The sequence below is a fragment of the Durio zibethinus genome, chromosome 7 (assembly GCF_047325235.1).
Source record: "Durio zibethinus cultivar Kanyao isolate XHJ-2024 chromosome 7, ASM4732523v1, whole genome shotgun sequence".
Classification (NCBI taxonomy): Eukaryota; Viridiplantae; Streptophyta; class Magnoliopsida; order Malvales; family Malvaceae; genus Durio; species Durio zibethinus.
In genome coordinates this window covers 14,348,143-14,420,231 of record NC_143168.1, presented here as the reverse complement: position 1 = coordinate 14,420,231, position 72,089 = coordinate 14,348,143, and the positions used below count along the sequence as shown (strand labels likewise).

The 72,089-nt window shown below is 29.8% G+C and overlaps 1 protein-coding gene, 1 non-coding gene and 1 pseudogene across 4 annotated transcripts in view; 1 reads left to right on the top strand and 2 right to left on the bottom strand.

Moving 5' to 3' along the window:
- Nucleotides 1-16,362, bottom strand: part of LOC149518012 (putative E3 ubiquitin-protein ligase ARI8) — a 17,395-nt gene extending 1,033 nt beyond the window's left edge. For 2 of the 3 annotated variants that reach the window (XM_089763582.1, XM_089763584.1), the window contains exons 1-14: nt 15,859-16,362; nt 14,666-14,790; nt 14,299-14,404; nt 14,081-14,171; nt 5,885-6,057; nt 5,027-5,131; nt 4,804-4,892; nt 3,949-4,056; nt 3,546-3,636; nt 3,355-3,444; nt 1,167-1,214; nt 271-342; nt 98-197; nt 1-18 (exon numbers count right to left, since the gene is read on the bottom strand). The exon at nt 1-18 is cut by the window's left edge and continues 109 nt beyond it. In XM_089763582.1, the coding sequence (XP_089619708.1) occupies nt 1-18; nt 98-197; nt 271-342; nt 1,167-1,214; nt 3,355-3,444; nt 3,546-3,636; nt 3,949-4,056; nt 4,804-4,892; nt 5,027-5,131; nt 5,885-6,057; nt 14,081-14,171; nt 14,299-14,404; nt 14,666-14,790; nt 15,859-16,050 (1,408 nt within the window). In that variant the 5' untranslated portion in view covers nt 16,051-16,362. The remainder of the gene's footprint in view (nt 19-97; nt 198-270; nt 343-1,166; nt 1,215-3,354; nt 3,445-3,545; nt 3,637-3,948; nt 4,057-4,803; nt 4,893-5,026; nt 5,132-5,884; nt 6,058-14,080; nt 14,172-14,298; nt 14,405-14,665; nt 14,791-15,858) is intronic. The other variant, XM_089763583.1, reaches the window with a different exon arrangement.
- A 23,986-nt stretch (nt 16,363-40,348) lies between these two features.
- Nucleotides 40,349-40,453, top strand: LOC149518011 (small nucleolar RNA R71). The gene has a single exon (XR_016343885.1). It is a non-coding gene; the product is annotated as a small nucleolar RNA R71 (small nucleolar RNA).
- A 28,352-nt stretch (nt 40,454-68,805) lies between these two features.
- Nucleotides 68,806-70,673, bottom strand: LOC111278006 (beta-amyrin 28-monooxygenase pseudogene; annotated as a pseudogene).
- Between the last annotated feature and the right edge of the window lie 1,416 nt (nt 70,674-72,089).

The following is a 72,089-nucleotide window of genomic DNA, read 5'->3' as shown; positions in this document are numbered from 1 at the left end:
ACCCAGACTCAGCCTCACCTGCAAGACATAAATGGCACGACTACTGCAAAGTGAACAGGAGTATAAAAGCCATATCTTATAGATGGAGAGACATTACCTTGCAAGTATTCAAAGAACTGTCTTTTAGCATGTTCATGTTCTGGTAAATAATATCCATAGGCATATGTCCATTTTAGAACTCTCCTACATTCTACTATCTACACAAGTATAGCAGCCGTGATGAGCTAAAGCAGTACATAGCTAGTGACCAAAACAAATTTTGGAATTTACCTGTAACCATGCCTCAGTGATGAATTTTAGCTGTGACTCAGGTTGACACTGTATGTCACTCAGCTTCTCAAGCTACATTGACACATAATCATCAGCACTCTCCATAAACTAATAAACAAATGATAGTCTCAAGCAAAGATAAAACACTATCTAGTGGGAGAGAACAAAATTATTCATCTTACTTCCTCTCTCTCTCTCTCTCTCTCTCTCTCTCTCTCTCTCTTCACCTCTCCCTTCTCTTCCCTCTCTTCATTTATTATCACTATTATTATTTGGTATTTTTAATATTTGTGAAGGAGGAAATTTGTGATTTTAAGGAATTTGTCACCTTAAACCATGAAATGATTCAACAACAACAGAAACCTTATTACCCAAAGACAAAAATACTGCAAGATAGTAACCTCATGTTTACAAGGAAAGCCTTTAAATATCCCAATAAAATTTTCATCAGGTATGCTGGTCTTGAGATTTTGGTACTAGATGAGTGCTATTGCAACACTTTGCATATCCAAGAGATTTAGATAAATTAACCCAAACATTACTTGTTTAAGCAGATAAATTACAGTCGAGACAATCATAGAGTAGGATTCCTCATTCACCATCATTAGTTATTTTTGTTTTTAATCTGTATATCTTTTCTGTTATGATACCAGTCCCTAGGCAATAGAAGTGCATAGCTGCTATATCATGAGAATTTTGGAAGAAACATATTAAATCAGATGAAAAGCATAAGTATATATATCATGAACTAGCAGTAATCAATTATAAACTTATCCAAAGTTTTTCACAGACTTCAAACACTATCTTCATGACATCCACAATAAATGGTAGTAAAATAATTGACTAGAGCAGCATCATTAAATAGGAAGTCAATAATTTTAAGAAGTTCGGCTTACATGCACAGATTGCATTTGCTGTAGATCTGCCATTGCCTTTTGCCTAGACTGCACGAAGTGAAGAAATGTTTTTGGCTATTCATCCAGAAAGTATTCTCAGAAAATACATTTAAACAGTAAAAAGAAATGAGTCAATAATGTATTGCATGAATTCAAGCCCGTATATAGTTGTTTCTGCCAACTAAAGAGCTAATTAATCAAGCAAACAATAGGTATTTAAAGAAAAATGTAGCAGAATATGCTTCAGCAAAATATGGTGAACTAAGCAAATCAGTTCAAACAAAGCAAAGATGCCTGCATGTGCACAATGAATGATGCACATGTTTTCTCAAGAAACGACATTTTGCAGAAGCAGAATTATCATACACGATAAGATGACACTGAAACCAAAAGTCCTCTCTCCCTTAGTTTGCAGTAATCTGTAAAATCACTAAACAATACACAACATTACTAACAAGTGGTCACACTTAAATGAAAGTAAATTATCACTTTCAAGCTGTTTGTAAGATTTTCTTCTACCTCTAGATCACATATTTTATCCCTGTAAGAACTATTGTAAGATTTTCTTCTACCTCTATATCACATATTTTATCCGTACAAGAACTATTTCTATATAAAGAAGACCATCTAAATTCCTTGCAGAAAGTATCCTCGCTTCCATGAAGGGAAGCTACTAACATCTCTTTACTCTCATTCTAGTTTTATCAATATAACTCTCAACCCAAAGCACCCTCCTTGAGCACAACTTCAACTGAGTCCTAGCACATCCCACTACTCTCTTAGGATAGTATAGCAAAAACAACAGCCTCTACTGTAGATTTTGATATGAGGCTTTATGATGGAATATTCCTAGCTTGTAAACACCTAATACTAGCCAGGTAGACCTAGAAATTTTGGACACAATGCACTAACACAAAACAGTTAAGCTGGTTTGGATTTTGTATAATCATATCAATTCCTTTATGACCAAAAAAAAAAAAATTCAAGTCATGCGAGTTGATACGTCTAACACGCATATCACACGTTTATACACATTCAGTTAATTGTATTAATACTTTAACTCACATGATTCAACATATCTAACCCGTTTTAAACTCATTTATTGAATTATTAATATTGAAAAAAATATAAAATAACTTATTTGTTTTTAAATTGGTTAATTGTGTCTAAATTGATTAATCTTGTCATGTCTAAGCAGATTAACCTTTTTAACCATGTCATGCTGTGTAATTTGTGAAATAAAGTTTCATGATAATTAATCACATCTATCCATTTATGAGATACCTTTATATGACATTATGACTACTTGCTAACACGAACTGCCAGCCCTATAACCAGGGCTAGCAAAGATTAGCCTTCCTTAACTAGGCTAAAAAAGAAAAAAAAGAAAGTTGTTAAAACAGCATGCAACCAAACAACAAGCCTTGGGGCCTTCTTAGGTACCTCAGGCTATTGACAAGAATAAAAGCATTGCCACAATGGAATCAAGAAAGGTGGTTATGGTATCTATAATCCAGTTCATTGCACGGTTAGTATCAACATCAATATTGTTGATGTTTTCTGCATGAGAATGTCTCACTGGACTCTCTAAAGTTTTGACCTCTCCAAAATGCAATTTTAAATTGAAAAGAAGTACATTTTATGACTGTTTCTCTCCACCCTGCGGCTCCAAAAACTAATAGATAAATAAGTTGCATATCTTGAAAATATTGACTGGCCAGGCTTTCATCCAACCTTCGTAACACACCTCTAAATCCTACCTATGTCCATCTAAAATCCATAATCTATATCAATAATGTTCAGCTCACCGGCCTAACTTTCATTTAGGTCCCGTTTAAAATTCCAGTGAGCAATCAGAACTTCAGGGTGGTCCTGCTATGCCAAATGGCACCATAGAAAGCAGGTTCAAGAAAATTACAGTTAAAAAGGAAAAAGAGCAGAATGTCAAGCAATTCTAATCATAGCACTTTCCAAATAAATCACTAATCAATAACAAACAAATCAACTCACAATAAGCAGGGAGGGAGGAAATAATCCTTATTTAATAATACAATTTAATGCCATGAACTTTATAGGGTACAATAGAAGATCAAAGAATCTTTATACCGCCAACTTGTTATTCAGGACATCAATAACAGTGACAAGTATCATGTCAGTTTCACTATAAATCTGGCAAACTAATACATACCGATTGGTTGGTTGCCCATCGTTCATAATAATGAGTATATCTCTCTAGAGAATTTTTAGCCATCTCTCTTCGTTTCTCAGCCTCATCATACTGTAAATAGATAGGATGGATCAGAAAGACGCCGTGGGCAGTTAAATAATGATGCAAAATGACTTAATGCTGATTGTCAGACTAACGAATTAGTTTCATACCACACCCTCTTGCTTTGCTGTCTCATAACGATTGCAAGCATAAAAACCACCAGTTCTCTCACCATGCTCTGACCATGCACCAAGGCAAAGCCTGCATACATCTCTGGTCAACTGACAGACATTTTATAAAAAGAAGAGAAACAAAACACTTCGCATACAGAAAAAGTTAAAAAAATCAATTTGTTCTTAGTACGGAATCTTTTCAGTAAACCCTTCATTTTGGAAAAAATACTCACTTGTTCAGTAGACATAATAGCTAAAGAAACAATAGAAAACTTTAACTCATACAAATTAATAGGAGAATTATTTATATTGTTTTCCGATTAGAAGGGGGGAAAAAAACCCAAATAAGTTAGTGAGGTCAAAGTCTCATAAAAATACAAGCAATGGAGTGTAAGCTCACCAGCAAAATTCAAATTTACAGGGTGGCGTGCATGTAATATGCATACACCCCTGGTTCTTCTCAATTGGGCGCTTGCATTTTGGACAAGGCTTGGAATTAGCCAATATCCTGAAGATGAAATGGGCATATTGATTGAGAAACAGACTATTATGAAAATATAGCATGGAATAATATATACTGCTGAACAACTATTTAGTAATTGGACATTCCTGATATTTAGTCAAATACAAGCCCAATGGTAGAAAGAGAAAAAAAAAAAGGAAACTCCATTTTAAAAACAAAAATTTCAAACTAGCTATTTAGTTCATTCACTTTAAGTGTTTGCACATTTGGAAGAAAGGTAAATGATACGTATTTAGGAATACAAAATTGGCACATTGGTAATAGATGTATAAATAAGGGAACACTTATTTCACTACATCATGTAGTAGCAAACGTAGTTCAATGCATAAAGCATAAATGAGAACCTATACTTTTCCACAACCCTCTAAGGGATCATCTGACCCCCCATAATGCCCTCCAACCCAGCCCCAATCATCCCTTTCTCTCTTTTTCTGATGTTCAGAACTACAATTTATGGTTGGAAGGACTGAATCTTGACAAGCTTTCCCCAGTGCCCCAGCGCCCCAGTGATCAACATAAGTGATATTCAGAAAAGGATGCATTCTACAAACAGTATGTACATTTCAAGACGCACTCATTCACACTGAAGCTTAGCACAGATGATAAGGGAGAGTAAGAAAATTGCCTTTTTAGGTGTGCCATTTTGCACCAATTTAACAACCTAAATTTTTGTACAAATTAAACAACCTCCTGTATTAGAATAAATCTAATTACTACAATAATGTTCCTTACCAATTCATATTTTCAGACTCTGCGCTGTTTTTCAGTAGCCACTTTGCTACAGTGCCACAATCAACAGGACGGTGAGCTTCCTCAGTGCACTGTAACGTTAAATGCACATTATGGATCACATTTTCATGTTTGCAATTTTGAAAGTAAAAAAGAATGAAGAAGAAAGCCATATGCATTAATTGTTAAAAGTACTACAACCAGAAAAGATGCCATAGGGTCTTACATTCCAGCAAAAGCTATATGAGCAGCGACAGGTAACATCATAATTTCCACAGCCTAAAATAAAGTCCACAGCAAAATCGCACCCAGGTGCAGGACACCATTTGGTCTGCAAATAACACAAACATAGAAAATGTGTTAAAATACCAAAGAGATGAAAATGAACTAATGAAAAAGGTATGCCTCTATTTTAGTGATTCTGGTGCTGTGTATATACACTGCAGTAATAAATAAATAAATATATATATATATATATATATATATATATATTGAAACAATAGAGTAATGGGTCTAATCCATGACAAACTTGAGGAAAACCCATTTATGAGGCTACAGTCAAGACAAACCTATTAACAAATTTTTCATGCGCCTTTAACAAAGACACATCAAATGAGCAACATATTCGTTATTACACAAAATTTCATCTTTTGATTCAAAAGCATGTGGCAAACTTCAATAACATTGGAAGAAAAGAATTTTAAAATCAATAAGCCAGAAATTGGCAAAAAAATATAAGCCAGAAGACAAATATGTTTTTATTTTGATAAATTAGCCAGAGCACAAATATGATACAAGTGTGGTTAATATCTTTTTCATGCAAAACTGCTAAAAGGTAGAACCAATTTTCAATTCATCCCTGTTTAGATACTAACCATAAGGCAACTGAAAAGCACAATCCGCAACCTTACAACTCCACTACCCATGCAGTGGCATCCCCATCCTTCAACCCAAATAAATACATTAAAAAGAATATAAAGAAATATATAAAAGGATGCAATTACACAGGAGAGAAAAATAAATGCACACATGAAATGTTATGTAAAATTGACCAATTACTCAAAATGTTTTTAAGAATTATTACCTTCCTATTGTCTTCAACATAAGATCTAATGAAATAACACAAGTACTTCTCTCTATCTTCATCAGAAGCCAATGCATTTATCATATCTTGACCAACAGCAGCAGCACAGGATGGATCAGGACAACTCAAGATCAAACATCCAGGACCATAATTGATGGCTGTGCTAATATAGCCTAAGCAAGAAAATAAATTATTACAACTGCATAAGAAAATTTCACAACAAAACATGGAAAGGTTGGTAAACGCAGAACTTCAAATAGTTACATATAAACTCTAAGACAGGGAAAAATTATGATGATGAAAGTCATTTCTTTGCCAGGTTAACAAAATCCCGCTAGAGTAGCTAAAGTATCAACAGTTCTACTATAGAGCTAAAAACACATGCAACCGAAGTACAATGTTGATAACCATGTAAAAAAGAATTTACATGTACAAGGCCAACACTGAGCTGCTAGTTCGACCGAAGAGTATGAGTTACGAGAAAGTTATACCAGTTTTTGAGCACACAAGACTGCTGAAAGAAACTTGAGTAAACCAGGAATCTCCTAAGACAAACTCAACTCTAAAGCTAGATCAATTGTTTCTAGCTCAATCACTTAGCCGTTATGATCCTGTGCCATAATCCAAGGAATGGCTCACTCTCTACATTGCAATGGAATGCGTTTCGTGGACAATACCCACTACCCACTCACACACCTTTACAATAGACTTCCTTGCTTGGGTACAATACTGATTGCCCCCTCACTCCTTCGTACATGAAAGTGAAAAACCATATCATCAATACAAGAATGATGACAGATACTACACTTCAATACTAATATCCAAAACGATAGAAATAGAGGAAAAGCTAGATATTGTATTGATCTATTAGTGAGCTAGCCGTTCCTATTGTGTGCAATACCTATCGCCCACTCTCTCTGTGGGAAAACACTTATTTACAGCTGGTTGTAATCTTGTAATCTGTATATTTATATTTGTATCTCTAGAATTAAGTATTTGTATCCCTAGAATTAAGGAAGATTTAGTTTCCTAGTTTAACCCCTAGTTAGTTGTATATAAACCTAAGATTCTTGTATAATTCATATAAGCAGTTTTTCAATATACATTCAGTTTCCACATGGTATCAGAGCTTTAGGCTCTTCTTGGGAAGCAAAATTTTCAGCCTTCATTGCTGACTTTTTTAGGCCTTCATTGCCGAATCCTGTTTAGGCCTTCATTGCCGAACCCTTTCAAAGAAAGATATCACTACCACTCAATTTGAGAAAATGTTAATTGGGAAAATCACTAGAGTACTACAGATGTCTCAGAAACAAGGAGAGTTCAACAGGGAAGAGATTGAAAAGCTGAGAAACTTATTGAAAATCCTTGAAAAGCCTACTATGGTATGTTCTTTGGGTAAAGTTTCTAGTTCAGGTAAAGCTTCTGGTTCTCATGGATTAAATGTCTCGGCTAAGCCTATTACGAGTTCTTGGGTCATTGACTCAGGAGCCACAGACCACATGACACATTCTTCACAAAAGTTTAGTACATATAACCTGTGTCCTAGTAATAAGAAAATTGTTGTTGCTGATGGTTCACTTACCACAGTGGCAGGATTAGGAGATGTTCAAGTTAATCCCTCGTTTGTTCTAAAAAATGTTCTTCATGTTCTTGGATTATCTATTAATCTGATATCTATACAAAAACTTACCAGAGATATGAATTGCAAAGTAACTTTTTATCCCTCTTATTGTGAATTTCAGGACTAGAGTTCGGGGAAGATGATTGGACTTGCTAAGGAGAAAGATGGACTATACTATCTTGAGACATCAAATAGCACAAGTAGTATCAAAAATAGTTTACCTTTGTCATTTCTTTCTGAAAAATCTTCCAATAAAGACAAAATTTGGCTTTATCATTTTCGTCTTGGACATCCTTCTTTTGGAACCTTGAGAAACATGTTTCCTTCTTTGTTCAAAGGATTAAATGTTGAAGATTTTCATTGTGATATTTGTGAATTTGCAAAACATAGACGTGTGTCTTTTCCAATCAGTAACAAAAGAAGTTCTACTCCCTTTTACTTGATTCATAGTGACATTTGGGGTCCCTCTACAATTCCTAATATTTCTGGTGCGAGATGGTTTGTTTCATTCATAGATGATTGTACTAGGGTCTCTTGGGTTTTTTTACTTAAATCCAAATCAGATGTGAATAGTGTGTTTTTAAGCTTCCAAAACATGATCCAAAATCAATTTGGAGTGAGAATCAAGAGATTTAGGTCTGATAATGCAAGAGACTACTTCAACCATAGTCTATCCACCTATTTTCAAAAAGAGGGGATTATCCATGAGTCATCTTGTGTTAATACTCCACAGCAGAATGGAGTGGCAGAGAGGAAAAACAGTCATTTACTAGCCACAACCCGAGCCTTTCTTTTTCAAGCAAATGTACCTAAATCTTATTGGGGGGAAGCTGTTCTCACTGCCACATACATTATAAATAGGTTACCTTCAAAAGTTTTGGGATTTAAAACTCCTATGGAACTACTCTCACAATTTTATCCCAACCTCAATACCACAAACAATCTCACACCTAGGATATTTGGTTGTACATCATTTGTTCATGTTCACAGTCATAACAGGGGAAAGTTGGATCCAAGAGCGATTAAGTGTATTTTTGTGGGGTATTCTTCAACTCAAAAAGGATATAAGTGCTATCATCCTCCTACCAAAAAATTCTATGTGTCTGCAGATGTCACTTTTGAAGAAAATAAACCATTTTTTACTCAACCTTATCTTCAGGGGGAGACTTCATTCATGGAAGATAAGGATAAAGACTTCTTTTTGCTTGGTTTGCCCCCTTCTTCAACATTTACACCCATTAATTCTTCTGAGTCGAAATCTGTTTCTGCTGAGCCCAAGTCAAACACTGAATTTGAGTCTGAACCCATTCCAAATACAAAAGATGTGACAAAGGATAATATTATTCTTGATTCTATGAAGGAATTACAGGTGTACTCAAGAAGGAAAGTTCCAGATCCTGAACCAGTGCCAGTCCAAGAACCTGATCCTAACTCTGGAAATGAGGTAACTACAGTTTTTGACTCTGTTTCTCAAAATGAGCATGAATCTCCTAAAACTATAACCAGTGATTATGATTTGCCTATTGCCATTAGGAAAGGAACCAGAGAATGTACCAAGCATCCACTATACCCAATATCTAATTTTGTGTCATTTGAAAAATTCTCACCATCCCACAAAAATTTTCTTGTGAGCCTAAACACTATTTTTGTTCCAACTACATTATCCGAGGCATTATCCAATGAGAAATGGAGGCAAGCCATGAAAATAGAAATGGAGGCCTTAGAGAAAAATCAGACATGGGAACTGGTAGAGTTGCCTAAAGGAAAAAATTCAGTGGGGTGTAAATGGGTTTTCACCGTAAAATACAAGGCAGATGGTACTGTTGAAAGGTATAAAGCCAGGTTAGTGGCTAAGGGCTACACTCAAACCTATGGAGTGGATTACCAGGAAACCTTTGCTCCAGTTGCCAAGATGAATACAGTTAGGATTTTGTTATCATTGGCTGCAAATTACAATTGGCAGCTTCAACAATTTGATGTAAAGAATGCTTTTCTACACGGTGATTTGGAAGAAGAAATATATACGAAGGTTCCACCGGGATTTGAAGGTCATCTAGAAGCAAACAAAGTATGCAGGCTAAAAAAGGCTTTATATGGCCTTAAACAGTCTCCTAGAGCTTGGTTCGGGAGATTTGCCAAAGTGATGCTAGTAATGGGATATAAACAGAGTCAAGGAGATCACACATTGTTTATCAAGCACTCTGATTCAGGGAGAGTCACAGTTCTATTAGTGTATGTTGATGATATAATTGTAACTGGAGATGATGAAAAAGAGAGAGAATCTCTAAAACAGTGTTTGGCTAGAGAATGAGATAAAAGAGCTAGGGAGATTGAAGTACTTCCTAGGAATTGAAGTAGCTCACTCACGGCATGGTATTTTTATCTCACAACAGAAATATGTGATGGATCTTTTGAAGGAAACTGGGAAGCTTGCATGTAAACCTGCAAATACCCCTATGGATCCTAATCATAAAATTGGAGAAGCTAATGAAGATGCTGCTGTAAATAGAGAGATGTACCAAAGATTAGTTGGAAGACTCATTTATCTCTCACATACTAGACCTGATATAGCATATGCTGTGAGTGTGGTAAGTCAATTTATGCATAGTCCTAAAGAAGTGCACCTACAGGCTGTCTACCGTATATTGCACTATTTGAAGGCCAATCCTGGGAGAGGTATCTTATTCAAAAGAAATTCGGGGTTAGTTCTAGAAGCATATACAGATGCTGATTATGCAGGTTCAGTAACTGATAGAAGATCCACCTCAGGCTATTGTACTTTCTTAGGTGGTAATCTTGTGACTTGGGAGGAGTAAAAAACAGAATGTGGTGGCAAGATCAAGTGCTGAAGCAGAGTTCAGAGCAATGGCTCAAGGGATTTGTGAACTACTATGGTTAAAGATTATCTTAGAAGACTTGAAGATCAAGTGGGATGGACCAATGAGACTCTACTGTGATAACAAGTCTGCAATAAGCATTGCTCACAATCCTGTACAACATGACAGAACAAAACACATTGAAGTAGACCGGCATTTCATAAAGGAGAAACTAGACAGTGAGTTGATTTGTACACCTTATGTATCAACCAAGGGTCAACTTGCAGATGTGTTGACTAAAGGTCTCAGCAGTGCAACATTTCAAGGAATTATTTCCAAGCTGGGAATTGAAAACACCTATTCACCAGCTTGAGGGGGAGTGTGGGAAAACACTTATTTACAGCTGGTTGTAATCTTGTAATCTGTATATTTATATTTGTATCTCTAGAATTAAGTATTTGTATCCCTAGAATTAAGGAAGATTTAGTTTCCTAGTTTAACCCCTAGTTAGTTGTATATAAACCTAAGATTCTTGTATAATTCATATAAGCAGTTTTTCAATATACATTCAGTTTCCACACTCTCCACTGCTCTTCCTTGTTCAAGTGCCATATTCACATGGCACTCTCACTTCCTCTACTTTCCACTTCTGATAAGTGAAAAACCCAATCTCATGCTAACAACGATGATAACACAGACCGGTATTCAACACAGATATCCCAAACCTTTTCCTTAACTAGTTCTCAAATACAAACTCAAATCGAAACGAGTACGAGTCTCTCTAACATCTTTCCTATCTCCCTCCTATGCCATCCTCCAATGGCCCACTCACTCCCTCTAATAAAACCTTCACTAGAAAAGGTGAAGTCCCTACTCTATTCCTTCCCTTAAAGGTAGACAGTCAGGAATAAGAGACTTCCTCAACTAATGATAATGACAGTTAAAAACCATATCATGATAACAAGAATGATAAAAGATACAAGACTTAACTAAAGATATCCAAACCTAACTATTTTGCATCAATAACTCTTTCTATTGTTCCCTTTCATCTTCAGATAGGTTAGCACTTATGAACATAGGCCTTGGTTCTTCACTTGTGCCATGATTTATTTCCACCAGCTCATCGACCATTGCTTGACCACTGTCTTCTAGTTGCGGGGGAGCAGACTGAATTTCTATTAGTTCATGAGATTTAGGATATTTTTCCGATAAGCTGCCTTCTTGAATTGCTACCATTTGAACACTTGCTTGATAACACAAACCACGAGTTCTGGATTTGAGTTCTCCATCATGATGCAAGACCCATTTTTGTTATAGGGTTAACATGTATTCAAATGGTTTTTTCTCAACCGTTCCTCTACACAGCACTTCACCCCTTCACCTTTGAAAGGGTCACAGCCCATTTCCATCATCAAGTGAATGATTTTATAATCATGCAACAAAACAGAGAGTGACGCTTCACAACCTTCATTCTTGTCGACAGTTGTGGGAACATCGAACTTTCGTAGAAGAGAACATACCCAATAAGGAGTCGATGTCAGTCGGTAACGTGTGAGTAGTGATATTAGGTCATTTAGAGTGGTCACCACTCCCTCCTCGAATATAACTTCTCGAGCTTTAAAGAGTTAACCTTCTTGCTCAACTAATGCCTTCTTGTCTAGCAGTAGGTAGGAGTCGTAACTCTAAGCTAATATGAGATCATGGGTCAATCGAATGACATGTATGAATTCCACAATATGGATTATTCATCATAATCAGAATAAAAACGACAAAGAATTATTCTCAGACAATAAGCCCTTTACCCCTTGCCAGCCAGTCTTAAACGTGTGTACTCCATGCTTTCACATAAAAGCTTCCCGATCTAACACAGATAAAAAAAAAAAAACTCTGAAACTAAAAACCGAAACACGAAGGATCTAGTGGAGAATAAACCTATAAACAGTGTTAAGAAATAGTCCATACTTTCCGCACAATAACAACACATTGTTGATCTTTCTTATTTCACCTTTCTGTAAAGATCATTGGCCATGCATGAAATCTACATGATAGAAGAGCAACTAAAACCAGTAGCTTAATGATATCAGTGGATACCAAATTTCCAAAAAGGTTCTAGATGCATGCACCCCCCGCCCCCAAAATCAGTATGGCACAAATATAGATGGTTGCAATATTGATAATGGGCCTGCTTTATCTATCTTTCTTCAAATTAATTTTAGAAGCTCCTTGTGACAATTATCAAATAGCCATTATCATATTAAACTGCCTGAGGACAACCATCACATTCCTGGGAATGATTCAAACAGTACCAAGCAAAGGCAATGATCAGGAAAGGGAAAAAAAATCATTACGCGTACAAAAAAGCACCAAAGGAACCCTATCCACTTGTTTGGAGCATGTTACCAACTCCCACTATCATATTAAGCACCAAGTAAATCGACAAGAAAAGCCCTCTATCATGCAACTGAGAACTTTCTAAGCATTTGAACACAGGTTCTGGACTGCACATGACACCATCCACCTCAGCAACTTCCCAGATCCAAAATCCGGAAATCTTGAGAGGCTCAAAACAATGGTATCAATAGATTCAACCAAAATGTTTAACTACTCCATCAGCCAAACACCTAAACTAGAATCTCTGACAGAAACCAAACCTTTAGATGGAGTAAGTTTTGCCCCCTGCCCCACACACTCAACAACAAAAAAAAAAAAAAAAAAAAAGAAAAGAGATAAAAGGAACAAAGAAATTAGCTTTGGAATGGATGGAACAGCTGGACAAATTTCATCAACACCTAGATCTTAGAGATGCTAACAACAGAATTAAGAATTACATCCAACTAGAAAACATTCCAGACCATACTTTTGCTAATTTAACTGTCCATAGCAAGCTAAAAAAACCACAGAACTGAGAATTACATCCAACTCGTAACAACGATAAAAACATAAGGGGGCATTTGATATGGTGGAATGTGCTCACATTCCTGGGATTTTAATTGGCAGGACGCAGGTTCCCATGTTTGGTATGTTACATTCCTGGGAATGTAACTTTCTCATGAGCATTTCATTCTCACAAAACATGGTAATGCGATTCCCTTAGCGAGGATGGGAAAGTTACTTTCCATGTGCGAAAGTAAAACAACACTTTCCCAAAATTTTAATCAACACTTTCTCATGTATACCAAACGTTGTAATGTTATATTCCTAGCAATTTAATTCCCAACAATCACCTTCCGAGTAATCACATTCCATTGGAATCATGACAAGGGAATGCACCAAATGCAAACTAAAGGAAATTTTCCTCGATCAACAAATTAGTCAAACCAAGGAGAATCAAACACATAAGAAGTGAACTAAAACATCCAATACAAGAAGATAAAATAAAGCCTTCTTTTCGCCCAGAACCTTGAAGTAGCTTCATGTGGTCCTATAGATGGTTCAACCTTTTACTTCGCAAGAAATAAACCTCTCCTTTATCTACTGAGCAGGATATTGATGACCTCACTAGTACCATTTGGTAACTTAGCTCTGGCCTCAAGCATGCCGACAGGAAGAAGCAATCATGCCACCAGTTTGGAAAGCAGTGCTACTAAAACTTCAGATTATTCACAGCACAGGCATTTTGTTGTTTGCCACCAAAAAAAATTAAACGACAAAAGACCAAAGATTGACACTCTAAGGATAACAGACATTAAAACCAAACAAACATCAGACTTCTAAGTTCCAAAATATGAAAACATAAAGCATGGCTGTATCACAACAGACCTGCCCAGCAAGAGTTACAGAAAGGATGACCACATGCAGCAGTGTGCAGCCGATTATAAGGATAGGTTTCAAAACATATTCCACAAGTCATCTGCCAAAACAAGAGATGTGAAGAAAAATAAAAGGAATAAGCAGTCAGATTGCTTAGCAAACAAGCACTGGAACTCCTAGCTCATGAAAAAATGTCAAAACTCTCAATTGAGTATTGCACCACTTACTTCTCTACCATGTGGAAATGGGACCACAGGCTTCTCCAATAAGCCAACTGACCGGCGAACCATTTCTTCATCTGCAAACCATTCATCATATACTTTACTGACACTCCTGTAAGCCCAAAATAAACATAAATTATTTACAACATTAAGGCACACAAATGTATCATTGGCAAGATATTGAAAAATAGATGCATATTGACCAAAACAGTGAAAGACAAAATGCTAATTTTCACTCTGCAATTACATAGCTGCAGTTAAGGTCCATCAAAAATAAACCTCAAGTAAGTAAAAACCTCTACAAAATTTAGAAGGAACAAAAGTAAAAAAAATCATTCAATAAACAGAATTTATAACAATTATGATCACTCACCAACTATAGTAACGTAGCAGGATGCCAGCTTCAGCTTTTGAGATAGAAAGCACAGTAGATATCCTCATGATATCATCCTCTTGACGGTGACGAATATCTTCTTCACTCAAAACGGTATAATTTTGCTAAGAAAAGAAGAGACACAGATTTAGAACAAACTGCCTAAAACAAATTTAATTATTAGCAAAACATGGGCTCAAAAAATGCAAACTTTTATGCACACAAGGATGAGAAATGTTATAAGCTTATATGAGTGCTTATAAACAGTGCTATATCAAACGAACTGAATGCATACAATGCAAGTGTAAAGAAGAAATTATGACTTCTGTAAAGCACAATAATTATAAAATCCATGTAGAAAAGGTGTTCCAGTTTCAATATGTGCAGTGAGTAGTAACCATGTAGCATTAGAAAAAGGTAAGGTTTTTCAGACATTCACTACGGACTGTTAAGTATATTCCCATTTATGCTGACAATAGAGCCGCATAAATACCATTAAAGCAAAAGGTTAAAGAGTTAATCAGCCAGTTTAGCAAAAAAAGCAGGTAATGAGCAGTTGATAAGTTTGATTTCAACTTGTATACATAACTCTAAAAAATTGCTCCCAGCATGGTTGCGTTTTTCCATTAGGTATGCAATTCCACAAAGTTGTAAATGTTACCAACAGTGCAATGAATTTGAGGGGCGCGGGGAAAAGGTTCTTTTCAATTTTTGAGTAAAAGCAACTTGAAGAAGTACTGGAATTTTTCTTCTATCTGAAAAATTATCTAATACACATTAGCTAAAAGTACCAAAAAAATCATGCCATATAAGTTCCATCCAGAAGTAAAATGATTTTGGTGTAGTGCCTTTTCTTTACAGGCAACGTATTCTTTCTAGTTTTTAGCGTGCAATGACACCACTTACATTAAACCATATTCCCCCAATCAACCAAAAAGCTTCAAAATCTTGTGCAGATTGTAAAATTTGAAAAGCAAAGCAAAACTAAAATCAAACATATTAATGATAATCAAAGCTTTGCAAGCACTATCCCATAAAGATATTATTGAAATAAAGATCAAATGACAACATACTACTCGATATTAACACTAAAAAAGAAGGAACGGTAACGAGAGCTTTAAATTATAAAAAAGGAAAAGAAAAAGAAAAATCAAAGCAAATAAAGCAAAATCCAAATTAAAAAAGCCAACTACCTGGTTTCGAATAAGGACAAGATCATCGGAGTCATCAGAATCGTTGTCGATGAACTCGTAATCAGCGATATCGGCATCAGAATCATCGTAAGCAACCATGGCTCCAGCATCATCGTCGCCGCCGCTGTAGAAATCGTCTTCCCCCGATTCGTTGTTGGCGTCGTGCATATCGATATCATCCTCCGATTCCATTTGCCTGCTGCTTTTCTTTGTCTTTTTCTAATATGTATAGCAATAACAAATTAAATCAATAAATGTTTAAAGTTCAAATTTTGATAGAAAGCAAAGTAAAGGAAACCCTAGAAAGAATAATCAGATGGTGAGAAATCAAAGGACGATGCAGTTGTAGAACAAGTGGCACAGATGTAAATAAAGGGAAAGAAGAAGGTGAAAATGGGGATGGGATGGGAAGATGGATTGCACTGAAGGAAACCGGAATGAAATGAAAGGGTGAAAAACAAAAGAGAGACGAACAAACGAGTTTAATACGGCTTTCGGAAGAGTAATGAAATCTAATATATAAATATATATATATATATATATATTATATAACAACATACATAAATAACTTTATCATTTAAGTGAATGTCTCTTAAATTATACATAAAATAATTTTTTAAAATAATAAAATAAATTTTTTAATTATAAATTAGATAATTTTAAATTTATTCAAATTATAACTGAAAATTGAATTTAAAATATATATATATTATATAACAATATGTATAAACAAGTTTGTCACATAAGTATTTTTGTGGACAAGTCTCTTAAATTATTTTAAAATAATAAAATAGTTTTTTTTAATTACAAATTAGATAATTTTAAATTTATTCAAATATTAAAATTATTTAAATTATAATTAAAAATCAAATCAATTTAGAGATATATATTCTAAAATTAAAAATATAAATTATAAATTTTATTTTTTTAATAAATAATTTTAGTTGTTTACCAAATAGTCTTATTTAAAAATTATTGAATTATCAAAATCTTTCAAACATGTTTAAAGATTACAAAGATTAAGTTTATCTAAACCTTTCAATAATCTTTTTTATCTTAATTTAAAAATTTTGATTTAAAAAATTAGTTTTTAAAAATTTTACATAAGACATTAAAAAATTAAGTAAATTTACGTAAGATTTTGAAAATTCAAAAAATTTTCATCTTAAATCTTTAAATAATAAGATTATCAAAATGATTATATCCATTTGAACTCTAATTATCAAATTTATATTTCAAATAAATATAAAAAATTTAATATTATCTTGATCACATATTATATTCATTTTAAATTTTAAAAATTATTTATTTAATCCTAATTGTCACTAAAAAATTCTTTTATAAATTTAAGATTAAAAATGTAACGTGTTATATATCGATTTTTCAATTTCTTTTAGAAACTTTTTTTAAGGTATATTTTATTACTATTGTAATTTTTGTGTTTATAAATTTTTTCTAAGATATGTTTTATTGTTATTACAGTTTTATTCTTATGAAAAATAATTTTTTTCAAGATTACTAAAGAGAAAGTGTGTTAATACTTTTTTTATTATTTAATTTATCATTCAAATAATATATATTTTTTAAAAAAATACATAATTTACTTTTTATTTGATATAATTTTACAAATGCATAATTATTATTGTAAACAAAAATATCCAAAGGAAAGACATATTTTTTTTGCTATTTTCAGAAAATTTATTTTTTAGTGACAAGTTAATATATATAAATTTTATATATATTATGAGTTTTAAAGATTTGAATATAATTTTAAAAATAAACTAATTTGTATATATATATTTATATTAAATAAATAAAATTATTTAGTGTATCGCACGGGTTATAATCTAGTTGGATTCTATAAGATTAAAAATAATAATAATAATTTTTATAATTGTGATTAAAAAATTATTGTAGTTATGATTAAAAAAATTTTAGTAAAAAACTTATACTGAATGAATCTACTAGAATTGATATTTACATTTAATTGATAGTACGATAAACTCAATAACACCGTACTATATCTATAGTAAAATTCAAACTAAAACTAAGTCAACAATGGTTTATATGTTAATTCATTTTTGGCATTTGATGGAGAAAAAGAAAAAGGTATTAACTAATTAACTTTTTATGGTTTTTTTTAGCAAAAATTTTTATCATTCATTTGATTATTAAGAACATATTTTACTTCTTATGTGAAGGTGCATTGCGTGAGTGAATATAATTGTAGTCATATTCCACAATTCGATCATTGGAAAAGAAGTTTTCTTTTGTTAAAAATGTATATGTTTTTTTTTTTTCTTTTATGAATAACGCCTAGTTTAGTAAAGTTACTTTAAAAGTTTGGATTAAAAAATATGATAAATTACATAAATATACTATGTGATTAAACGCAATTTGAATTTGTCTTCTAAGATTTAAAATGTAACATATAATTACCCTGAGATGTTCTTCCATATTGTTTGTTACGATTCACTAATGCCGTTAACGTCTAAGTCATATAAACCCCAAGCTCTTTCCTTATTTTTTTTATTTGTTTACTATTTCTCATATTCAAACTTTTGAAAGAAAAATTAGTGTGGAAGCATGAATTCTTCAAAATCTTTTTATGAAGTGTGAACAATATAAAGTGTGAACCAACAAGGGAGTGTGAACCACCTAAAGATTTTGCAAGTGATGTTATAGTTTTTTTGTGGCCAAATTCCTTGCCAAACTCCTTAAGTAGTTTTCCAATCTGCAAGATAGATAGGAAAATTCAATCCAAAAGATAAAACTCTTCCCAAGCTCCCATTTTTCCCAAAAAATGAAAATTATCAACATCAAACAACAATTGACCTTAGAATCCCAAATATGAATTACAACATCTTCTCCAACACTAATGATAGTCCTATTGAGGGGTTATTAAGGGGTCTTAAACCCATAACCCAATTAATGTGCATTTTTTTTTCAAACATTTTTATGAAAACAATTTAAATGAGGCATAATCTAATTCCAACAAAAAAATTCAAAATTTCCACCCAAAAAACGAGAACCCAAATTAACAAATTAGAGCAATAATCATTTAAAAAGCACACATTAAAGAAAAGAAAGATCAAAACTTTAAGCTTACATTTGATTGGGTCTTTAGTAATGTGTTTAACATGAATAGGATAAGTCAATTCCATGAAAGGATTTGTTGTATTCACAACAAGCTTATCCTCTACAACAAAATCCACCAACCTCACTGGCAAACTGATATTTAAAGTATACAATTGATCTCACATATGAACATTCATAGCTTCACTGTTTGATTAGCACTTCCCTTAATAAGCCTCGATAAACCATTAAATTTTTTTAAAAAAATTGATATTTTAATTTAAAAGTTAAAAAAACTTTGATAAAATAAATAAAAGACAATAAAATGGAATTACTTTGAGACATTGCAAGACCAAATGGCATCGTTATGGCCATGGTAAGTGCCAAGTGGCTTGCCGTGTTGACAAACGAAATGGTAGGAGTATGGTCTTTAGCGCATAAAAACAAAAGATCGCCGTCTCTGTTGTACTTAAGAAACATTAATGACCTTTCATGGCCTTTATTGAAAGGTCCTTCTAATTAGAATTGAAAGCTTCTTTGGTTTGATTCTTGAATGAAAAGCTTTGATCACTTTCAAATGAAATGATTTGATTCTAGTTAACAAGTTTTGGTTTCTTGTTTCCCAGCCTTACAAAATGCTTTGACAATAAGTCATAGGTTTTGTTGCAATAAGGGTATTCATGTCATTTGACGACAAACAATTTTTAAGGAATACTAATGGAATGACACAGATAAACATCTCGGGGTGGTTATGTGTCTTATTTTAAACCTCAAGGGACAAACTCAAATCGTATTTAATCAAATGGTATATTTATGTAATTTACCCTAAAAATATGTTTAAAAGTAAGATTAAAAAAATTATGATTTAAGAATTTTAAATGTTTAGAATAATTATGGAAAAGTATTGTAGTGAATTGAAAGGTTAAAAAAAGTATAAAATAATAATAATTTAGAAACTTAAAGATAATAAAATTATTTTATTCACAAAATTGAGTTTGACCATAAAAACAAAAAGTCTGAATTAAAAAAAAATGTTTAAAAGTATGATGAAAAATGTAATTTAATAATTTTAAGTATTTAGAATTATTGTGAAAAATGTTATGGTAAATTGAAACGTAAAAAAATAAGCATAAAATAATAATACTTTAGAGATATGAAGATAATAAAGTCATTTTATTCATAAAATTGAGCTTGGCCCCAAAAACACTTCATTAAGAACTTTTATACATAGGTTTTCAAATGAAAAGTAATTTTATTTGCTGATTAGCATTAAAGATGAGTTAAAAGAAAAAAAAAATAGTTTTTAATTGCTACTTTCATCCTCAATACTGCACTAGTCCTAATTTTAACTTTAAAAATATTCATATTTCAAAAAATATGTATTCTTTCTTTGATGAAAATGTATGTAAATACAAGTAATTTTTGTTTTGAGAGTTCTTATTTAAGCTCCGATTGTTTTATAAAAAATAAATTTTATAAAATAATTTTTATATTGTTCGGTATTTATTTGATAAAAAATTAGTTGATCAATGGAATATTAACTTCCTAGTCAATAAAAAAAAATTATTATTATTTAATTACAAAAGATAGTTTTTAGAATAGAGCTATTATGAATAAGGGTACTTATTAAGCTCATAAGTATAGTTTTATATAAGTTGGACCTCGAACATAATTTTTTAAGCTCAGGATTAATTTGACATGATCTAAAATATTATTATATTAAATATTTTATTTAATTTTAATTAAATATTGATATTAAAAGTTAATATTTTAATTTTAAAAATTTTTATTGTTTTACTCAAGTCGGGCTTTGAACATAATTATTTAAGTTCAAACTTAATTTGATTTAACCCATAATATTATATTAATAAAAATATTTTCATTTAATTTTAATTAAAAATTAAAATATTAATATCAAAAGTCTTCTAATATTTTAAATTTAAACGTTTTAATATTCAACAATAAATAGTATTATATTCTAATTTTAATAATAAATAATAATATAGTAAATAATATTTCATTATTTTAATGATTAATGTTATTTAGTATAATAATATTATTTTAATAATATGAATATTTTTAATCATTTCTTAATATTTTTAAATTTAATATATATTATTTTTATATTTTATTGACAAATATATGTATATTATTTTAATAGTATAAATATTTTAAATATTTTAATAATAAAAATTTATATTTTAACACTATTATATTAATAGAAATAATATTTTATGAACAATAATACTATTTTAAATATTTTAAAATATTAAAATAAATAGTAATAAATAGTTTTGTTTTAAGTGTTTAATATTAGTATAATATCTTAATATTAAATGTTATCATTAAATATAGTAATTTTTTAACATTAATAATTTTAATAATAAACAATTTCAAATAATAAATAATTTCCAATGTTTTAATGCCTATGTTAATATTGTTGAAATAAAAAAAATTTTCCAAAAAATAACCAAATAACAAAAATTAACTACAAAAATTAACTACCCATCGAAAATGGTACCAATTAACTACATATTTTTCCTTAGACTTTGGGTAAAAATGGTTATATTCTAGTGTTTAAGAAATTAATTCCTTTCTTTCTTTAATTCATAAAAAAATTGATGTTTTTTCTTTTCTTTTTTAGAACAAATTAAAATTTAAAAACAAAACATTTTATTTTTGGATCAAAGTGAAAATGTTTTAAGTATCAAAGCCCATTTTTTACTCTCTTATATTTAAAATAGAGCTTAAAAAATATCCTTAAAGGTTTTTAAATTGGCCTACAAAACTGAGATAACACATCGCATAAATAATAATCACTGAGAGTCTTCTTATATTTAGGCTAGATCTTGATGACTATATTTAATTAAGATATTATCTTATTTAAAATATTTTTCTTAGTAAAAACCTCACTAAAAACATATGCATGATATGCATGAACAAAATATATGATGAATACATGATATGAATGGTAAGATATAAATGCATGGCAATTTAAAGATGCTTGTAACAAAGTAAAATAAAATGCCAATGCATGAAATGTGATCAAGGGGTGGTTTAGGGTCTAGGTTAGGGTTTAGGTTGGTTTGGGTCTAAGTTAGGGTTTAGGATTTAGATTAGGGTTTAAGGTTAGTTTGGGGTCTAAGTTTTGGTTTAGGGTTTAGGTTTAGTTTAGGGTTTAGGTTTGGTTTAGGGTTTAAGATTTCATGGGTGCTTTAGTGTTTTAAGTGTGGTTTAGGGTTTCAAGGAGGATTTATGGTTCATGGTATGGGTGATTGAAGGTTTCATAGGTGATTTAGGGTTTAAGGTTTGGAATTTAGGTGGATTAGGTTTTCAAGGAGGATTTATGGTTTCATAGCATGGGTGAGTGAAGGTTTCATGGGTGGTTTAAGGTTTAAGGTTTGGAATTTGGGGTTTTATGGAAAATGCAAGTGACAGAAGCAAATTACAAGGATGCCATTGCTAATAATGTAAATATTGATGCATGTAGCAAACAACAAAAATGTCATTGGTAAAAATATAAATATTGATACATGAAAAATGCATGACTAGCAAAAAAATCAATTACAAATTTAGGCATTTTGAAAACTATATTACAAACTAAATATGCATGTGAAAACATGATGTAAATGGGTCAAACACTAAATTTTTTAAATTCTCAAAACATGTTTCACCATTTTTTTTCTTTTGAAATTCATGCAAATAAACATAAAATTCACCAAACAACCTAGTAAACTAACATATTATTCAAGGAAAATTAAATCAAACACATTGAAAACTTGAAGAATCATGCAAAAAACACAAATATCAAAATAAGAACCAAACAACATTTTGGCATGATCAAGCTTAAGAGAAGCTTTAGCCAAGCATGGGAATGGCTAGGCCGAACCTCCTAAGGGCTCCCACAAGAATGCTTTCATTCTATTCCACTCAATCATGCATTAAACTTCAAGATATTCATCATGTAAAGGCATTTCATCAAACTAAAATAATGAAAAAGCCATAAAAATAAGAAAATGAACCAAACACCAAACATATATCACTAACTAACCAAAATTCATGCAAAATACAGGTAAGTTAATCATCTAAACATCAAAAATATTATTTAGAAGCAATAAAAACATTCGAAGGAACCAAAATGAGGTTCGGCCATAGTGAAACAATGCATGGCCGAACCTCCAAATTATTTTTAGTGGTGGATTGGTCTTTTTTTTTTTTATCACTTGTCTCAAGTCAAGCTATGAGTTAGTTGTTTGAGTGTTTAGATCAAATTTGAAGCTAAGAACACATGCAACTATGAATTTCTTTTAAGAAAAACAAAAGAAATAAAAGATAACCTATATAAGAATGTAATGAAATGTGATCAAAATGCAAGAAATACAAGATACAAAATAGTAAAATTATACCTCCAAGCTAGGAAGCTTCAAAGAGTATTTTTCTTTTTTCCTTTGGTTTCCAACTCATTCTCTTTCACCTCTATTCCTACCCTCTTTATGAAGAAAAAAAATCTCATGCAAAAGAGTAATAACCCTTGACCAAATTTTCATCTAATGGCTGATATTTCTCTCTTATTTTCTTTATAAAGAGCCACCTTTCACCATTGGATGTAGCCTTTCAAGATTATCCTACGGTTGATAATGCTCACTGCTAAAAATTAGATTTTTAATGTTACTAGAACCAAGTGAAAATGCCATTTTACTCCATATTAAAAAGTTTACAATTTCTATGCCATTTTCTTAGAAAGCGATGCTCCTTCGTTTTTGTGGTTTGAAAACATCAACAATCCTCAAATAATATGAAATTAAGATATGAAAGTTTTCATAAAAATTCAACATCGAGAAAAATAAATTATGGAATTACACTTTATGGATATTTTTGTAGTTTCATACCTCCAAGGTGCTACCAAGGTTTTTGATACACCAAAAATCATTAAATAATTTAAAAACATGATTTGGAACATTTCGAGGAAAACAACCTCACAAACGTCAAATTACAAAAATACTCTTAAAGGACATTTTAGTGATTTCACACCTTCTGAGATATGATCAATGTTTTCAATATTTTAAAAATCATCAAATAATATTAAATCATGATATGAAGCTTTTTACGAAATTTCGACCTCAGAAAGGTCGATTTACAAAAATTTTTCTAAGGATATTTTAGTAAGTTCACACATCCCAATGTGTGATCAAGATTTTTAATGCATAAAAAACATTAAAAAATATTTAATTATGATCTAAAGGTTTTTACGAAAATCTGACTTCAAGAAAGTCAAATTATGAAAATAACCCTAGGGATATTTTCATAACTTTACATTTTTGTAGTAAATTAGACTTTTAATGGTTTAAAATCATGAACTTCATTTTAAAACCCTATTGACTCCAATTGGTTGCGAATTTTGATAATTGACCCGAATTTTAATCATTTTGACTAACTTTGATCAGGTTTGACTTTATTTGACCAATTTTTTCAAGTTTGACCTTGGGACATTTTGGTCAAATTGGTTTCAATTTCGATTTTAAAAACTTTTCAAAATTAAAGAAGTGTTTTGGATTTTAAGGTTTCACAAATGACATAATTTGCCCGAATAAAATTAGATGTCTATAACTAGTAGGCATGTTGCTTGTCACTTTCATTTAGAAATGTTTCCTAAGAAAATCAATAAAAATCCAATTTCCTAGAAAAGTGATGAAAAGCAAGCTTATTTCGAATGTTTGTCTAGATATTAGGGATTTTTTAAATAAGTTCAAAAAAATCATGGAAACCTTAAAAAAACCCTTAAACAATAACCCTAAATCAAAAACCCTATAAATACCTTAAACTAAAACCATAAAAACCCAAACCCAGATCCTAGAAAACCCTAAACCCTAACTCCAAACTAGTGGCAAATTTTGACACTTAATTTTGGAAAGGCCAATTAATATTATATTTTATTTTCCTATAAGAGTTGTAATATCATATACATATATACATATATATATAAAGTATATTAATATAAAAAGTAGCAAGATCATAAAATTATAAATAAAAATATTACTATGGCAAAATTAAATTTTAAAGAATAGCAATACTTTCAAATTAATGGCAAAATATCTAATTACATAATCTTTCAATGAATTATAAAACTTTTTTATTATTTTGATAATTTAAAATAAAAAATACAAATAAACCATTTGTTAAACGATTTTTTATTCAAATAAGAAAAATAAATGTACCTTTAAAAGAATGAAGTTGAAAATTTGAGATTCAAAGTTATGATCAAATCTTCTATAAAACAATTTTAATATATATATATATATTGAAAAATAGATTGTAGGACAACATGAAATAAAAATTTAGAGTAAAATTAAAAGTAAAAATATTTATATAGAGAGGAAAAATTATAGTAAATTACAAAGAAAAGGGAAAAAAAAACACTGTATGATTTTAGTGCCTTTTAAATTATAATGCATAAAATTAAATTATAAAACAAAAAAATAAATATAGTAAATATTAAAATAAATATAATAAACATAGAATAGCATCATGATTTTAATCCTTTTTAAATTCCAATGCAAAATTAAATTATGAAACTAAAAATTTAATTAATTAATTAATTATTCTAATTTAAAAGGAGCCAATTTATATAAATAATTCCAATTTGGGGTGGTTAAGTCCTTTTCAAGTTTAATCAATGGTCTATCTCTACTCTAAACTAAAACCTTAAAATGCCATAAACCTTGACTCTAGGCCAAAACCTTAAAATACCTTAAACCCAAAATTACCCTAAACTTTACTTAAAACCCTAATCCAAACTCTAAACCTAATCTCAAACCAAACCCTAAACCCAGCTCCTTAACTAAATTCGACCCCAAACCTTAAATTATCCAAAACTTGAAACAAGTCAAATCCCAAAACCATGAACCTATTTCAACACCTAAAGCCATCCCAAAATTCAAAGGAATTGTATGAAAATTTTATATGAAATAATATGTTCTGGAATATCGTATAGAGGATGAGGTACTTAGGAGATTTTATTTTATTAAGTCTTTCATATGATTCTTTAACCAAAAATAGCAACAAGGTCAAACAAAAGAAAAGTAATAAAAGTGGGATCTTGAATATAAATAGTTGTATCTAAACTCTACCTAAAGGTTGGGGAGTTTGGGTGGTCTCTTTATATTTAAAGACTTGATTTCAAAATTTCATCTCATCATCATGCATGACATCCACTAGCACATATATATTTTTAGATTATTATTTACATTCATCTCCTATACAATTTTCTTTTAATCATTATTGTTTCTTTGTTAATTATGGCATCATCCTTTTTTTTTTGCATAAAATGTTTTTCGTGGAAAATCTTGTTAAAAAATGGATTTTGAAATAAAACTAAAACAACATTTTGATTAAAATAATCTTGATACTTTGCCTAGATGTTAGAGAGTCATTAGCAATTATCATCAATGAAGAATATTATTTTCATTTTAAAGGAAAGTCATGGTGGATCTTAGACGGAAAGGGTTATCTTTGAATTCTGCCTAAATGTTGGGAAATTTTACAGTGATTTTCTAACTTGAAGATTTTCACAATTTCTATTCCTAAATTAGGTTTTCTTTTTATCAAATAAAATTGATTTTTTTAAAAAAAAGTGAAGGAAATTATTATTAAACATCAAGTTGACACCATTTTCATCCAATACCAAAAGATAATACATAATTAATTAATACTGTTCTTAAATAGGCACTGTGGGATGCTAATCTTTCTCTACGCATAATCGAATTTTCAAACCTAACTCTATTTTCGAATACCAAAATATCTTTTTGATAAACTTTAAACTTATTTTTGGTTTTATTAAAAGTAAACTTTTTAGGTAGCCAAATCACACTTAACAAAAAAGATTGGTGGTGACTCCCTATTTTTTTAATTTATAAAATTTTACATTTTGTGCTTAGGTCTATGGACCCACACAATGTGACAACTTGGTGATTCCGTTTGGAAAATTTTTTAGAGTTAAGCCAAAAAAATTGATCATGCGTTATCTAAAGTTTATGATTTAATGGTTTTAATTGATGTTTAATTTTAATTTTTTCACTTAATTCTTTCAAAAATATTGCTTGCTAGTTAGTATCCTACTTTGATTTTATCATTTGTTCTTATTTTATATTGTTTTAATTGATATATCTTGTTACACACACTTTGTATATTTACTTGCATGCATGAGCTCTGTACTTGAGTTTTATCCCTTTTAAGAGGAACTAAACTTGTGAGGTGATAATCTCCACATTTGCTAGTAAAATACTCCTACTTAGATTAAACATTTCCATTTGTAGTCTACAATGGGTGAGGATCAAGGCATTTTACTAGTCTATAATGGATGATGATGTAAGGAATAATTTGGAACCTTTAGATGTGAAAAATCCAAACCCATCAACCATGAGCCATAACGAGCTAGCTTAGGGTAAAATCATGTCATCCTTTTAAAGAATTACCTAAAGTTAGGGCATTATGTATATTTTGTTGTATCATATGTTTTCTATGTTATTTCCATACTTGATTATTTATTTTTTAAAGATTATTGATTTATTTCATCTTTGTTGTCCTTTATTTTACTGTATGCATCATGAGGCATCACATTTCTTAGAACGGTATTGTTTTGGGCTTGTTATCAGTAAAATAAGCTCTCATAAAGCCTTCAGCAATGTCACCATGTGTAGAAGTTATTTAAAGGTTAAGAGCCAATTAAAAGATGCCTAAGAAAAAAAAAAGGGATTGTTTAGGGGAAGGGTATGTCCCAACACTTCCACAATCATTATATATGGATCTAAGAAAGAGTGACATATTAGAATTAAAGGCCGTCTAGAAACAATGTGGAATAGAAATGAGAGAATTTTTTTCAAAAAATTACATGAATATGGCATTGCTTATGTCAGTAAATATCGACGAACAACAAATTAGAGCCACAATACAGTTTTGGGATCCTTCGTATTAGTGCTTCATGTTCAACCAAGAGGATTTAACCCTGACAATCAAAGAGTACTCATTATTTCTTCAAATAGAATCCACCAATTAGGACATGATCTATGGGAAAGAGCAAAAAACAACTTGGTATAGAAAGAAGTTAGCTAGATTATGAAAGTTGGGATCAAGGAAATTGGTAAATATAAAAAAGAAAGAATAGGGTTAAGTCTATTCTTTCGACATTTTTTCTAGAGAACATAAAGAAACATTTGGACAATGATTGCAAGCTAGACATGTTTGTTTTGGCAGTATATGGTTTGGTGATATTGCCTAAGGTACCAAGGTATATAAAAGCATTAGTGGTCAATTTCTTCGAGCAATTAGACAAAGGCATAAACCCATCCCTTACTATCCTAGTTGAAACTATCGGATCATTAAATTATTATCAAAGGAAAGGTGATGGCCGATTCATAGGATATGCTCAACTACTCTATGTTTGGATTTAGAGCCATTTTTAGGGAAAAGAAAAAAGTATCATTTTGGCTTTTCTCCACCAATTTTGTTTCGATCAAGGAGTTCATTACCAAGGAATAACGAGAGATTGGACAAAAGGGTAACGGATGTCATTTTTTTTAATCTCACAAGCAAAGCCATAACTTGGAAAGCACCTTAGATGCTTCTTTTAGCTATATTATACAATTATGGAGACAAGCTATAGGTTCCGTTGTTAAGGACATAAAGGGTAGTTATGTACCTTTTATGGTTCAAGGATAATATAATTCCCAATAGTTTGTTCCTATGACTTATGGACTCAATCGACTTGAATTTGATTATGATGTACCCAATTATAAGAAAAAGTCTGAAAAGTCATCAGAGTATGGAAACAGATCAATTGAATAAATTCAGCAAGGCATGCAAACAATGTTGAAAAAAGATACCTTCTGTGGAAAGCAAAAGAAATCAATGAAGTTAAGTCACTACCTAAGGATGTTTCAGATTAGCTACCTATCCCCACATTGAACCTAATGTTAACAGCCTTCAAAATTACCCAGTAATAAATTAAGGTTGAAAGAAAAAAAATGGAGTGAGAAAAGATGCCAATGTCAAATCAAGTTATGTTATTAACTAAGACACTACTTGATGATGAAAGACGATGCATTACAAATGCTGGCCAAGGCATAAAAGGTGTTGAAAGGAGATTTGAAAGATCTCCATTAAGAGCAAAAGGTTGAGAATAGATGTTAGGCCTTCGAGAGGATCTAAGAAAGAGATAGAAGATTTAAGAAAAATGGTAAAATACTGGAAAGGTAGAGCTCGAGAAAACATGAAAGCTATCATCACACTAACTCAAGAGCAACAGATATGGAAAGATAAATTTTTTAGAGCTTTCGCGATGATAACCAAGTGCCATGAAGAAAATGAGATATTGAAGGTTAGATTGAAAGAAGAGGAAAGCAGAAATTCCATTATACAAAAAGAAAAGAGGTCATTAAACATGAGCTGCTAAGCTTAGAAAGCAAATTGGTTGAGAATAAAAACCAGGCAAATAAAATTTTAACCAAATCGTAAGAAAAAGATAATGAATGTGCTTGTCTCTGTAATAGGAAGGTGATAGTTCGAGAGATATGGTGGGTAGAAAACCTAGGGAGATAGTAGTACATAGAGTATTTGACCTCTTAGATTTATAAGGCTATGCATAAGCTAATGAAATGGTTGAAAATACTGAAACACTTAAATAAAAGATTATACCAACCCAGGGTTATAACTAGTGTTTATTAAACTTTTTACATGAGGCTAGAAAACAATATGCTCAGATCAACTATTTTTATGTCTATAATGTAAGAGTGATTGGATGATGTATGAGGATTTTTGTATTTAACAAAAGTTTCTTTTACTTAGATTGATCCAAAATAATGCCCAATTTGTATTACATTGCATGCATTATATACATGAAATTTAATAAAAGCAAAGATTAATAATGATAACAATGATATTATACCATGTGCTCTAATTTATGATTAATAAATTATGGTTAAAAGACAGTGTGGCCAAAGAATCCAAATCAATTAGTCCCATAAGGATATAATACTCATTTTTAATCTTTAATAATGGAAGGAAAAAATATAGCTAGATTCAAAAGGGTCGACAAGGCACAAGAAGAAATAAAAGAAAGGGCAATGGATATACAACAATATATTAAGGTGCAATTGTTAGAATTGAAGTAATTGTTATCTAGCTCATCAAAAGGTAAAAGAGTTTCTAGTGCATCGAGATGAAGAGAAGAGATTAATACTAAAGAATCATCGCACCTTCCAATGTTCACTTCATTCTAAGCTCAAACTTCTTGAAGCATACATTTGCAACTACCAACTGCACAACCTTACACTTATATTAGTTCATCTGGTAATCATTCCGTGAATGTCAACCAAGGATCTAGCCCTGTTGATCCCATTTTGGTACCAAACTTAGACTACCCTACTAAACTAAAGTAGCTATGTAGCTTGTCTAAGTTGATTGAGAACTTAGAAATACAAAACAAGTATAACTTACTTGAAAAGAGGTTTAGAGCAATAGAAAAGAGCAATATTTATAAGAGCATTAACTCTAATGAGCTTAGTCTTGTACTTGACTTAGTCATTCCAACAAAATTTAAAGCCTTTGATTTTAAGAAATATGTTGGAACAATATGTCCCTTCACTTACATTACCATGTTCTATTGAAAGATGACAAGTCATACCCAGAACGATAAGCTCCTAATACACTATTTTCAAGATAGTTTGACTAGATTGGTGACAAGATAATATGCATAATTGGATCATAACTTAATCTATTATGGAAGGACTTGGCCAGAGTTTTCATCACCTAGTAAAAGCATGTCATTGACAAGGCCCCAAGTAGGCTGTCACTATAGAATATGAAAAAAAAAAGGTAAAAAAAAACCTTTAAAGAATACACACATTAGTAGTGAGATACAGTGGCTCAAGTCTAATCACCATGAACTGAAAAGAAGATAAGTGTGTTGTTTGTTAGCACATTAAAAGCCCTATACTATAAGAAGTTGGTTTGAAATGCTACAAAGAAAATTTTTGGATATAGTGATTTTAAGAGAAATGATTGAGAATGCCATCAAGAATGGTAAAATTGAAGGAGCTAAAACTTTCAGTATCTAGAAGATAGCAAATCTGAAAAAGATAAAATAGGAAACAAATGCAGTTACTTATGGAAATTCCTTACTTCATTTCTTTGTTTCATATAATCTAAGCCCGCCACCCCTTTTTTATTACCCCACCACCCACCAAATATCCTAGTAGTTATATCATTACTAAACACACCAACAAGGTCCATATTGGTCAAGCTTTCATCCTCAATCACCCAATTACACCCTTGTACTATCAACTCAATTGTTTACTTAATCAACCAATCAAACTAGTAACTAAAAAAGCTCACAAAACAACAATAAATGAGAAAAACATCTTTTTGACCCAATGCCCATGTCTTACATCAACTTGTATCCACAGTTGGTGAAAGGCCACCTCATTGCCCAAGTCTATGTGGAACCTTTAAAGCCATTGATGCGGCAAACTACAGGTATACAAACTGGATAAGTAGTAAAAGTGACTTTTCGGTTGAAATGTCTATCTCATAAAGATTACATAGAAATTCCTAAGCTAATTACCGGTTATCAACCTACTCTTGCTAAAGTTGATTCAATCACTCAATATACATGAAAAATTAACTACTACAAAATTAACAAATTGTAAAAAGCTAATATGCAAAATAAAAAAATTACTTAAAACTAAATATATCAAAATTAAAATTTTAATAAAAAATACAAGTAACCAACTAAAACCAAATAAGAAAGCATGTCATGAAAAATAGTGAATTATTGCTATGAAAATAAAATCCAATTGAAAAATCAATAAAGAAAATTACACTTAAAATTGCCCACCATAACTAGTCTAAATGGAAACCAAATTCTATACAACTAATCCTAAAGTGCAAGAACAAGTAATGACTAAAATAAAATGAAATATTGAAAGTATAATATGAAATGCATTTACAAAGATCAAGTAAAAATGAAGAAACTGAAATAGCTAATCAAATCTGGAAATTATGCCTAAGCATGAACATGAAATGAAAACTAGAATTTGCAAACATGCAAATCAAATCTAATATGAAAAGCTTCTTGAAGAAATGAATTTTAAATAACCATTAAGCAGCCTATATGAAAACATGAATTAAAAAGTAAGGACTAAACAGAATCTAAAAGGACCTATAACTAGTTTGACTCCTAAGTTGAATAAATAGACCTTCATTTAAGCTAAATGAAGAAATAAATGAAGATTTAATTTGTAGAAGCAAACTTGAAGAGAAAATACATCAAACAGTGTATAGAAACTACAACTGCATCTTACATATACTAGAAACATATTAGATTTGTGAAAAAAAATTTCAATGTACAATTGTAACCAAAAAAGAAATTTTTTTGAGCTAAGGATAATTCATCAACAAGTTTTTCACAAGATTTAATAGAAAAATCACAAAATTAAAAAGAAAACTAGCTCAACAAACTTTAAATCCAAACAGTGCACAAATAAACAACTATAGAGTATGTTCACAACTTTCAATCTAAACAGCCACTAGATTCAATGAAAATGAAAGCAATTAATCAAACTATAGCAATAACAAGTAACACTAAAGATCTAAAGAGAAAAGAAAGCAAACAGATAGCCCAAGAGATAGTAGATCCACACCAAAATTAGTTGTTCAAATTTGGCTCACACTATCACTTGCATCTAGTTAAAACTTCCAACTTTGATCTAGAATGTTATGCCGTGAATTTAAAGTCAATTTTCTACTATGTTGTAGCCATATGAATGAAGAATTTGTGAAGAAAACTTGAACAAAAACAAGCTAGATTCGAATGAGTTTTATCCAAAAGCTGCAGCTAGGTCAGAGAAAACAATTTTGCAAATAGTTTTAAGGAACAACGAGAAATCAAAAAGATTAAGCTAGTAAACGATTAAATTTGCAGAATTTATTGCTAAATTCTTGCAGATCACTAAAAAATAAACTATAAATTTGTAGTAAGATTCAATGGAAAATTTTGGAAACTAGACTATTTGGATGCTAACAAAGTGTAAAGTGCAAAAAATGAAAATACAGGAAAATAGAGAAAAAAATCTAAAAACCTAAGCTTAAAACTTCTAAATGGCTGGCCTTCTCTCCCTATTTATAGGTAGAGGAAAGGAGCATCAAGTTCTAAAATATCTAGAAAATATCTCTAATTGGCTGGGCTTATAGAGGTTTCTTCCTTCTTGCATTTCATGGCTTATGCTTGCTAGTTGGCACCTAACAAATTTTGCAAGCTTCATTAACGCCTATTTGCTGATCCAAGGAGTCAATTCAATGGCCAATCATAGCTTCCCAAAATGCTAGCTCAACTACTCTCTTTGTCCTCTTAAACCTAGCTTGTGATGCCATTACATTCTCAATCAATTTTCCCTTTATGCACACGTCAATGCATCTAAGTGTTACCTTTTCTTACATCTTTCAATTTTTTTTAGCTAAAAAAATTTCAAGCATTTAATGAACATGTTTATCATACAATTCACTAGAAAAACTATGAAAATAATATTAAAAAAATCAAGTGATAAAAAATCAAGAAAACTCCCTCAAAATCAATGTAAGTTCTTGACACTAGTTTAGGCCATTTGCATAAATTGCACCAAAAGTCCTTCAAATTGTATAAAAATTATCCAGAAGTTCTAAATTTCTTTATTTGTACCTATACATGAGACCAATGTACATTTACAAGCAATTTAGCCATAAATCCTAAAAAACAAGCTAAAATATTAGTTAAATTGCACTAAAAATAAATATGAAAAAGCTAAAATTCTAATCCTTAAGCAAAACAAGATTGAGCAAGAATTATACTATACTCTCAATGCCTCATTCAACATGAATACCTTATAGATTGATCAATAGATATAACTAACGCAAAATCATGAAAAAATACCAATATACAAGAATCTACCTAGGCTAAGATCATTTTTAACTATGATTCCACAAATAAGCAACGCTTTTCACATATCTTTACATGAAATCTACTAATGTTATTCAAAACATGAAAGTTTAATAACAAGGATCAATAAAGTATGTTCATGTTCCATAAGTTTGCTTATCACATCTTTCTCCATTAATGTAGATAAACACATGACGAAGGATCATTTTGGACTTTAATAAACTTGTAATGTAAAGCTGAGGTTAAGATATGATAAAATAAAATTCTTTTAGGCTCAAGTACCCTAACAATGCATTACTTATCTAGGATTACTCATAATTAAGTTTTTCAAGTAAGAAAGGTAAGCTTGACTAAAAAATCACCCTCACAAACTTTGATTTTCCCATTTTCTTTCTTCTTTTACTTTATTTTCTTTTTCACCACTTTATTGTTTTTGTTTTTTTTCACATCTTTTTCTTCTTTTCATTTCTTTTCTTTTGCAAGTTAGCATAACTTTTTCTTTTTATTTTTTTCCTATTCTTTTTCGAGCCCCACCTTTCTTCCTTGATAATACAATTTACAAATGGTGCATGAGTGTCCTAAATGCATATAGGGTAAGAGACCAAAAAGATAGGAAATCACAGATCAAGCCTATGGGCTTGTAATGTGGTTTCAAAACAAAAAAAAAGTATCATAAGGCTCAAACGAGGTGACTATGGAAGAATTATATCAAAGTTAGCTCAAAAGGCTCAAACGATTGAAATATGGCCTATATCATTTCCCTAATCATGTTTTCGTTAGTATTTCACCTCAAAAGATGGTTAAAACAAATTCTGGAATCATGAAACACAACTCTAAAGACCAATGCAAATACAATCTCATGCTCACATAATTAGTACTAGATAAAAAATGTAATTCAATGTCCAAATCATCAACTCACAAATGAAATCCATAATTAAGAATTCACTAAACCTAAGCATCATCTTATATTTCATACAATATTCAATCTTTTTCTAAAGCTAAATTCATTATCAATCTCTATCTATCATTGGCTTTATGAAGAACTAATTAAAGAAAACATAGCAATTATTCAAGCTATTACAAGTCAGGCTTAATTTCAAGGCTAAGTTGAAAGAAAATTTAAAATGTTGAGTATTTTCCCATACCCTCAAAGTTAAAAAGCACATTGTCCTCAATGTGTAAACATAAAGCAATAAAGCACATGAGAGAAAAATAATGAAACTCCCTTACCATCTTAAAGGCATAATGGTCGAATATCCACTTCTTATTTTAATCAAAACCAATACATCCCTTTCAATCTCTTATTGAACCTTCAAAACAAAGAAACTAATATACAAAAAAATGACATCAACATGTACAAGGAAAATCATATCCAAATGAACAATAAGAAAATTAACAAGTATATACATCATAACCAAATGAACAAAAGAACAAATATGTACAAATAAGGAAAACTGAATGTTCAAAAAGGAAACAAAATGCAAACACATATGTATAAAATCATGCATAAAAAGAAATATCATGAAAAATAAAACTTAGGTTGTCTCCAAGAAGCACTTTCTTTAAAGTCAAAAGCCTAGACTATGAGCTCTAAAGAATCAATCTCTAAAATGAATCACTTCCATCGCTTGCCCAACCTTTCCTCTATAATAATGCTTTAATCTATGCCCATTCACTTTAAAAGAAACCTTCTACACCTAATCCATAATCTCCATAGTGCCATAAGGAAAAACCTATGTCACCATAAATGGACCTATCCATCTCGACTTAAGCTTTCTTAGAAAAAGTTTTAAGCTAGAATTAAATAGCAAAACATGTTGATTGGGCTCAAATGTCTTATCTAAAATTCACTTGTCATGCCACTTTTTCATCTTCTCATTAAACAACTAAATATTATCATAGGCATGCAACTAAAAATCATCAAGCTCATAGAGTCATAAAAGATGTTTCTCACCTATAATATCTAAATTAAAGTTCAAATTCTTAATAGCCTAACATGCATTGTGCTCTAACTTTAATGGCAAATGACAAGCTTTCCCATATATGAGCTGATAGGGTGATATCCTAATTAGAGTCTTGAAGGTGATCCTTATGTCTACAAAGTATCATGCAATCTCCTAGATCAATCCTTATGCCTCAGATTTATGATTTTCTCAAGTATGGACTTGATTTCCCTATTTGATACTTCTACCTTACCATTACACTATGGATGATAAGCAATGGCAACCTTATAAATGACTTCATGCTTCACTATTAATGCATCAAAAACCTTATTATAAAAATGGGATCCCTTATCACTAATGATGACTCTAAGGGTTCCAAATTTAAAAAATATATTCTTCCTAAAAATTTGAGTACTACCCTAGTATCACTAGTACGTTACTGCCTCTACCCATTTTGAAACATAGTCCATAGCCATCAAAATAAAATGGTTACCATAAGAAGAAATGAAAGGTCTCATAAAGTCATAAGACATCTCTACCTCTAAAATTGGGTTTAAAGGCATCTTATGTCTCTTGGATATTCTCCCAACTCTTTGATATCGATTGCATTTTTGAGCAAATAAATGCATGCCTTGAAACAGAGTGGGCCAATAAAATCTCAATTAAAGCACCTTAGTTGCAGTCCATTATCTTTCAAAATGTCCACTATAATCAGAAGCATGACAATGTTTTAGTATATCATCAACTTCCTCCATTAGGACACATTACCTCAAAATCTAATCCTTACACTACCTAAACAAATAAAGCTAATCTCAAACATAATATCAGACATCATGCAAAAACTTTTTGTTTTGGTGGAATGATAGATTTGGGGATAAAACTCCACTAATAATAAAATTGACCTAATCAAGATACCAAGGCAAGGTATCATGCCAAAATGCCATCAACTACTTATCAGGAAAGGTCTTGCTAATGCTCGGTTAATTGTCAATATAGTTATTATCTAATCTAGAAAAATGTTCAGCCACAGGGTACTTGGATCATTTATTATCTCTAATCTTAAAATCAAACTCTTGTAGGAAGAGAATTCACATAATCAACCTAGGCTTTGCATCTATCTTGGTTTGAGATATCTAATCACAACATGATTAGTGTAAACTATGACCTTAAATCTTATAAGATAAGAATGAAACTGGTCAAAAGCAAATAAAAACTCTAACAACTCTTTATTTAGTAGTCACTTAGTTTAACTAAGCTTGATTCAAAGTCTTGCTTACATAGTATATAGCATGAAATTGCTTTCTTATCCTTTGACCTAGAACAGCTCCTGCTACATATTCACTAGCATTACACATAAACTTAAATGGTAAAGTCGGTCAAAAGGTATAATAACTAGAGCATAAATTAATTTCTTTTTAAGCACTCGAAAAGCATCCAAGCAATTGTCATCAAATTTAAACTTCACCTTTTTTCCAACAATCTACATAAAATGTTGGAAAAGTCCTTAATAAATCTCTTATAAAACCTTGCATGTCCAAGAAAACTCATAGCACCCTTAACTGTAATTCGAGGTGGCAATCTCTATATCACTTTGATCTTAGCTCTATCAACCTCAATTTCTATGGTAGAAACCTTATAACCTAATACTATCCCCTCTCTAACCATGAAATGATATTTCTCGTAATTCAGCACTAAGTTGGTTTCCTCATATCTCATCAAAATGAAAGCTAAGTGATCGAGACACTCCTTAAAGCTATTATCTAGGATCCAAAAATCATCCATGAATAACTTAAGAAAATCCTCTACCATATCTAAAAAAAGAGCCATCATACATCTTTAAAAGGTAACTAGGACATTACAAAGTTCAAAATGCATTCTTTTAAAGGTAAAAGTACCAAAAAAATAGGTAAAAGTAATCTTTTATTGGTCTTCAAATGCTATAGCTATTTGATTGGATCCAAAATACTTATCTAGAAAACAATAGTTCTCATATTTAAAAACTCGATCTAATATCTGGTCAATAAAAAGTAAAGAAAAATGATCATTTTTCATAGCTTCATTTAGCTTTCGGTAATCCATAAAAACCATTATCCAATAATAGTCTTAGTTGGAATTATCTCATTATTCTCATTCGGCATCACTGTTATCCCACCCTTCTTAAGCACATACTAATTCAGTTTGACCCATGCACTATCCGAAATTGAATCTATGATACAAATATCTAGCCATTTAATAATTTTTTTTTACCATTTTTTCATGGTCAAATTCAACCTATGTTGCATCTCAATGGTTGGCCTAAATCTATCTTCCATCAAAATCTTATTTGTATAAAAAGATGGATTAATACCTCAAATTTTAGTAACAGATCAACTTATAGCTAACTTATGGTCACATAAGATCGAAAGTAATCGTGCCTCTTAATCATCAGTTAAGTATGCTGATATGATCATAGGCAAAGTGTCATCCTCACCTAAATAAGCATACCTAAGGAGTAAAGGTAATAGTTTAAGCTCAATGACTAGTGGGTCTACCATAAAAGGTCTAATTGCTTTAGGAAGAGTATCTATATCCATTAAAGGCTCAAGATTAAGAGGTGGTGGATATTGACTAATAGAGATCATCAAAATCGTATCATCATTCTCATTCAAATCCATATCCTCTACTTCATCGATTGAAAAAGAATCCTTAAACTATAAGATCAAATGCTCTAAGTGAAAAATATCATTAACCAAACTACTAACTACTTTTACCCTAAAACAATCGTTAAAATCATCAAGATACTTTAAAGACTTAAAAATATTAAATTAAACCTCCTGATCATGTACTTGTATAGTTAACTCACCTTTTTGCACATCTATTACAGCCCTTTTGATGGTTAAAAATGGCCTTCTTAAAATAATAAGGATCTTACAATCCACTTTCATGTCTAGCACAATTAATCTGGTAGGAAGATGAATTTTTTTACCCTAACAAAGACATATTCTACAATCTCTCTAGGGTATTTCAGTGACCTGTAGGTCAACCATAAAGTAACAGTGGTAGGTTTAGCCTTTTATGCCTAATTTTTGAAAAATAAACTAAGACATTAGGTTAATGCTAGTACCTAGGTCACATAAGGCTCTATTAAAAGACATACTACCTATAGGTCATGAAATAGTAAAGCTACTAGAATCTTTAAACTTTGTAAGTATTCCTCTCTGAATCAAATATTTGCACCACTGCTGAGTGCAATTCTCTCATAATCTTCAAGCCTCTTTTTATGAGAAGGAATATGATTCATAAATTTTGCATAGGTAGGGATTTACTCAAGTATATATGTAAATGGGATATTAATGTACAGCTTTTTAAACCCTCAAGAAATTTAAAGAATTGCTTGTCTTTCTTTTACTTCTAAAACTATTGAAGGAAATGAATATAAGGCCTAGGTGGCTCAATTTAGAAGGAACAAGCTTAGGTGAATTGGGTAAAGCACTAAAAGATGGTGTTTATGGTAATTGTGTATAAACCGGTACTACACTTCATCTTTTTTCTTTATCTTAAATTAGGTCTCTATCAAGCTTATCACCATTAGACCTCTCATCTACCACATTTTGAAAACTTATCGGGACCTCGCCACTAGCTAACTACCTCTCACTACTAAGTGTGATTGCCTTGTAGTATTTTTTTTCTCTTCTCTTTTAGGGTTGATTTCTATGTTACTAGGTAAGGTACCCTAGGGTCAGGTTCTTAAAATGATAGCTAGCTAACCAACTTGGGTCTCTAATTTCTTTATGGATGTAGACTAATTATAAAACATAGTGCTTTGAGTATACATAAATGAGGTCTAAGCCTTAATAAAATAACCTAAAAAATCCTTGATCGGGATCTTTTTCTCAAGGGATGGCATATTGCTATGAAAGCTACTGCTGATAAGGTGGCTACTAAAAGTCATATAGGTAAAGTAGTATAGAAAACTAAACATGTTATGGTGATGGTGATACTGGTGGTAATGGTGCCTAATTATGCTAAAAAGATGTGGAATGGTGCTTTTGTTGCTAACTCTAAGAAAAGACAGGATTATTCCTCCAACTTGGGTTGTATGTGGAAAAATAAATGTTGTAAGGTTGCCTAAGGTTTTGTCTTACAAATTGAACTATCTTAGAGTGGGTGTCCTACCGCATATCCTTCACACATAGCTAAAAAACTATGGATATGAGTAAACCTAAAGTGACTAGAACTTGGCTTTAAGGATGTAACTTTATGATATAAAGACTTTACAGATTTGGCTAGGGAATCTATCTTAGCACTAAACACTGTAAGCTCACTAAGTTTGTACAACCTCGAAGCTTTCCTAAGATGTTGTCTCTCATTATACCACTATCAATTATTAGTCGCCATATCTTCAATAAGCTTATAAGCTATGCCAGAAGTCTTACTTATCAAAGCACCTCCTAATACAGCATCTAAGATAATCTTATTGTTAAGCATTAACCCATTATAGAAAATCTAGATGTTTAGCCATTTCAGTAATCCATGGTGTAGACACCACCTTAAGAGCTCCTTATATCTCCTCATGCTTCATATAAAGTTTCTAAGTCAAGCTGGAAAATGTAGTGATCTCATTCCTAAGCTTAGTTGTCTTAGTTGGAAGAAAAAACTTAGCCATGAACTTCTACACTAAATCATCCCAAGTGGTGACATAACCTGGTGGCATGGAGTCTAACCAACTCTTGGCTTTATCACTAAGGGAAAATGGAAGTAATCTAACCTTAATGGCATCCTCAGTAACACGATTATGTTTAATCAAACCTTAAAGAAAACCTAAAGATGAGCATTAGATGCTCACTCAAATAACCATTAAATTGCATTAATTACTGTATCATCTGGATGATTACAGGTTTATTCTCAAAATTATTAGCTTGTATAGCTAGCCTTTTAATGCTAGGTTAAAAATTGTAAAGATCGAGCAATATAATCCTTAAAGGCTCAAGTGTTCTGCTCGGCCAAGGTGTTAGTTAGATTGATTTGTCTCTCCCTCTTAATCCTCTTATGGGTCACATCATAATCAAGATTTAAAAGGATTAACTTATGATTTCTAACTAAGTGCATACATAGGCCACAAGAGCACTAGACTAAGAAAATAAACTATAAATGGAACCTAGGTATATACACCTAGAACCGAAGCAAACCTTGACTCTAGCCTAAGGTATGTATACTAAAAGGAACCAATCTATAGAAAAGTATGGTGAAGATTGATATTAGCCTAAGACTTTTAATTCTTAATCCTTGGCAATGACACCAAAAATTTGGTACGGGTAAACTACAAGTATACAAGTCAAACAAGTAGTAAAAATGACATTTCAATCAGAATGTCGATCTCAAAGAGATTAGGTAGAAATTTTTAAGCTAAGTACCAGTTATCACCCTACTTTTGCTAAAGTTGATTCAATCACTCAATATACTTGAAAAATTAACTATTACATAATTAACAAATAGTAAAAAGCTAATATGCAAAATAACAAAAATTACTTAAAACCAAATAAATTAAAATTTAATAAAAAAAATACAAGCAACCAACTAAAATCAAATAAGAAAAGAAGTCATGAAAAATAGTGAATTATTGCTATGAAAATAAAATGCAATTGAAAAATCAATAAAGAAAATTACATTTAAAATTGCCCATCGTAACTAGTATAAATGGCAACTAAATTATATATAGCTAACCCTAAAGTGCAAGAGCAGGTAGTGACTAAAATAAAATGCAATATTGAAAGTCTAATATGAAATGTATTTACAAAGATCAAGTGAAAATGAAAGAACCTAAACTGCTACTCATTCTGGAAATTACGCCTGGACATGAGCATGAAATGAAAAATGGAATTTGCAAACATGCAATCAAATCTAACATGAAAAGCTTGTTAAACATGAATTGGATTTTAAACAGCCACTAAGCAACCTATATGAAAACATGATTTAAAAGGTAAGGACTTAACAGAAGCTAAAGGGACCTACAACTTTGAATCAACAAAACAAGGATAGTAAAGAAACAAAGTTGGAAATTAAAAATTAGAAACTGGTTTGACTCCTAAGTTGAACAAAAGGACCTTCACTTAAGCTAAATGCAGAACTAAATGAAGAGTTAATTTAAAGAAGTGAACTTGAAGAGAAAATATATCAAACAGGGAATAGAAACTACAACTACATCCTGTATATATTGGAAACATATTATATTTGCAAAAAAAAATTTCAATATACAATTATACACTAAAAAACTTCTTTTGAGCTAAGGATATATTCATTAACAAGGTTTTCACAAGATTTAACAAAAAAATCATAGAAATTAAAAAGAAAACTAGCTTAATAAATTTTAAATCCAAATAGTCCATAAATAAGCAACAATAAAGTATGTTCACAACTTTAAATCCAAACAACATTGGATTCAATTAAAATGAAAGTAATTAATTCCAATATAGCAAGTAACAAGTAAAACTAAAGATCTAGAGAGAAAAGAATGCAAACAGAATGCCAAGGAGAGAGTAGATCCAAGCCAAAATTGGTTGTTGAAATTTGCCCTGCACTATCACTTGCATCTAGCCAAAACTTTCAACTTTGTTCTAGAATGCTGTGTAGCGAATTTAAAGCTAATCTTCTATTATGTTGTAGCCATATGAATGAAGAATCTATGAAAAAATTTGAACAAAAACAAGCTAGATTTTAATGCATTTCAATCTAAAAACTACAGCTAAGTCAGAAAAAATAGTTTCACAAATAGTTTAAGGAGTAACGAGAAATCAAAAGATTAAGTAGTAAATGATTGAATTTGTAAATTTTATTGCTAGATTCTTGAAGATCACTAAAAAATACACTAGAAACTGCAAATTTGCAACAAGATTCAAAGGAAAATTTTGGAAAATGGACTATTTGGATACTAAAAAACTGTAAAGTGTATAAAAAGAAAATGTGGGAAAGTAGAGAAAAAAATCTAAAAAACTAGGCTTAAAAGTTCTAAATAGCCGACCCTTTCCCCCTATTTATAAGTAAAGGGAAGAAGCCTTAGGTCCTAAAATGTCAAAAAAAAAAAATCTCCAATTGGCTAGGCTTCTTCCTCTTTACATTTCATGGCTTATGCTTGCTGGTGGGCCCTTAATAGATTTTGCAAGCTTTATACACGCCTATTTTTTAATCTAAGTAGTTAATTCAATGGCCAATCATAGCTTGCTAAAATTCTAGCTCAGCTCTTTTCTTGGTTCTTTTAATCTCAACTTGTGACGCCTTTGCATTCTTACTCAGTTTTCCCCCCATGCACACATCCATGCATCCATGTGTTACCTTTTCTTGCATTTTTCAAAATTTTTTTAGTTGCAAACATTTCAATCATTTCATAAACATATTTATCATACAATTCACTAGAAAAACTATGAAATTAAAATTAAAAAAACATGAGAAAAAATTTTAAAAAATCTTTTAAAATCAAGGTAGCTTTTTTACACTAGGTTAGGTCATTTGCACAAATTGCAACAAAAATCCTTTAAATTGTATAAAAAATGTCCAAAATTTCTCAATTTATGTATTCATACCTACACATGAGAAAAATGAATATTTAGGGAAATTTTGCCAAAAATCCTAAAGAAAAAGCCAAAATATGGGTAAATTTGCACTAAAATAAGCATGAAAAAGCTAAAATTCTATTGCAAACAGCCATACTACCCAAAATTGTAAAACCCCAATGCCAAGTGTGACTAATATTATGGTGTAATAGGTTATTTCACTAGGAATTACACAATTCTAGAACATAAGGTGAAAGGATTGATAAGAACGGGATTGTTGAATTTCAATAAAAATAATAAACATAATATTAGCAAAAATCTTCTCCCTAATCACACTGTTGGGACCACTAGTGCGGTGATGTATGAGCAAGGGATAAATTTTAAGCACTAATGCGATGATGTATGAGCAAGGGGTAAATTTTAAGCACTAATGCCGTGATGGATGAGCAAAGGATAAATATGAAAAAGTACGTTAGTGAAGCGATGACTTAGATGAGAAAAATCTTTGATTGTTTGGTTAAAACGGGGATGATCCAACCTATGGTGGTTGAAAACAGCAGCATAAATAATGATCAAGATTGCCAATTTCATGGAAAAAACTCAAGATATTTAGTATAAAACTATCGAGAGTTTTGAGAGGTGTTACTATAATTAATGGATAAAGCTATGATAGAATTCTATATTAAAGATGATGACTACAGTGTGAATATGGTAGGTGAACCTTTAGGGATGTCTCATATTCTCAAACCTAGTACTATATTTTATGGTGCTAAGCCAAAGTTAATTATAGAAACGCTTGTTCCTCTCCCTAGAACAACATTAATTTTTTATGTTCCTAGTCCATTTCCCTCTAAGAGTTACAAGTCAATCTCATGGAATTACAGTTGTGAAATGGAGATTTAAGGGCCTGATGATAATGTAGGATAATTTGAGATTTGAAAATATTATCAATATAATGAAAGTGGGAGGAATGACTAGAAGTGGTCACTATTACTCACCCGAGATGCTTGAGAGGATTAGGAAAAGAAAAAGTAAAAAAGGAGAATAGAGCATAACAAAAAGATAATCTGGTCCCATTGCATTAAACCTGGAGGTGCAACATGAAAAACTAATGTAAAAAAAAAAAACCCTGTGAATTTCTTAAAATTATCAAGTAATGAAAAAAGTATGGTTGACCTGAACAAGTTGCCAGCTCACATTTCATTATTGTCACTACTTTAAACTTAGAGCCACACAAGAATGCTTTGTTGAAAGTGTTCAATCAATCTTATGTTGAACACAATATTTATGTTTAGAAGGTAGCTCAAATGGGTGGGAATATCTTAGCCCTTAATTTAATTACTTTTAATGATGGTAAATATCTTTGGAGGGATGAAGTTGCATTAAGGCCCTACACATTACTATCAAGTGTAAAACCTATACAATGGCCAAAGTATTGATTAATAATGGGTTATTATTAATGTCATACTTATGACTAAATTCTTACAGCTTTTTGTTAAGCTGTTCTACATGGGAAATAGCTACATTGTGGTAAGAGCTTTTGATAGAGCACGAAGATAAGTGATCGATGATATAGAGATTCCAATACAAATTGGCCCATGTACCTTTAATGTCCAATTCCAAGTGATGGATACAGCACCTTTATAACTACTTGCTTAGAAGACTTTGGATTCATATAGCAAGAGTTGTTCCATCATCCTTACACCAAAAAGTAAAATTCATTGTTGAAGGTGTCATAATGTATCAATTCAAAGATTTGATTGCTAGACGTAATCATTTAAAATCATAAAAAACATGAAAAGTCACCACCAATCTTTTTTAGGGTGTGATTGGCCACCAAAAAATCTTATCTTTTTAATAAAACAATAAAATCAATTTAAAGTTTATTAAAAAGATATTTTCGATGTACTAAAACTAAGTCAGGTTCAAGAGTCTGTTAGGCATATGAAAAGATTAGTATCCCCACAACACCTATAAAATTGGCACCAATTAATCATGCGCTATATAAAATTTTGGATAAAAATGATTTTTATATGAAATTTAATTATAATTTCCTTCATTTTTTAAGAAATAAAATTATTAAAAATCTTTATTTGAAAATGGTATGAAAATCTCTAAATTAAAAAAATACTTTAAAATTCTCTTACATAAAAAGTAGAATTCTAAGATAATCATTTCCGTTTAAGATTATCACAACATTTCCTTACAAATAAAAATAATATTCTTTAAAAATGATAATTATTAGTGACCCTCCAACATCTAGGTAGAGTACAAAAAATTACATATTTCATAATGTTATTTTAAATTCATCTTATTTATTTATTTATTTTTAAAACCAATTTTTTGAAGAAAGCTTTTTATGTAATAAAAATAGAAAAGGCTATAGTAAACCATACAAAACAAAAATTGAGATGCATGTATATGCATAATGAGTGCAAGAAAATAAATATACGTAAATGTGTCTAAATATAAGGAGAATTAAAATCAAGATCGGGTCTCTAAATATAAAAAGACTACCTAGACTCTCTAACCTTTAGGTAGAGTTTGGGTGTGACCTTTTATATTTAAAATCTCATTTGTTTTATTTTTTATTTTTTGTTCTTTATTTAATATTATTATTTTAAAATATGAAATTATACGAAAATTCTTAATTAAATAAAATTCTCTAAATATCCCATCATCTAGGTAGCATTCAAAAATAAATTATTTCACAAAAGGTTTTCATATAAACCCTTGAATCTTGAGATGATTTTAGGATTTTGAATGGATTTAGGGTTTCACTTTTAGGTTTCTGGGTGTGAAAGTTGGCTTAGGGTTTAGGGTTTCATTTAAAATTAAGGGTTTCTCTTAAGATTTTAGGGTTTCATTTGGGGTTTTAAATTTAAGGTTTAGGGTTTCACCTAGGGGTTTAAAGTTTCACTTATAGTTTAGGATTTCATTTTAGGGTTTCATTTTAGAAAAATATGAACCTTTATAAAAATCTTTGACTTATAGGTAGATTTTTCAAGTAAATTCGTTTTTTTTTATAATTTTTCTAAAAAATTAAATTTTTATATTTTATATTTTTATTTTTATTAAAATTTGATTCTTCTTATTTATACCTTTATTATTATTTATTAGTTCTTTATTTTTAATTTTATATTCCTAATATTCTAAAGTTTTTTTAAAATTAAATTTATTTTACTAAGATTAATTCCCCAACAACTATGCAGAATTATTTTTTAATTTTAATATACGATTTTTAATTTTCTCCAACATCTAAACAGTAATTTTGAAAAATCTTAAATGTATTTTTTATTTTTACTTTATTATTACTTTTTATTATTTGACAATTAAATTGTACATGGACTAAATAATCATGGAAATTATGGTGTCCAAAAAAATCTATACTAACAAAATAACAAAAAATAAAATATATAAAATAAAATAAAACCAAAGTCATTAGAAATAGAAAATATACATAAGATCTACAAGCTTAACGCTTTCTTTTTTCTTGGTTACTATGTAAGGCTTTATCTTATTATTTTATACTATTACTTCATTTCTTTTTTTTAAAAGAACATTATCAATTTTCTCTTCCTTTACTTTTATCTTTGAAATAATATTTCCTTTATCATTTTTTCTTTTGGAAAATTGTCATCATTTTTTATTTTATTATTTTTTTATGTTACACAAATAGGACATAACTATTTAGTGATCAAATAAATTTTCATGCAAATAAGCCATGCAACCATGGAGTTTACCTTCATGTAAAAAAAATGCTAATAATAGAATAGAGAAAAACAAGGTTTGGATATGCCTCCCTTTTCTTTATTATTTTATTAGTAGGAAAAAAAAGTTTTCATTTTCATAAATAGAGCATAACTTTGTGACAAGCTATTCAAACTAAGACAATCATTCAAGAAGATCCTAGGAACTCTTAATAAGCAATAGAAAAGTGAAAAGAAAAAAAACAAACAACTTTTAGAAAACTCTATAAGATTTCGAAGCTTAAGAATAAAGGCTTACCTTCGTTCGTACTATTATACTTTGGTTTACTATTTTTTTTTTTGGTTTTGTACTCTTCTTCTGTTCAGTGTTTTGGGTATTTTTCCTTTTATTTCTTTTTTTTTAAAGCTACTCTTTTTTTTCAACTACTTCTCTTTATTTGCTACTACTATTCTTTTCTTCTTTTTTTTTGCTAGATGTTTCTTCCTTTAGCCTTGTTCCTACTACTACTTCATTGTTTCATATTTGTTTCTCCTCATTTTTCTTCTTCATTTTCTTTGGTTTCTCTTTTTGGTTTTTCTACTTGCTCTTTATTTTTTTTTCCTTATGGTTCATGCTTCATTTGTGTATGGTTTTTCTACTGTAATTTATTTACTTTTTCCATTATTGGTGCATGCTCAACCTTCTTTATGTTTTTCTTCCTTTTACCCTTTTGGTCAACTTTTTTTTTGTTTAACCACTTTCTTTTTTCTTACTTACTTGCCTTTCGCTATCTTTTTATCTTTTCACCTCGCTTACTACCAATTTTTTTTATTTTCACCTTTTCCTCCACATCTAGTTCTCATTTTTTCTATTTAGTGTTGCTACACCTATTCACCAAAGCTTTTTTTTTTTTTTTTGCTTTTTCTTTTGTCGTGCCAAACTTTTTTACTAATATTCTTGGTTCATCAACTTTCTTTTTTCTTTTTTTTTTATTTTTTTCTCACTGGTCTTTTTTGTCCCATTTATTTTTTTCCCTTTTTTTTTGCCTAGCTCTTTTTTTTTCCATTCCTCTGATGTATGTTTCTCATATTCATGCAATTTTCATGCACAGTTTTGCATCAATTCTTCAATAGTTTTTTTGTCTTTTTCCATGTTGTAAACCTTAATACCTTGTAATTTTTAGTAGTTTCAAGTGTTGCATGGCTTTCATATGAGAATATAGCTATAAACATTATGTTAACTACTATATAGCTTTCTCATATCAAGTCATGTTCAGTGAACTTATTCTTGTAACAAGCACTTACATATTAGTTCAAGTTTATCCAAACTTCAACCTACGATATCAATTGTTTACTTCATAAGCAAAAACATAATAATGTGTTAGTCTCAACAGCTTTTATCAATGCCCTGTTATTGATAAAGCATTAACTAGGAACAATTTTAGAACATATAGCTTTTATTCAATGATAATCTCATAATTACAATCTCATTGTAATTATCTTGCAAAGCTTTGTTTATATTCTGAAAATTGAATCATATAAGCATCAACATTGAAATATATGCATATAAGCTCAATGATAAAGAAATAAAACTTTTATAAGATATCAAATGTCAAAGTACTACAAATGGGACAATATCTTAGCCAAAATATGATTTGGCTTAGAGGGCAAATACCAACAATCTCTCACTTGCACTAAAGCTAATCATTTATATATCTAATACCATATATGATAACATGCTTATCATGTTTCTATTAGGACATAGCTTGAGTAAGAGGATTAACAATGTTATCTTTAGTTGGTATTCATTCAATTTTAACATCACTTGTAGAAATAAAGTCTCTAGTGACATGATATCACCTTAATACATATTTGGATCTTTGATGAGACATTGGTTCCTTGGCTTGAGCAATAGCTCTATTGTTGTCATAATAGATTGTTATTGGAACAACAATGCTAGGAACAACATTTAGTTCAGTTACAAACTTTTTAATCCAAATGACCTCTTTTGCAGCTGTAAATGTAGAGATGTATTCAGTTTTGATTATAGGGTCTATAGTTATACTCTGTTTGAAACTTTTTCAACTTAATGCTTCACCATTTAGAGTAAAAATATAGCTACTTTGAGACTGACTATCATTATTGTAGAATTGAAAGCTTGCATCACAATAGCTTTTAATAAGGAGTTCTGCTCTACCATAGACACAAATCATATTCTTAATTCTTTTCAAATATTTAAATATTATTTTTATGACCTTCCAGTGACATTCACATTGATTTTCTTGATATCTACTTATTATGCTTAAAGCATATGAGATATCAGATCTTGTATATAACATTGCATACATAAGAGATCCAATTGTCGAAGCATATAAACCTTATTCATACTATCTTTCTCAATTTGTGTCTTAAGACATATATCTTTATAAAGATTTATACCATGCAAGATTGGCTAGAATCCCCTTTTGGATTCTACCATACTAAACCTTTTTAGCACTTTGTCTATGTATCCAAATTATGAGAGACCAAGCAACCTTTTTGATCTATCTTTATAGATCCTTATGAATTTTTTTTTTTTTTGGATTTTACTATGCTAAACCTATTTAGCACTTATCTATGTATCTAAATTATGAGAGACCAATCAACCTCTTTAATCTATCTCTATAGATCCTTATGCCTATCACATTTGTTGCTTCTCCTAAATCTTTCATAGAAAAGTTCTTAGATAACCAAATCTTTATAGATTGTAGCATGGGTATACTGTTTCCTGTAAGCAATATGTCATCCATATGCAACACTATGAAAATGATTGTACTTTCACTTATTTTCTTATATACACAAGATTTATCTATATTTTTTATGAATCTAAATTCTATAATTGCTTTATCAAAATGTATATTCGAACTTCTTGATATCTGCTCAAGTCCATAAATAGATCTTTGAAACTTACACATCATGTTAGCATTCTTTTTAGAATCAAAACCTTTGGGTTGTGTCATGTACGCATCATTTTGCAAATTTTTATTAAGGAATGCTATCTTGATGTCCATTTGCCATATCTCATAGTCATGGTATGTGGTAATAGCAAGCAAAATCCTAATGGATTTTAACATGCCTACTAATGGAAAAGTTTCATTAAAATTAACTTATTGTTTTTTATTATAACCTTTTGCAACTAGCTTGGTTTTGTATCTTTGTACATTGCCATCCTTGTCGATTTTCTTCCTAAAAATGCATTGCACCCTATAGGTTTTATCCTTTAGGGTGGTTTCACTAAAGTCCATATTTGGTTTGCATACATGGATTCTATTTCAGATTTCATGGCCTCATGCCATTTCTTAGAATCGATGTCTAATATTGCTTCTTGATAGGTATTAGGATCATCATCGATGATCAACTCATCCTTATTAACAAAAAATTCATATTTTTCAGGAGCTTGGTGAGTCCTACTTGACTTACAGAGTTTTTGTGTATTTTGAGTTTTTGATTGCATATCTGATGCCTTAGTTATTAGCTTAAATTCCATCCTTGTGTTAAATTGTGTTTCTTGAATTTCTTCAAGTTCTATTTTACTCCCATTGTTCTCTTCAAGGATAAACTCTTTTACCAAAAAGATAGCATGTCTAGAAACAAACACCTTTTATCCCTAAAAGTTGTAAAAATAATATCTAATAGTTTCCTTTGGATATCCCATAAATTTACACTTAACCAATCTGGCTCCAAGCTTGTCAACTTGTGTATGCTTCACATAAGCATCACATCCCAAATCTTTATATGTGACAAGTTAGGTCTTTTACCTTTTCACATCTCATATGATGCCTTGTCAATGGATTTAGATGGAATTATATTTTAAAGATAAGCGATTGTTTCAAATGCATAACCCCATAAGTATATACAAATATTTGAATTGCTCATCTGGATCGAACCATGTCCAACAAGATTCTATTTCTCTTTTTAGAAACCCCATTGTGTTATAGTGTTTTAAGTGGAGTCCATTGTGAGAGAAATCCATTCTCTTTTAGATAATGTAGAGAATCATGGCTTTATTATTCACTACATCGATCAGATGAAAGTGTCATGATACTTTTACTGATTTTTTTTCAACCTCCATTATAAATTTTTTGAACTTTTCAAAAGATTTAGATTTGTGTTTTATTAAATACACATAATCATATCTTTGTATGATCATTAGTGAATGTAATGAAATAAAAGTATCCTCCTCTAGCATTTTATTCTTAAGGTCACAAATATTCGAATATATTAGTCTAAGAACCACACTAGCTCTTTCTCATTTTTCAGTAAAAGGTGATTTGGTCATCTTTGTAAGCAAATATGATTCACAAGTTTCATTTGATTCATAATTAAAAGGATTAAAGTATTCTTTTTTATATAACTTTGTGATTCTTATTTCATTAATATGATCAAGTTTATAATGCCACAAGTAAGATTGATTTGATTTATCTAGTTTAGACTTCTTGTCATTTATATTGAGAACATCATTGTTTAATCTAAAAATATATAAGCCATTATCAACATTCCCATGCCATAAAACACATCATTTAAATAAAAGGAACAATAATTACTTTAATATCAAATGAGTATTCATCATTCATACTTAAATAAAAAACCGAAATGATGTTTCGAGTTATGACAGGAACATTATAACAAACCTTTAGTTTTAAAACTAATCTAAAAGGTAAAGGTAACTAATAAGTCCCCATGACATAGGTAACAGCACTTGCACATTTCCAATACGTAAGGACACATTTCCCTTCTTTAAGTATTTGTTTTACTCTTCTTTAGTTCTTGTATGTCATTACATAAGTGAAAATCACATCCAGTATCCAATACATAAGAAGATGTGTCAAGGAGAGATAGATTTATCTCAATTATAAATATACCTGAAGTAAAAGTCTCTTTAGACTTCTCCTCCTTCAAGCTTGCTAAATAGATCTTGTAATTCCTCTTCCAATGACCATTTTTGCTAAGTAAAATTCATTACAAATTATGAAAGCTACTGGGAAAATATGACAAGATCAAGTATGCTATCATCAAGTATGCTACGAAGCGATAAATTGTTACTTGTTTTTGTAACTTATAAAATATGAACAAGTATTAGTCATATTATTCAATACCAATATGGATAAGGTTCAAATCTATATATTGGTTGCTCTCACTATTTTAATCAAATTAATAGCCCTCACTATCAATTTGAAAAAATTATATTTTTTTAGTGGGTTAAAATCCCATTTAGTTTACCATAACCTTAAGGTTTGTCTCAACAAATCATGAATAAGTAAATTAAGTAGATAGTTTGCTCATCAATCACAATCTTATATGACTTCTAGATCATTTGGGTGACAACTCCTTGTCTAATCACATTTTATGTGATTCACCTAATCATTGCCTTTATCACTATACGATCAAGTTTTTCGCATTTGAACAATACAATGATAGTTAAGTAAGACTAATTAAACATAACACAACCTTATTTTGAATAATGAGTGCCTTGAATTTTATCTTAATAAGCCCCACTAGAAGAAAGTTCAGTTGTTTATGTTAATAGAAGACATTAAGACTTAATATTTTTCATAAGGGATTTTTGATTCATTATAGGTCTCATCAAACATGCAAAAGAATTCGTCATATATCCAATACATATAATCTTATCATGCATCTCACAATTATACATGGCATTTATCACATATAAATTCTAGCATGGATAACAATAAATCAATATAATATACGTGGTATTTATCTTATAACTAAGATGCATATTACAACAATCATCATGTTTAGTTCAATTCATGATCTTGCACATCTATTCTTTGAATCAATATCAATTATCAATCCAACTCAAGTGATGCATGGCATTGACATGCATAGCTAGTAGCATGGCCAAATATGTTTAACTACTATCTTAGGAACATATAATTTGTAATAATAATTACCTAGACAATTAAGGAATTATAATTTTACTTGAATGTTAATGTAACATGGTCGACATCACTCCAAAGCATTTAGGAATGCCAATCAGTTAAAATCAAGTCAAATTCATGCATTGGGATTTTCCTAGTCCAACCAAATGTTGTAGTGAGATAGGTTCTTGTTAATTAGAAGTTGTAAACAATTTAGAAAATCCAATTCAATTTGGATTTTATATGAAATCTTATTTCTCAAACCCAAACTATTTAGGAATCCAAATTCAACAAGAAATAGCACCAATCTAAGGCTTAGCTGGAAGAAAGCAAGTTGCAACTACGGTAGTTTTTTTGGAAATTAGGTAGTTTCGACTATCTTTTGCTATGCCGCCCCTACTAGCCACTATCCAAGTTCTAAACTATTTTCCATGCTTTCTTATACCTTTGTTCATGATTCTTGAATCACAAGTAACAATTATTTTGATTTTTATAAAAACATTCTACTAAACTTGGTGATCAAGAAAGCAAAATTTGAAATCTTGGTGAACAACTTTCCTAATATTCCCAATATTGATTACCAAGTAGATTTTCATTAAAATCTTAGTGTGTAAGATTTTAAAGCCTCTTAACTTTTACAAATACCAGCTGCATTAAGAAAACCAATTATCATAATTGTATTAGGGTATCGATGCATCATATTCATATTTAAAATGCCTAGCCACCATTGACAAATTTCTGGGCTGAAATTGTCATCAATTTATGAATGACCAAATCAACTTAAAAAATTTTGAAATTTTTGCACAATGATCATCAATATGTTTATTTTCACGTGTTAAAATTTCTTGCTCAAAAAACTTCCCTACAGTGATAAACAATTTTAGTAATATCACTATAATAGAATTTTCCTGATACAGATAGATTGCAAACAAAAAATTCATTGAGCATGCCAACGATATCCATAAATCATAAAATTTAATCCCAATCATCTTAAAACATTATGCTTTGATATTATAAAAGAATCCAATTAAAACAATACTATGAAAAATTAATTTTCTAGCCTTTACATCACAACAACATATTATAATCAAAATAGTTTTGATATCATGAACAACCAAACAAACTTCTAATTTGTATAATCTATATTGACAAGGTTCTGATACCAATTGAAGGGAATTATGTATCATTATCAGAGTTAAAGTAGTGAAAATTTTAAAATTTTAATTCCCTAAGGCCAAGATTAATTAATAAAATTATACAAACAACATACATACAGAAGCATGCACAGTTTTATCTAAAGGTGTTACCTTGAATGTTAAAAATCTTTTAGTTCAATTTAGTGATCTTCCAAATACATTTTAAGCTAAGAAGCTACCCAAATATTCAACCTCTAATGATGATCTACATGAACTATTATAAAATAACCTTATTTAAGGTTTGGTAGAACTCAAAGTCACACTATAGCCAATAAGTGTTCACAAGACCTTTTGTATTTTCTTAAATGAAACTTATTTTCTTCTTACTTCTTTCAAGAAGCGGCGGCTTGAATGTTTTTTATAAGGGATGCATTCGGTCAATTAGGCTTAATGCATAGAATACAAAATTTCACAATTAACCCTATGCTAGTTAAAAGTACCAAACAAGGGAAACTTTTTCTCTCGTTTTTATTTCTTCCATTTTTTGTCATAATAAAATCAAATTAAGTCTAATTTAATTTATCCTAATTTAAAATTTTTACAATTATCTTATTGTGTGTGACCTATTAGGTTCTTTAGCATGTTGGCAATGAACAAAAGCATTGTAATTGGCTATGGATGAAAAATTTTTTTTATCTTCATTGCTAATTCTCTAATTAAGCAATCTTGTATTTATAGATCATGATTAATGCTAGCTTCATTGCCATGACCCCCAATTGCTAAAGAAAAGTCAATATGTCTTGACAACCTATCCGTGAATGGTCTTAGTGTATAATTAATATACTTTAATCAAATAGTATCTCAGTTTGAACATTGAGTGTGGTTTAATGTCGACTTAATCTTATTCAACCATGTTTAGTCTTATTTTTTAATTAACTCACAAATAAGCTTTAGAACAATTCTAAATTTTTATTTCACTTTAGCCAAAGAATTTTCAAGTTAATTCAATCAAGACTAGTTGAAATACTCTCTTGATCACACAAAATGATGAATCCCATCTTGATTACTTCATGCATCTTTATATGCCTTATGTTAGACCCAACATTATTAGTTAGAATCATAAGTAAAGTTAAAGTATAATATTTATCATATAAAATCATAAGTAATCTCAAGTCCAAGGATCACTTATACAATCATCACATGAGAATGTAGCTATAAACACTATGTGAACTACCATATAGCATTTTTCATATTGGATCATGTTTAGCGAACATATTCTTGTAACAAGCAACTATGAGTTTATTTGCTTGCTTCATAAGTAAGAACATAACCATGTGCTAGTCTCAACAACTTTTGTTAATGTTTTCTTATTGATAAAGCATTAATTAGGAATAATTTTGTAACATATAGCTATTATGCAATGATGATCTCATAATTATAATCTTATTATAATTCCCTTGCAAAGCTTTATTTATATTTCGAAGACTTTATCATATAAGTATCAACATTGAAATATATGCATACAAGCTCAATGATAAAGAAATAATACTTTTATCAAATATCAAAATACTATAAATATGATAATATCTTATCCAAAATATGATTCGGCTCGAAGGGTAAATACCAATAGGTGTGGGCGTTTGTGCAACAGTTTGAATTATTGAAAGTAATCCCCCAAACTATAAGAAGTTTAGACCATTTGAATTATTGAAAGCTTAATTTCAAAGTTGTTAGCTTGTATAGCTAGTCTTTCAATAGATGGTTAGATACCTTTAAGGTTTGAGATGGCATAGTCCCTAAGAGTTTAATGACCTTTATTTGTTGCATTCACCTTTGGGATTGGATTAGATGCATGCTCACACTTTAATCATCTAAGTGTTCTTTTGATTTTTTGTCAAAAAGAGTTGATCAACACTTCAGGCTTTACACATGCAAATAAAGAAAAGATCAAAATAGATTAAAACAAATAAAAGTAAAAAGTGTTTAAATTACAAAGTAGTAAAAATCCTTATTGACACTAATCTTTTTGCACCAATATAACCTCGACAATGGTGTCAAAAACTTGATTGTTATTTTTTGTACAACCTATGAGTGCATACATCACATTGAGAAAAAAGTGAATAAGTAAAGTATCATTCCTTTAAAAACTATTTATTAATTGTTGGGTAAGAAACCAAGTACCCAAGGTGATGTTTACCAGCTTTATATTCAAATAAATTGAAAAGGTTGATTAAAAGCAAAGTAAAGCAATGAAAATTGTAAACCCAAATTAAATAAGCCAAAAACCAACTAACCAGCTGTCACTTGGTTGTTTTTATGGAATGGTCAAATATAAAAAGAACTAACGTAAATCGAAAGTTTTGAAAAGAAATTAAAATTGGCCAATTGTAATGAAAACATAAAAAGAACGATATTAAAAGCAAGGTTGAAAATCAAAATAAAAAGAATATAAATATTGCTTAAAGAAAAAAAGATCTTGAATGCAAATGTAAAAGAACTTAGATTTAAAAAACTTTTAACAAAACTATGGCTAGTTTGTTAACCTAGCCAAGATACAAAGAAAAGTAAAGAAACTTTAAAAAAAATCGAAAAGAAAAAAAGAAAATGAAGAATGGGAATTCAATTGTGTGTTTACAAGTGAGGATAACTACCTTTTTTATAGGCATAGATTCGACCAAAGGGGATAAGATTACAAAGTCATATTCTAATTTAAACTCTTAATAGATTACAAGTTATCTTGATCTTAGAAGTGTTTGACCAAATGTAGTATCTTCAATGGAACATGTGTTGGTCAAATGAGGCTATTGAATTGGTCTTCAATGCACACTTGTCTTGCCATATCATCATTATCTTGTAACTTGAATGTGGCTTTGGCTAAGGTTAAAATCCAAGACTCATCTTCTTGATTTGGTTAACTTGAGTGCAAACTCTCTTGAGATAAAAATCAAAGAATACTTTTTGAATCAAACTCTAGCATTTATCTTCTTTTAATTGCCCATCTTGAAGTTAAACTTTTATGAATTAATCAAAGAGTCTTTATGCAACAATAACTCCTCTTTTAACTGAATACATGTAGGAAATCCCTCAACTAGTTGGATTAGGCTATATCTCCATGAATGATTGGTTCGGCTATATTTCCCATGCATGGCCAAATATTGCTTAGCCTTGTTCTTAGTTTAATCTTGTATGGAATTGTATGGCATCCACATTCCACATATACTAAACCCTAAAATCAATATTTATTACATTAAAAACACTAGTTTCAAGCAAATTTTCAAAATTTTGAATTAAAATAGACTTGTAAAATACTATAAATTTAACAGTCATCAATTTTTCATAAAAAATGGTCCTATTATACAAGATCACTACTTTTTTTTCACAAAAGTCATTGTAAAAAAATATATATGCTATTGTTAAAAAGTGTAGTCTAAGGTTCTAAAAAAACTATGCCCGTATAGGCTAGGGTTGTGAAACCATGGTCTAAAGTCCAAAATTACTTTAAAAACCATAATCTATAACTTTTTTCTAGTAGTAGAATTACTTATTACTTATAAATGAAGCTATAATGAATCTATGTTGCAACTATATATATATATATATTTCTTAATTATTAATAATGGTATATGGAGGTTTTTTTAACTTAATGGTTTAATAACATCAAAATTATTTAGATTACAACAATTAGATTATGAATATAACATCTTTTTTTTCCTTTTAAAAGGAAAAATGGTAAAATAAATTATTAAGTAATTTTACATTCTCTCAATCAAACATATAATCTTACATTTTGCCAAATAAATAAAGCACGAAAGAGAAAGATTATCGAGAATGTGCTTAATAATTTTGTAAGGTGGGAATAAAATTACTAAAAATTAATAATCTAACTTTCTTCGAACCAAATGATCCCTAAATAGTCAGTATAAAATGGTCATAAATCACATCTTAAATCAAATGATCCCTTTTCTAGACATAGCCTAATCAAAAATTTTCTAGTTGGGCAATGCTAGAGTCAGTCAAGGGATCTTAAAAGCATGCTTTTCTACAAAGCCACATCGTACTCATTTTAAAACTTAAAATTGATAATGACTAATAATATGGTTTTTTTTTTCACTTTTCAACTTCATACTTCTTTTTCTATAAAATAATATAATATATAAAAAATAGTACAAAAAGGTAATGTTAAAAAAGTAAAGCTAATTATTTCTAAATCTTTTGAACCTCATCAGAATTAAATTAAAATTGGGAAAAAAATATTTAATCTTTCATGCAGATTTAGGATTTTTTTTTTTAGTGGATCTAGTCACAAGACTATTGTATATATTACCAAAGTAATTGTTTTCTAAGTTTTTGAATGAAAACAAAAGGTTTGAAATTTATGTAGTATTCATTTATGTTTAAAAATGGGGTTATGAAAGTATAAAATAAGTTTTAGAATGAAAAATAGACAAAAGCAATCGACTATTCCCTTAAGGCAATTGGTTGCTTAGGCTTTTTGTACATTCTATTTAAAACTTCAATCAAGGATAGTCAAACGCTCAATAAAAGGTAGTTGACTTCCTTGATAAAAATTGCATTCTATATGAAAATTTATTTAACAATGTCAGATGTTCTAAAGAAAAAAAAGTCGAATGCTCTATAAGATTTTACATTTTGTTTGAAAAAAGGTTTAAAGTAGTAGAATGCTTTAAGAAGTGTAGTCCATTTCCCTATAGAATTTTATGTTATATTTGAAAATTTTCTTGGAGTAGTCAAATGCCATTATCGAGCATTCAAATGCCATTTTTGTAAAATAAAAAATTAGCTCATTGGACATTATACTTCATTTTAAAAGTAATGATTTTTCATCCAAAAGATGAAATGTTGTTTCAAACTCTGGTGCAAAGTTATAAATACTATCATTAACATTCATATAAGATAACCTTACTTTAAAATCTCTGAAAAAAAAATTGTTCTCTTTCACTCTATTTTTTTGGTTTTTGATTTAAGTGAGTCAAGAAGAGCTTGAAGTGTAATCTTGTTCTTCTTCAATTTCTAGAATTGTATCATGGGAATAACTTTCCAAGAGTTCATTTACATCGTAGTGAGAAAACTGTTATCTTTAAGACGGATTTCTCAAAAGTACCTTATCTAAAGAATCTTTATTTCTTCCCCATTTCTACATTGTTTACCATAAGTACACCAATTATAGAACAAAAGCAAGTAAAACTAATTCTTTTTTAGAGGATTAACATTTTGTGCAGATTTATTTTGGTTGCTAAGCTTAGATGAAAATTGGGCCCGTGCTAATCCACTTCTACAAGTACAAGTTTGATAGACCATTTACAATTTTGGAGGTCTTAATCATATATTTTAATAGAACAAGGTTACAAAAAGAATAACCAAAAGTAGTCTAAAAATCCATTTAACTTTGAAGTTGAGAAACATACTTACCTAAGCATTTCACCAAATTCTTGGCGTGCAAACTCTAAACTAAACTTAAACTTATCACCATTGTGAATTAATGATGAATAACTATATTATGCAAAATGTATGTGCTCTTGGCCAAAGCATATCAATATAAGGTAACCCAAAAAAAAAATCCATTGAAAACATACCAAGGCACAAATGTTTCAGTGTCTTAATTAGTTTGATATTTTTGAAGAGATTTTGAAAAAGCAAATGTATGTAAACAAGATGAGGGTGGTTAGGCTCAAGCACAAAAAAGATGTGGTGAGAGAAATTATAAGAACCCAATTTGAAGAATAAGTAGGTGACTTTGTGGAGATGGCGCTTGAGTTAGACAACAAATTGATTATAGGTAGTGCTTCTTAATGTTGATACAACATACTAAAGAAATGGAAGGATAGGTATGGGGATGGCGAAATGGAAGAATTTTGGGGGAATTACAATAGGTACAGTCAAAATATTTATTATTTGGTTTCATAGTCACAAATAATTAATATGCTAATATATAATTAATAAAAAGTCAAAATTACTTTTATAACCCTAATATTTGATGAGTGTAAAATCATAATTACAAATAATTTTTATATGCACAAATGTAACATAATACATGTTGATTTTATGCAAAAAAAATATAAATTTTATCTGACAATATTTGTTCATTGATAACAATAAAAATAAATAAATTTAATTGAATATAAAATGTTGTGCTTATTAATTCATTTTCAACAGGATCTTATGTTTGAAAATATGATTTTTAAATCCTAAACTTCAAATTGAAGCACCACTCAAATAATAAATAAAGAAAAAGGTTTCATAGATGTATAATGGGTATAAAATGTACATCAATTAAGAATATATGTACATTAACAGGAAATATATGTATAATCAATTTAAACTATATGTACATTCATATTTTTTTTTTTACTAAAATAAAACTTGTTTTCTCAACTTATAAGATTGTCTAAAATCTTTAAAAAAAAAAGTTCTATAAGCATACATATTTTAATATTTTTAATAATTTTCTCTCATGGTCATTAATAAATATAAAATTTATTTTACTGATTTACATATATTATCAACTAATTGTACATTTTTTAAATTAAGAATCGTATATTATATCTTTCATGTATATATAAAAGTCACAAGTAATTATGATTTTTTTATGAGTATGAGGTAAAAAAGTACGTGTAATTTTTTTCATTAATTTATCAAATATAACCAAACCGATATAATGAGAAGCTTAAGTTTCACTCCAAATTCAAGGTTTAAATTCAACTTTAGCTCATCGAATTTTAGTTTTTTTAATTTGAATTTACTCAAAATAAAAATTGAGATACTCAAGTTTGCTCAAACTCACCTTGATATGAAGTAAACTTATGATCCATCAACAAAAATAATCATAAATAAATAAAAAAAAGCAAAAGATTTGACTTTCTAAAAATAATCAGCCAATAATATTTGGTTTTGTTGTACTTTATAACCTCTTTGAATGTGTGCATCCTTAGATCTAAAGTCATTTTTCACCACTACTAATAAAATAAAACAACAATCTTTTAAAACGTCACTCCAAACTCAAGGCTCTAAATTCAACTCTAACTCATCAAATTTTATTTTTTTAGTTTGAGTTTAACTCAAAATAAAAATGGAAATATTTAAATTTGTTCAAACTTGTCTCAATATGTAGTAACTCATGAATCATCAACAAAAACAATCGTAAATAAATAAAAGAAAGTGAAAGATTTGACTTGCTAAAAAATAATTAGTCAATAATATTTGGTTTTGTTGTACTTTGTAACCTTTTCAAATATGTGGATCTTTAGATCTAAAGCCAATTTTCACCACTACTAATAAAAGAAAACAACAATTTTTTAAAACATCATGACCAATTACAAAGACAAAAAGCCTTATCATTAAATATTGAAAGAGATCTTAAGTGTCCAAAAAAGAGCTACCAAGGCAACTTTTCATAAAAATAACAATCTTGTAAAATCAAATCCAAAAGCATTTAAATATATGCTTAAAAAGATAAAGAAAGAAAATTTTAGAATGAAAACAACAAAGAAGAATCTAATTGAACTTGAAGTTTAATTAGCTTAATTGATTAATGTTGCCACACTTAAGAAGTGTCATCTAATAGGTACAGAGTTTGAATTTTAGCAACTACACAATCTTTTCCCATATTTTCAGATTATGATCTCTTACGTACAAAAAAAAATCTAATTGACTTATGGGGCTTTGAGGGATTGGAAAAGAAATGAGCCATATTTTTCATCCATACCGGAGAGAGATTTCATTTTCAAATTTATAAATGATGAACCACAATGTTATAAGAAGATAAGAAAAATCCATAGAAATTAGTTGCCAACCATAAGAATACGACATTACATTATGGTAAAGAGGAGACAGAAGTCTTTATTAGCATCCAACCCAAAACAAATAAACTTGGTCTTGTGTAGGTTGAGATTTTTAGGAGATCGGTAAAAAAGATGAAGGGAGTACTATTAGGAATTGGGAATGGGAGAGAGACAAAGCAAATTTGTTGAAGAGTAGATTTTTTGGTATATAAATTTGAGATAAACTATAAATTATTAATGAAAATATAAAATATATTTTAAAATAAAAACTCAATTAAACTCGTGAGTTATTGAAACTAAATATTAGAATGCTTGAATTTCATTCCAAATTGACAAAATCAAGTGTAAATTTTTTGTGAATCAAGTTTGAGTAACTTGTAAGCGTCATTATGTTATTTGCACCATAATGAACATTTTTTTTCATTAATTATTTATGATTATGATATCAAATAATAAATATTCTTCATAAATAGCATCCTTGTGCAATTCTCTAAAAAATTTCTTTCGATGACAAAATTGTCCCAAAATTTTTTGTTAAGAGCAAGTGCAACAGTTGACAGATAACATTAAAGAGCACCTAAATAATTAGATCAAACAATTTCAAAACATGACAAGGTGACATGACATAAAAATAATATGAATAAAAAATATGAAAATAACACAGTTTAAAATGTTAGTAAAAACCATAAATAGGTTTAACAAAACTTTAAAAAAAAATGCTTCATATTTTCATTTTAACATGAATTATGATGCGTAATTTTCATGTAAAACACAACACAAATTTATAAATTTTTAGTATTTTACATGATATAAATACACAAATTGCCAAATCTATGAATAACTTATTGCCCTTAACATTACCCTTTTCTAGTTAAACAATGGGTTAAATACATAATTGACCCTTGAATTTTAAAATTTTTGTCAAAATAGTACTTAAAATTTTTTTTTATTATATTCTCTCTAAGAAAATCGCATATTAGCGACAGTTTTGTAGCAGCCTTTCATTTACAAATGTTGCTGGCTTCCATGTTTTTATAAAACTTAAGGTGTTTATTATCAAAACGCCACTAAATATTCAAATAGAGGCATTGTTACTTATAAACACCACTAAAGACAAAAATTAGTGATGTTTATTGACTAAAACGCATTGAATAATCCTTTCTAAAAAGTTGAAGTGATTATTAAAGGCATTTTTTTGCAGAAAACACCTTGAATAATCCTTTCATAAAAAAAAGATAAGAAATTATTGAAAGTGTTTTTGATAGATAATGCTTTGAATAATCCTCTCATAGAAAATAAAAGCAATTATTGAAGGCATTTTCTATAGAAAATGCCTTCAATAATTCTCTTAAAAAATTTTAGATGATTATTGAAAGTGTTTTTGGTCAAAAAAACACTTTCAATAATCCCCTTTATTTTTTATGAAGGGATTATTGATGGTGTTTTATGCAAAAAACGTCTTTAATAATCTCTTCCAATTTTTTATGAAGGATTATTGAAAGTGTTTCAAGCAAAAAACACCTTAAATAATCGCTCATAAAAAATGAAAGTGATTATTGAATTTAATAATTTTTCTAAAAAATTATAGAAGATTATTAAATGTATTTTTAGTCAAAAACGTCTTCAATAAATCTTCTTGTCAATAAATTTATCAAAAATGGAGTAGCATTGTTGGTTAGAGTATATAGCCGTTAACCATAAGGTCGTAGGTTTGATTATTGCTTTTCGTATTTTATGGATTTTTTAAGGAAAAACCTAAATAATGCTGAAAAGAAGGATCTAACTTGCAACCTTATGATTAATAACCATATGTTGTAACTGACAATGCTACTCCATTTTTTCTAAATTCATTGATAGAAAGATTTATTGAAGGAGTTTTTTGTCAAAAACATTTTCAATAATCCTCTACAATTTTTTAGGAGAATTATTGAAAGTATTTTTGGTAAAAAATACCTTCAATAATCGCCTCTATTTTATATAAAGAAATTATTCAAGGCATTTTTTGCTTGAAACACCTTTAATAATCTTATAAAAAATTAGAATGGATTATTGAAGTTGTTTTCTACACAAAACGCTTTCAATAATCCCATCATAAAAAATGAAGGAGATTATTGAATGCCTTTTTTTACAAAAAAAATACCTTCAATAATCCCTTCTAAAAAATTGGATATGATTATTGAAGGCATTTTTGATCAAAAAACATCATCAATAATTTCTTTTATAAAATTAGAAGGGATTATTGAAGGCTTTTTTGATCAAAAGCGCTTTCAATAATCTTTTCATCAAAATTTAAGAAGATTATTGAATGCGCTTTTTGTAAAAAAACACCTCAAATAATCTTCTTAAAAAAATTAGAGGGGATTATTGAAGGTATTTTTGGCAAAAAAAATACCTTCAATAATCCTCTCTAAAAAATTTAAGAGATTATTGAAGGTGTTTTTTTTTACCTAAAATGCCTTCAATAATCCTTTTTGTAAATAATGACTTTTTTTAAGTATACGCTGCTATCGTGAAAAAATGATGCGACTAAAATTTTTTCCCAAAATTTAAATCCCATCTTTTTTCTCTGTAATTTTCTTTATTTTCTCATCTTTTTTCTTGGAAGAGAATGACAGGAAAGAAAATTCAAATCAAGAAGATTGATAACATAGCAACGAGGTAGGTGACTTTCTCAAAGAGGAGATGAGGAATTTTCAAGAAAGCTCATGAGCTTTCCATTCTTTATGATGCTAAGATAGCTTTTCTAGTCTTTTCAGCCACTAGAAAGCTCTTTGAGTACTCTAGCATAAGATTGCTCTCACTTATCTCATATCTATATGTGAATGCTTTGCTTTGATTCCTGCTCTATCTCTGCTAGTTTAATATAGAAATCTTTTCCTGTTGTTCAATTTAATGTGTTGAATGTGCTAGGGTGAGTGTAAGAGAAAGTAAGAAACATAATTGTTTTGAAAAAAAATCTTTCAAATCAAGAGAACTGTATAAAAGTATAAATTCATGATAATTGAATGTACTTGAATCTTGTATTCTATTACAAAAAGAACTTTTTTTAATAATTTGTCAAAAGCTGAGGGTTTTGGGGTGGGAGGCCATGGTTTCACATGAATGTTTATATGATATTTGTTGATGCCTGTTCCTACTTTCCTTAACCTTGTTTAAGCCATATTTTATGACTAATCAATTGTCTTATAAGAAGTTTATGCTTTCCATATATCTTTCTTAGTGTAACTTAAAGCACAAACTGATATTTTACCTTTCATTTTTCTTGTCAGAACCTGATCTGCTGTCATTTTCATTTTCTCTCAAACCAAATAGCTTTTAATTTTAGTTTTTTTAATTGAATCTTGTTATAATTTTAGGCTTCCTACACGCTTTTTGAATGTTCTTTAAGATTTTCATAATGAAATTTACAAATTCTCATGATTTCCTTTTCAAATTCTGTAAAATTCACGTTGAACTCAAATCCAGTTTCAAAACCACACACCTGACCTATCTTTAGTCTTTTGATCAAAACTCAATGAATTCTACCTTGATTTACTTCAAATGTTTTTTCCTAGATTCCTAGTTTATAAGGCTATCATCTAGTAAAAATTCAGCCTCAGATTCAATCTGTACAAGTACAGTTAAATCTTCAAATTTAAGGCTAAATTCAAAAGGTAGAAACAATCTATGCATGAGAACTTGATGAATGATGATCCTCTTTCATTCTAGGTGTTCAATTTGATTCTCTCATACTTTACATTCTTAGTTTTACATGTTTACTTATTATTTTTTAATTGATTACTTTTATTTTCATGAATTCATTTAGTGTTTGGATAGATTTAGTTGTTAATGCTCTGTTTTTCTCTGTTTTAAGTATCACTTGAGTTACTAGTTCATTAAGCTGGTTTTTCTCTATAGCAAACTTGATTGATGAATTGTAGCAATTGAAAGGTGTATACTGTAGACTTATCAACTTGGATTGGTCCTTTATACCTTTTCCAATTACTTTATAATGATTCCATGATACAGTTTTTGTTGTTGCTAAGTCTAAAATAGCATTGATCTCTATAGACATAGCTGTACCATCAGTTCAAGGTACAGCATAGTTGATTTATCCATTACATAATTTGTATTTCCTTCTTGAAACTCTGTTGCATGGTCATTTTATTTTGAAAGATTAGTTTATTTCCCTTTTGAAGCATTTGAATCCATTTATTTCTATTAATTTATTTACGAGCTGAAAATATGATTTGAAATGGTTTATCTTATAAATTTCATGGAATCAAATAATCTTTATCTTTTTCCAATGCAATCAAACATGAGCTTGATTGAAGATCTATCTCCCAACCTTTCATATATTCTCCTTCCCTCAAATTATATGGCACTGCATTTCAAGTCTAGCAATTTCATAATGATATATACAAAATGAAATAACTATGATTTTGAAAGGCATTTCATGAAATGCACTCAGAAAGGGAGTGTACATCCTTTTACCTTGTGCATTTATCTTGATCATTGGCCAAAAAATATATCTTAGTTTGTTGCTTTGGTTAAATCTGTTTCTCTATTATTTTTGCATGTTTGTAACAATGAGATCTTGTATATCTTCCTTGATTTTATCTTGCATTACAAATTTTATGATACTTTTTTATAGCTTACCCAGTGACATTTTTCAATCAAGTTGGAACATGAAGTTGTGGAGAAGATAAATGAAATATACTGTGATGCATTTCTAACAGCACGTTTTGAGGTTCCTGGAGAAATGTTCTCTTTAGCAATGAAAGTCAAGAGAAGGAATGGGTGTTGTAGGCTCCATTCAAAGTAAGTGCGACTCTTTCCATAGAGTCCGTTGATAGGCAAGAGGAAAATAAATGTAAAGTGAAATGTTATTGTATGTATTAAACTTTGTGTTACATGCATATTGGAACAAATTATATATTTAGATATTTAAATATTTATAATATTCAGTTTATGAATTTAAATTAATTTTTATTTTTTAAACATTTTTTATTTAATTATAATAAATATTAAAAGAAAATTAAAAAAAGTAAAATTGTTTATATAACGGCATTTGTATTTAAAAATACCACTAAATGCTGAATTTAGTGACGTTTGTATAAAAAAATATTGTTAAGTTTAGTGGTAGTTTTACTACAAATGCCGTTATTTTTAGCATTTAGCGGCATTTTTAAACACAAATGCCGTTAAATTAGTGGTATTTTTTTTATACAAATGTCCCCAATTTAATGACGTTTTTATGATAAAAACGTCACTAAATTAAATGCATTTCAAAGATACAAATGCCATTAATATAGCAATGTTTTTCAGATGCAAACGCCATTAATATAGTGACATTTTTCATATACAAATGCTGTAAAATGTCGTTATTTTTTGTAACGCGTGTATAATCGATACTCTGAGTGACGTTTTTCATAAATTTGTAAATCTTGTAGTGACATTTATAAACGCTACTAGACATTAAAAAAAACATCACTGAAAACCTAAACCCCTTTAGTGATTAGTACTTGAACTTTCAAATCGTTATCACATTAATACCTTGGATTAAAGCCGTTAGTCAACTTTACTAACATAGCATAAACATCCAAAAAGATAATGACACTTGTCAAAAAAGTTTAATTAATGTCACATCATCATTATCACATCAATATAAAAAAAAGTTTAGAAAAAATTCAAAAAATTTTAAAAAGTTAAAAAATATAAAAATTCAAAAAAAAAAGAAATTCTATAAAAATCTAAATTTTTTTTCAAAATTTGAAAAATTCTAACATAAATTGTAAAAATTATTCTAAAATTAAAAAAATTCTAAATAAATTTTAAAAAATTCCAGCAAAGTTTTTAAAATTTTTAAAAATTATTAAAAAAATTCAAAAAAATTAAAAAATTATCAACAACTTTAAAAATTCTAACAAATTTTCAATAATTCTAAATAATATAAAATAATTTCAAAAAAGTTTCAAAAAATTCAAACGAATTCTAAAAAATTTCTTAAAAAATTAAAAAATTCTAAAAACTTTTAAAATTTTAAAAAAATTTAAAAATTTAAAATGTTTAATATATTTAAAAAATTTTAAAAATTTTTGAAAAAACTCTAAAACTTTTAAAAATTTTTAAACATTTAAAAAATTCTAAAAATTTTAGAAAATTTTTAAAAATTCAAAAATAATTAAGGAAACTTAAAATTTCAAAACATTTTCATAAATTTTTTTATAAATTTATAGAATTTTAATTTTTATAAAATTTAATTTTTAAATTTTTTTCATTTTAAAAAGAATTAAAAATTTTAAAAATTTTCAAATTATGTTAATTTTTATAATTTATAAAATATTTCATATTTCAAATTATGATAATTCTAAAAATGATTTTGTTAATTTTTTATAATTTCTTAGAATTTTTTAGAAAAATTTTTTTATACTAACTTGGAAATGATGATATGACGCTTTTTTTTTTTTTTTTATTGGATGTTGATAGCACATCAGTAAAATTAACTAACAGCATTAGTTAAAGGTATCAACATGATAATGATTTGAAAATTTGTGTATCAATATGACAAAAAAAAATTTAAATACTATGACAAAAATGTTAAAATTTAAATGCCAAATATGTATTTAATTCTTAAAAAATTACCCGACTAGGGATGAAGAAAAGGTCTTGCCCCTTTAAGAAATGCATTGTTGTGGGAAGGTTTTAACAAATACAAGTTTGGGGCATAGGATTACATTAAAATTAAATGAATTACAGAAACCGTTGAAGTAACCTTCAACTTATTTTAACTACTTGCTGCAACATGCCCAGATATGAAATTCCTTATAAAAAGTGGCAAAGACAGGACAGATTTTTATTATTATTATTATTATTATTATTATTATTATTATTATTATTATTATTATTATTTAATTTTACTGCATCATCAGCTGGCTTGATGGGGCAGCTTGGAGCTTGATGGGAAGACCCTCCTCTGGAATGGGTGATGGAATGTAGGAAATCTTCTCATTGGGATTCAATTTCTCCCATTTGAATTTGGTGAGAAAGTTGTGAATGAAAGTCAGGATTTCCAGTCGGGCATACTCTTTCCCTGGGCACATTCGAGGACCTCCACCAAATGGTACAAATGTGTAGGGTGCAGGGCCATTCCCTTCAAACCTTGATGGATCAAATTTCTCTGGATTTGGGAAGTAGTTGGGATTCTTGTTCGTTGTATGCACAGTCCAATAGGCCTGAACAAATTATAAGAAAAAACAACAAAACTATAAAATCATGACAATGACATGATCAATCAATGGTTACATTTCTAATTTTTTATAATGGAAATATAGGTTTACCTTCCATCCCTTTGGAATTGTATAACCTGCGTAAGTAAAGTCGGTTATGGCCTCTCTAAAAGCTCCATTGGCAGGTGGAGCCAGCCTTATTACTTCACATGCCACACACCAAGTGTACTTCATCTTCTGAATATCTTCCCATTTCAAAGGTTCTCCAGGTCCTTTTGACCTTAAAACTTCCATTTGTTCTGCAAATAATCTCAAGGAGATGAAACATTATTAATTAATTCCCGAATAGAAATTTTTTATGTATACTAATGATCAGTACTAATGCTAAAATCTAAAGCTATATATTTAAAACATGATATAAAAATTAAAAAAAAAATGAAAATGACACATGTAATTTGTATAAAATAGGATATGAATATATATAAATTTTTAATATTTTATATGATAAAAATATTTGAATTATCAATGTTTTATACTGACATCAATATATGAATTGCGAGGTCTACCAAAATGTAATCAATGTACATACCTTCCAAGACCCTGTTATATATGTCAGGATAATCGGAAAGATAGCTGACAATGAAGGTGATTGCAGTGCTTGTGGTGTCATGACTGGCAATAAAGAAGCCTATAATCTTATTACTGATCTCTACTTCAGTCATACCATCCATCAGCATGCTATCCACTAAGTCTGAAGCAACTGTTTTTCCTTTCTCCAATATCTCGTTTTTCTTGTTGGTAATGAGGGCAAAGAGCCGTTGGCGAATCTGTCTGCCTGCTTTCACGGCGCGATTGAAAGTTGTACCTGGAAGATCAATAGGTACCGATATGAGACCAGCAGTGGCAAGAGCGAAAGGCTTTGCAAATTTTTCGATCTCGTCAGGATCTTGGACGCTCATGAAAAGACGACAGGCGAGTGCGAATGTGTACTTTTTTGAAAGTGGGAAAACTTGGACTTGGTTATAGGGGGACCAGAGTTGGTCTAGGTGCTCTTTTGCCATGGTGTCCATGACAGGTATGTAATGTTGAAGGGACTCTGGCTTCAGAAAAGGTGGCAGATACGCCCGAAGTTTAGTGGATTCTTCTTTAGAAGAATTATCAACAGTCGATGGATCCATCAAAGCTTTCTTGATTGAATCCGGCCACCAAGAGGTGACATATTTGTTTTGGCCAGAGAAGAGAAACTTGTTACCAGCAGCACCGCAAAAGATAACCATGTCCTCTCCAAGCAATGATGTACGGAACACATCGGGTGAATATTTCGCAGTTCTGTCAGTTACGAATTTCTCAGGAGTTCCCCATCTGGAAGCCAACACATAATCCAATGTTTCTCCGATGTATGGAAGACCCTTCTTACCCGGAGGAAGGTTGGTGGCGGCGGCGGTGGCGGTGGATTTGTACTTGTAAACCAAGTAGATGACACCAACAGACACGTATAGAACTACCAAGTGGACCAAGTATGGCATCAAAGAATCAATGACGTCCATGCCTGCAGTTTAAATCTTGCTATCTTCCCCTTACTTTTTCTACTACTACAAACTGTAATGGTGATTCAACTTTTGGTTGTCATGTATACTTATACTCGTATTTTTTCACCTCCATCCAAATCTGGAATCTCTACTAATTTTTTCATTGAAAATCTTCATGTATGTTGTCCATCATTTGATACAACTTTTTATTTTGTTTGATACCTTAATTTATTCCTTTTTTTTTAATCACTTGTTTATTTGTAATATTTTTAATTGCTATTATATAGAGGATTTATTTACGTTGGTATGAATTTTATATTTTTTTATTTTTTGATCAAAACAATTAAGATTAAAGTTATTATTTTGATCCAAATTAATTAGTTATGATTTTAATTTTGATTCAAAACTCAAATATATATATATATATATAACTTACTTTGATTATGTGTATTCTTACTCATATATCTAAATATACATCATTTTTACGAGTTTGTATTAACGATTAAGCTGCTCTCATTTTTAGCTTATTTCTCTAATTCATAAGAATTAACAAAAGTTGATTGTCTTATTGTGAATTTTTACATTTTTTTTTTTTTTTGTGATTCTTAATCCGGCAAAACAAGACTATCAATACATTGTGATTCCAATATTTGCTACCTTCCAAATAGTCAAAGAGCTATCATAACATAACAAGTATATTTATTTAGGCAATTCGTTTTCATCCATTAATGTTACAAATGCGTATATGTTGGATTTTTCTCAGGTGTTGTCCCGATTAGATGCCTTTTTCTAACCTTGACCAAGGTGTCTACATTTGTTTGATTTTATATTACTGTATATATGTTGGATATCCTTCGGCTTAACTTGATTAATGAAAAAGAATATAATTATAATAGTACTAGGATTTTATATCTTTTATCGCCAGCCAATTTAAAATATGATATATTATACAATATAAAAATTATATGAAAAAAATATATGAATGTGACGCAAATTAAATTTTATAAAAGCATTTTATTCATTGGATTGGAATTTTATTCACATAATGCTGTCTGCTATGAGATTTGCAGATAAATTTATAAGGTGGATACAGTGCTGCATCACCACTACCAAGTTCTCTTTATCTTTAAATGGTGGATTGGTTGGATTTTCAGGGAGCAAGAGCAATAAGGCAAGGGGATTCTATTTCCCCTTATCTTTTTGTTCTTGCTATGAATGTTCTTTCCAGGCTTCTTGACACAGCTACTAAGTCTGGGGTGTTTGATTACCATATATGCAAAATACAAAAGAGTAAACTTAACTCACTTGTGTTTCGCAGATGATCTAATGATATTTACCAAAGGTAATCTGGATTCCATCATGGGAGTGCAAAATGTACTAAAGGTCTTTTACACTTCTCTGGCTTGCAGTTGAATATGCAAAGATTGAATTATTTGCTTCAAG